The sequence below is a fragment of the Nelumbo lutea genome, chromosome 1, assembly GCF_056320005.1.
Source record: "Nelumbo lutea isolate HS-2025 chromosome 1, American lotus-T2T, whole genome shotgun sequence".
Lineage (NCBI taxonomy): Eukaryota > Viridiplantae > Streptophyta > Magnoliopsida > Proteales > Nelumbonaceae > Nelumbo > Nelumbo lutea.
In genome coordinates, this window is record NC_142684.1 from 173,347,228 (window position 1) to 173,397,799 (window position 50,572).

Below are 50,572 nucleotides of genomic sequence, written 5' to 3' on the forward strand. Positions count from 1 at the left end.
TTTTTTTCTCCCTGTTGAGGCTCCTTTTTAAGCTCTAGGGTTTCCTCTGACTACATGTACTTCTCGGCATCGGCGAGAAACCTCTCCATAATTCAGAGGGATTTCACTCCAAGGTGCCAAGAAAACTTCTCGTGTCGAACTCCCTTTATCGCCGCAATGAGTCATATGGCTGGGTCGAGGTCAGAAATCTGCAAGCACTCTTCGTTGAATCTGCTGATGTAACTTCTGATAGTCTCATTATCCCTCTACACCACATCTAGAAAGCCTGCTGCCGACTTCGAGAACTTCTTACATGTGACGAAATGGGTAGTGAATTTATCGGCGAATTGCGCCCAACTCTTAATCCAGTGGGACTGATAAATGGTCTAAAATATTCATCAGATTGAAATCCATTGATAATGAATTCATACTGAACCAGATCAGATTGCAGACAGCAGACCCATGCGCTATAAAATGCGAGCCGACCTGCATATATGAGTTGGCCAAATCGGATCTGGTATACATGATTGCTGTAACAACTGATGTACGTACATGCAAAGAAAAAAAAAAAATTGATGTACAAATAATTTATGTGTTTAATAGGTGTTCAAATAAATTTCATTACCTATCAATTAATTTTTTTTCCAAAACTAAGGCCGTGTTTATTTGCAGTGTGAATATGGATGGGTGTAATTAAACACTGATCCAATTTTGTCAGAGTTTGGATGAAGTATAATTAAACATAAAAATCAATACAAAACTCCACTTACATCGTGTCTCACATTGATAATTGATGTAAATACAACTTTGATAAAAACATAATATAAATATTTATATTAAAAATCAAATTTTCCAATTTACAACGGTTTATCACTTTAAACCAATCCATGTGCAATTCTATTGGTTTACATGATCAATAGCATGTGTTTTGGGGAATTATATGCTTAATGACTTTGTAAGATGGGTTTATTCTTATACATTTAAAATTTGTATTTCTTTTATTTGTTTGTTATATATATATCTTTCATATATTAGTTGGTTCATTCAGCAAAGACCAGGATTTGAATCCCACTGTCACAACCTTTATTATTCTTCCTTATACTTAACTGTCCCATTTATTCGGTGTTACCCCTCGCTAGTTATAATATATTATGAATTGTAATAGATCTTATATTGAAAATAAAAAATATGAAATTAGTAATAATAAAACAGATTTATGGATAGGGCTGAGTATTGGGCCAAGCCCGACCTTATATTTTCTGGGCTTGATGCAGGCCTGGGCTGAGCTGTACACAAAAATCTGGGCCTAAGACCAGAAATTTGCGGGCTAGGCCGGGCCAAGAATGGTCAGCCTTACTTATGGAACGAAAATCACTAACGACAATTTGCCATTAGGGTTAGATCTTAAAAATTAAGACAAACTGGTAATTAGAACTATATGCATAATAGCAATAGTTAGGTCAGGTTCAAGTTGGGTCAGATCGGCAAAATTCAACCCTAGCCCTAATCCAACATCAACCTAATTCAACCTAACCCAGCTTTTATTTGGGTTGGGTTCAGGCTAGCCCGGCCCAAATTGCAGCTGACCCAAAGTAGAAATCAATGTATTAAACTTATATTTGTATCTTGTATGTTCTGGTATATAAGCATGCTAGCGTGAGTTGGGGACGAGGGAAGATCATGATGAACAACACTTTTGAAGTCTATGCATCATTTAAATTTACAATATGTTTACCTCTGTATTAGCACTGTAACTGATTTGCCATTCTAGTGAATTGTGGACGGCATGATGTGAGTCCGGATGTGCTGCCCACAAGAATTCTACCCACGTTTACCCATATAACATTGTAATTATACATGGGGAACATCTTATCCTTCTCCTACATAGCATTATGCATCGGGAGATGTTCCCAATGCACAGTAGTGTGTTGTGGGTAAACATGGGTAAGAGATCCAGAGTCGCCTGAAATAGGGACAGTTTGGTGATAGTTGAAACCCATTTGGGAGGTTTCAACGGGCTCAAGTGGAGATCACATTGGTGCCCTACAAGTGCCCCACCCCACATGCACATCTCAGCACGCATTGGGAACATCTTCCAAATTTATCATGGGAGATGTTCCCAATACATGGGTGGGAGGTACTGTAGGGTGTCAATGCCAATCTGATCTTCCTCCAGTGTTGATTAAGCTGCATTGACTGAACCACTTCAGAGAAATTATCAAAAATAGCTTCACTTTTTTTTTTCGAAATGCAAGAAAAAAAAAATCTTCATTGCTTGATGTAGGCTGATTCGGCCTGGCCTATTGAACAAGGGACACGTGGACGCAATCCGACAGCAAGATGATGACTCAGCACTCCCCGCCACCTCGGGTACCTCGGCCATGACCAAGGTAGGAGCAGCTCGGGAAAGCATCATACAGAGGTGACATGTAGTAGACTTCTAGAAGCCCGTCAGCTATCTCCGACACCTATGGGATCATGCCTTGCTACCGCTGGCTTTAACCTCAGCCCGCCTGATTCGGGCAGGCACAATGAGCATTGTCTGAAGACATGATAACTACTATCTAGGGCGGAACGGATTCCTGATAACACGGGAGTGGATCCCAAAAATGTTTTATGAGACCCACAACACTCTACTATATAAGGGCACAGATCCCCAAGACCTAGGTACGTGAGATTAAGTGTACTCTAGCTCTCTTACTTTCAAGATTTTAGCTCACAACCACAATAAGAATACTAACTTAAGCATCGAAGTGACCTCATCGGGTTAGCCACCCCGGGTTCCTCTAATCTGTTTTCTTGTAGTCTGCCCATCTCATTCAACAATCGACGTCCGAGCTGCCATCCAGCTAGGTTCATCTAGATCGCGCACAATCAATTGGCGTCGTTTGTGGGAAAGATACACAAAAGCTAAGTCGCTACACATCTCTTGTTTTCTACTTTGTTTCAATGTAATTTTCAAGCAACATCAGTAAGGCCATCGACGTAAGTGTTATCGGGGGCCAGGACAGCATTCCAACGTATCCCGAAGGCTCCTCCATGACCATCGGCCAAATAACATCCCCTTGACCATCTCAAGGGCCATGTCAACCTAGACCTTTGCAACCCAGCCGTTACACGCCCCGTTGCCTCGAGTAAGCACCACTTTCTCCATGTCGAAGTCTTCTGTGGTTCCCCCTAGAGTCGGGAACCAACATTTTGATGAGTTGTTTAGTAGCATCCGAGCTATGTAGTTGTAGGTGCAACAGATACAACAGCTTCAACAGTTTCAACAGTACTATTTCTACCAATAGTACTAGTAGCAGTTCCCACCACTACAGCCTCAGAACCAACACCACAGTCAAAATGTGCACCAATCTCCCCACCAGGGTGTAGAGAACCCTCGGGTCCCAACTTCTCCCCAAGGTAGGAATCCACCACAGGATAGGGTTGACGGTCAGCGCACGTCGCCGCCTTCTCCCGGGGGAAACCAGAAAGACCGGCTCGAGGAAATTCGGCGTACGAGGACCAATCAGCAACAACCTTCGCGGCTTGAGAACCGCAATCAGCAGGACAACAACCTTCGCGGCTTGAGAACCGCAATCAGCAGGACAACAACCATCAGATTGGGGACAGAGGAGCAGGCTTAGGAGAGACCCCTCAGCCCCCCATAACAGCCACCATCTTGCTCGAGACCGCAAAGACGTAGGAGACTGAAGTCAGCTCCCACCTCACGACAGTGTCCGAGAGCACAAGCAGACAAGGATCGAAGTACCAGATAATACTGAGGTAAACAATACCCACATTGAGGAAGCAAGGAAGCGATGACGTCATACATCCCGCCGGGTATCAGCTAAGAGCAGCCCGCCAAGAAGCAACCCTCTGCCGCTCGTACCGAGCAGGGTGCAGGAGGAAGTGAGCTCTGTTGTTGCACAACTGGCTCCAGTACTATTGAGTCGGCCCTCCCCCTATCCTAAGACATCCTCATAGCCCCAAGGCCGTAGGGGTTCGAGACACCAATGTTGGAGACCTATAGTAGGAAGGGAGATCAGAATGACCACATTGACGCCTTCCAGTTCATAATGCTACTCACCGGAACGGATGAAGCTTGCATTTGCATAGCCTTTTTTATGATGCTTAGGGGTATAGCCAGGATGTGGTATAGGAATCTAGCACCGAACTCGATTTAGAGTTGGGTTTAGTTCGCCAATAAATTCACTGCCCACTTTGTCACTTGTAAGAAGTTCCCAAATTTGGCAGCAGGCCTTCTAGATGTGGTATAGAGGGATAATGAGACCATTAGAAGTTACATCAACATATTCAACGAAGAGTACTTGCAGATCCCTGACCTCGACCCGACCGTATGACTCACCGCGGTGATAAGGGGAGTTTGACACTATAAGTTTTCTTGGCGCCTTGGAGTGAAACACCCCTAAACTATGGAGAGGTTTCTCGTCGATGCCAAGAAGTACATGCAGATAGAGGAAACCCTAGAGCTTAAAAAGGAGCCTCAGTAGGGAGAAAAAAAGAAAAAGAGAAAACGAGCAGACCAGCAGTAGCAAGCATCAATGGCGGAAAAGCAAGTCATCAAGGAGGAGCAAGTCCCCACACAAGAGGAGTAAGTCTCCACCTCGGGGTGCTGGGTCAAGTAAGCTATTTGGAACCCCATTGGTTGAAAGGACCACTTACACCCCCTCAATGCGAAGCAAGGTGAAATATTGATGGCAATCAAGGATTCCAACCTTAATGTCAGGTGGCCACCAAGGATGCGAGGAGATTCGACGACAAGGAATTTGAATGTCTACTTCCACTTCCACCGGGACATCGGGCATAGTACAGAAAATTACAGAAACCTTAAGGAGGAAATCAAAGACTTGATCCATCGTGAATATATGAAGAAATATATTCAACACAATAATAGAGAGACGATAGACCGACAGACCGATCAAAGAAGAAAAGCCCCAAAACCGAGCAAGAGGAATGGCCCGTCACCTTGACAACCACAACCACCTAGAGACAGGCCGATCCACGGGGTGATTAACATGATCACCGGTGGATCCATTGTTGTGGGGTGTACCACGGCAGTAGGGAAGACCTCGGCCTGAGAGTTGAAGCAAGAAACCAAGAACCCAACAAAGTGACCTCGGCTTGAAGAGCCCATTTATTTCACCAAGGACGACGCATGTGGGATTCAATATTCGCACAATGATGCCTTGGTTGTCAAGCTTGTGATTAACGACTTCGAGATGAAGCGAATACTGTTGGACTCAGGAAGTCCAGCCGACGTCTTGTTTTTGGAAGCCTTCAACAAGTTGTAGTTGCAACAAAGTGACATGGAGACGGGAGATACACCTCTAGTGGGGTTCAGTGGTAAGGTGGTCAGGCCCATCGGCCGAATCACAATGCCAGTTGCAAAAGGAACGTAACCCAATTTAGTGCGCTTCGAACACAGCTTCCTCGTGGTCGCGACTCCATCCTTCTACAACACAATTTTAGCTCGACCCATTTTGCATGCCCTCTGAGCTGTCGTGTCAACCTATTACTTGTCAATGAAGTTTTTGACGAGCTACAGAGTGGGGGTAGTACGAGGTGATCAACTAGAATCACACAAGTGCTATGTAGCAGTGTTAAAGGGTAAGGAAAATTTGGTAGAAGATGTCGAACTAGAGCCCCCACTTGAACATACCGAGGAGCAAGCTGCCCCGATGGAGGAAACAGTCCATGTATTGGTCTTCGAAGCCGAGTCGATGAAGACCCTCCAGATGGGTGCTCTACTAAACGAATCTCTCTAGTTGCAACTACTAAGTTTTTTACACGATAATTTAGATATTTTTGCTTGGTCCATAGCAGAAATGCCCGGTATTGACCTAACTTAATTAATCATAAACTTAATGTGGACCCCTTAGTCAGGCCAGTTAGACAAAGAAAAAGAAACCTCGCCCCAGAGCGGTGGAGGGTAGTAGATGAGGAGGTTGAGAAACTCCTTGTAGCGGACTTTGTTGAAGAGGTCCACTACCTAAGTTGGGTGGAAAATCCCGTGCTTGTGAAGAAAGCCAACGACAAGTGGCACGTGTGCATCAACTACACTGACCTCGACAGAGCCTGCCCGAAAGATTGCTTCCCACTTCCCCCGATAGATCGCTTGGTAGATGTGACCTCGGGGCATGAGCTGTTGAGCTTCATGGACGCTTACTTTGGCTACAACCATATTAGACTGGACGTAGCTAACCAAGACAATACCGCCTTTGTAACTGAGCTAGGGTTGTACTGTTACAAAGTGATGCCCTTCATAATGAAAAATGCTAGAGCAACCTTCCAGCGACTTGTAAACAAAATTTTTGAACCATTAATTGGGAATAAAATTGAATGTTATGTTGATGACATGGTCGTGAAAACTCAATTTTCAAATTCTTTAATTGATGATTTAAATTGTGTTTTTTAAATTTTAAGAAAATACAACATGAAGCTCAACCCGAACAAGTGTGTCTTCGGGGTCACGTCAGTCAAATTCCTTGGCTACATAGCAAACCATTGTGGTATTGAAGCCAACCTGGATAAAATTAAGCCATACTAGATATGCGACCACCTCAGAAAGTTAAGGAAGTACAAAGACTAACTGGTTGGGTAGCTGCCCTCAACCGGTTTATGTCTAAATTGGTGGACCGGTGCCTACCCTTCTTTAAAGCAATAAAGAAAAACAAAGACCTAGTGTGGACCGAAGAGTGTCAGCTCGCATTTGACGGGCTAAAAAAATACCTAAGTACCAACCTAGTTTTTACCCGACCTGAGGAAGATGATGGGCTGAAGTTATACCTCTCCGCGAGTGAAGAGGTAGTCAGCACGGTATTAATCAAAGGAGTTGACTGGGTCCAATGACTCGTCTACTATGTAAGGTTTTCTAGGACGCAGAAACTAGGTACCCCAACATAGAAAAGCTAGCGTACGCACTTGTAATTGCAGCTCGAAAATTGCTACCATACTTCCAAGCCCACACAATCGTCGTCCTCACCAACAAACCCTTGAAGCATGTCCTATTAAAGCCTGAGGTGTCTAGCAGATTGACAAAGTGGGCGATTGAGCTGGGTGAGTACGACATCCGGTTTGAGCCACGCTCAACAATCAAAGGTCAGGTCTTGGCCGATTTCGTGACAGAATGCACGTTCAGCATGCCGGCCCCTAAACTGATTGAGCCTGGTAATGCATCGAATGCATCAACCAATTCAGCATCGATCCCGGTCAGAGTAATGCCGACCTGGGACGAGGAGCCCTGGATCGTCCACATAGATGGCTCATCTCTTTTGCGAGGAAGCGGTGTTGGGTTGATACTATACGGGCTGAGCGAAGTAAAGTTGGAGTACACTCTCCGGTTTGGATTCGAGGCATTGAACAGTGAGGCAAAGTACGAGGCATTGATAGGCAGGCTAAGATTAGTGAAGGAAGTCGAGGAAAAACACCTCGTAATATGCAACGACTCTCAGTTGGTGGTAAACCAGGTCAATGGCGACTACGAGGCTTGAGATCCAACTATGGCCGCCTACTTAGTTAAAGTGATAGAACTCCTACCAGCCTTTTGCGCTTGGTTCGTTTGACAGATACTGAGGTCAAAGAACACTGAGGCCGATGCCCTTTCGTGGTTGGCTAGTACTAGTGACAATACGATAAGAACGATGTACATAGATGACCTGCCTTAGCCCAACATTCTCAGGGGGCAGAATAGGTCGCTCTCGTGTTGCAAGCAGAACTGAGCTAGATCGATCAGCTTGTCGATTATCTGCTCCATGAGACCCAACCAGAAGAATGCAACGCAACTCGGAGTGTAGAGCATCAGTCGGCTTGGTATGTTATTATTGACAGGTGACTATATAGAAGGTCATTCACACTCCCCTACCTACATTGCTTGCAACCTATGGAAGCAAATCATGTATTTCGTGATATCCATGAAGGACTTTGTAGAGAACATTTGGGGGACAGAGCCCTTGCGTATAAGGCATTAAGACAAGGGTACTTCTGGCCCACCATAAAGGTAAACGCACTCGAGCTTGTCAAGAAATGTGACAACAACAAGAGGCATGCTAATATCCTCCACCAACCTGTCGTTGATCTGAAGTAACCAGCCCGTGGCCTTTTGCACAGTGGGGGATAGGCATCCTCGAACCATTTTTTCCAAAAACTGGGCTAAGAAAATTCCTGGTCATAGCAGTGGATTACTTTACGAAGTGGGTGGAGGCTGAGCCACTAGTGATGATTACAACCCAAAACGTGTAGAACTTCTTTTGAAAGAACACAGTGTGTCGTTTCAGACTACCCAAGGTACTGATTTTAGACAATGGGTATCAGTTTGAAGACATTAAGTTTCTGAATTGGTGCGCCGAGATGGGTAGGCCAAAGTGACGAACAGGGCCATCCTCCGTGGACTGAAAGCTCACTTGGCGTGGCTAAGGGGTTATGGGTGGACGAGTTACGCAAAGTCCTTTGGGTATACTGAACCACTACTAAGGCTGCAACCAGGGAAACACCATTTAACTTGATGTACGGAATAGAGGCTGTGATCCTAGCCGAGATCAAAGTATCGACCTTGCGTCTCAATGCATATGACGATAAGGCAAATGACAACGAGCTCCAAACTAACCTAGATTTGATTGAAGAAGTGCGTGACTTAGCTTATATTCAGACTATGACCTATCAACAATGGGTAGCTCGGTATTACATTGCTAGGGTCAAAAGACGCCAGTTTCGAGTTGGCGATTTGGTGCTCTGAAAGGTAATGGTATCGAAGCCCGATGTAGGCAAGCTTGGACCGAACTGGGAAAGACCATACAAGGTAAGACGGGTGTTCGGAGAAGGAACATACGGGCTTGAAACGATGGAAGGAAAGCAAGTACCTCGAGCCTAGAACGTCGATAGCCTCAAGAGATTCTACCTATGAGCTCGCAGATTGGAAATTCACAAAACTTATCAAGTACCCGGAGCCACCGACTGGCTAAGGATATTGATGATGCACGATCTGGCCGATCTTAGCTGTCAACGACCTTGCTTCTGAACTGAATAGCAGGGAACCTAAAACGGAGGAGATGAGGAAGCTCCGGGGGGAACCCGGTGTAAAGGCTCTGAAGCTTAAGTTAGAATCCTTCAAAGGCAAGATAAAACCAGATAGCGCAAAGTTTGCATACCTCCTCTTTGGGGGAGTGGAAAGCCTTTTATAACCACCTCGCGCACTCACTCCTAGACTCCTGTCAAGTCGGGAATGAGTATTTTCGTGCTTCTGCCAGTTCAGGCGTCCTCGCCTCTGCTGGGGCAGAACCGTCACTGCTCTTTTTGTCGGAGCCGTCTCTATAACTGGAAGTGACGGTGGCAGGTGGCCGTTTGTAGTGCGGCCGTCAAGCGTCAGATCCCAAGTCAGTCGGGTGCGCCGCCCCTGGATACGGACTCCTTCGGTGTCAAGTACGGTGTGGTTCATCCAGTTCAACGCTCTAGAAGCAAAGTGCCTGGAGCGGTGCGTGAGGCGGTCTTGAGTTCGGATAAGGGGGGAGGTTCCGAACTGTCATAAGATGGGCCAGTTCGGGTCTCTGCTTTGTGTGACGGGGCCAAAGGGAGAGTTCGGGCTCCTCGTAGGGAGTTTGAACTCTAAGTACGGAGTTTGGGCACCTTGCAGGGAGTTCGGGCTCCTCGTAGGGAGTTCGAGCTCTAAGTAGGGAGTTCGGGCACCTTGTAGGGAGTTCAAACTCTAAGTAGGGAGTTCGGGCACCTTGTAGGGAGTTTGAACTCTAAGTAGGGAGTTCGGGCACCTTGTAGGGAGTTCGGACCGCTGGTCTCTTCCCTTTGGTGTTTGTACCCTCGGTACATTGTTTTAAGTGTCGAGCTACTTGTTTTTTGCCACGTGGCATGATTTGCGAGGTCGGGCCAAATCTTCCTTCATCAATTGCCCCCCACTCCTCGTACTAAGGGTCTTGACCTGGCGCGGGGAGTTCGCAAGGGGTCAGGTAGATTTGTACTGCACTTTGAATCTTGGTTCTGCTGGCGCGAGGTGCGTTGTCAGGGTTTCTTGAGCTTCTTCGAGCGTCCGTTTAGGCGGGAAGCGCGCCGACCTGTCTAAACGCTGATAGATGTGGCGGCGAGCACGTTATTTCAAAATTTCAAAAAAGTGCAACACTGGGGGGGCGCGATAGCGGGCGTCTTTTCAAATTTGAAAAAGATGTGCCGCTGCCGTTTTTCTTGAGGAGACGTGCGCTGGCGTTCCGTCAGTTTCGAAAAGATGTGCGTCGGTGCTGTCAGTTTCAGAAAGACGTGCGCCAATCACGTCTCGGTCTCGGTAGACGTGCGGTCAGTGCGACTGTAGGCCGTCGGACCAGTTGTTGTCACTTCTCTCGAGCTCGTGTCTGAGTTTCAGCTCGCATTCAGTTCGCGTCCAGGTTTTTTCAGTTCGCGTTCAAGGTCTTCCGCTCGTCCGAGCTCCTGTGGTCTACAGTTTCTGTCCGGGTGAGTACTTTCCTGGATCTCATCACTCCCAATGTCTAGCTCGGATGGCTCAGATAGTCCTTTCAGCGGGTTTGATGCAGGTTCTACGAACCAAGTTGCATCCCCCGATAGCCCTAGCGAGCCGGAGGTAGAGCTCGGGGAAGAGTTTGAGCTCGTAGGCCGTGGAGCTTCGGGTAGTTTGGCGTCCACCTCTCGTCGGGGTCGGATGTTAGACAAGTTCGGCCCTTCGACCATGACGCCCGAGGGGCTCCAATCCCTCATTACTTACTATAACTTGCCCGGGGAGTATGCTTATTTCATACCTTCGGGTAGCTTTCCTTGGGAAAATGGTCCTGATGAGATCATGATATTCCGGGAGCAGCTCGCCGCGGGGCTGCGATTGCCTTTCCATCACCTCTTTGTCGAAGTCTTGAACCACTTCGGCGTGACGGTCGGCCAGCTTCACCCGAATTCCATTCGAAACTTGGTGGGGACAATCTCCTTATTCTGCGATGAGAGCTTTCCGTTGGACTTGGAGATTTTTTCTTCAATCTTGATGCTTAAGAAGCAAGCGGGTCCTCTCCCCGGGCGCAGACGGGCTTACTACTTGTCTCCTCGCCCGGGCTTTAAGCTTTTACACGAGCTCCCCAACAAGGTCCCAACATGGAAGCGGGACTATTTCGGGGTGCGAAGTGTGCTGGGGTGGCCTTTTCAGACCGAGTGGGGGATGGCCGCTCTTGACTCCGGGGTCACACTTGACAAGGAGACAGCGAAGGGCCTCCGGCAATGGGCGCGGCTTGGGCTGAAGTGTCAACAGTATCTGATGGAGGCCAAGCTCATTGCGGCCGGCCTGAGCTCGGGTAGGCTCTTCACTTAGAGACTCTTATCTTGCTGTCTTTCTTGCTTTTTACTGATGGCGAACTTCTTTTCGTAGGTGTGATGGATTCACGAGGGACCCGGGGTGGGCACTTGTTTCAAGGTATGAAGAGGAGAAAGCGGGTTGCCAAGCGAACTCGCGTCGAGATGCCTCAGGATGCGGAGCCCGAGGTGGTCCCTCCGATGCGAGAGCTGACAGGGGGCCCTTATGCTGAGACTACATACACAGGGGCTCCTACATACTCCGGGGCTCCTGCTTACTCCGGGTCTGCTCCTACGCGAGTTGGGCCCTCAGGCTCGGGGGCCCTGAGGGATTTCAGGAGTGTACTGACGCCGCCCCATGCTCTTCAAAAGAGTAAAGAGGCTATCTTCTCCGAGGAGGTCGCGGCGTGGACTGATCTCCCTTTGCATCAAGTGGCCTGCCGTGCCGTTACCCATGCCATGGTGGTAAGTGTTTTCCTTTTTTTTTTTTAGAGCTCTTTGGCTTTTGTTTTGTTGGTTCTTTTGATCATTCGGTCTCTTTTGATAGGTGAATTCTTCTATTCACGCCTTGTCGGCTCAGGTGGAGAGGAGCTCGAGGCAGGCGCGAGCTGCCGAAGAGGCTCGTTGCACTGCCGAGGAGGCTGCTCGTGCTGCCGAAGAGAGTGCTCGTTTTTCATGGATCAGGTAGGCGAGGTCTCAGAGAGATGCCGAGGCCATGGGAGTGGTGGTGAAGCACATGGCAGACTTGAGGCTGGATCTGCAGCATCAGGTCGAGTATCTTCAGGAGGACATCAGGGAGAGGACGCAGATCTTTTCCCAAGGTATCGAAGATGCCAAGAAGAAGGCCGTCGATGAGTACATTGCTTCTCCGGGCTTTGATGATCTGATGGTGGATTCATATAGGAGGGGTTTTAAACTAAGCCGGTGGATGATCTGGAATACGTACCCCGAGCTCGATGTTAGCGCCATATCCACTTCGCGCATAACTCAGGAGATGGCTAATGCTGCTGATGCCGAGCCAAACTCCGAGGGCGAGGCGGGGCCTTCGGGTTTTGTTGAAGTGCCTTCTGATGATGAAGAAATAGCTCCGGGCTTGTAATTTTTTTTTTATGTACTACCTTACTTTTGAAATGGAATGACTTTTGTTTAAGTGCTGGTTATTCTTTCTCCCGAACTGAGCATATTTGCCGAACTGAACGTATTTGCCGAACTGACTATACGTCCGGTATGTTTTCTACCTGGGTTACTGCACTTGCGCGACCAGTTTTGGTGCTCTGAGATGCCGGTCCCTATTAGTTCGTTGTCTCCATTTCGCCTTTGGCTCTCTTCTTTGCTTGCTCGTGCCGAGGTTTCTTCGTTAGTTCGGTGTCCTAGCCCGTAGGCTTTGGTGGTGATTTTATCCACTTTGCTTGGCGGTCTATAGGTAGTATCGCCTTTGGTTGACAATGTTCCATGCTCGGGGTACTTGTTTTCCCTCTAGGGTTTCGAGCTCGTATGCCCCCCCCCCCCCGAGTGCTTTCTTTACTCTGTAGGGTCCTTCCCAATTTGGTCTGAGTTTTCCTACGCCGGGTTCGGGTACCATGACCTTACGGAGAACCAGGTCGCCGACGCGGAAGTTCCTCTTCTTTACTCTGGCGTTGTAGTACCGAGCTACCTTTTGCTGGTAGGCCGTAGTTCAGATGCGTGCGAGGTCTCTCACCTCGTCCAGTAGGTCGAGGTTGGTGCGTAACTCGTCTTCGTTTGTCTGCTCGTCGTATGCTTCTAGTCGCAGCGTAGGTACTTCGATTTCCGCTGGGATTACCGCTTCGGTGTCGTAGGTGAGGTCAAAGGGGGTCCATCCGGATTTGGTTGTAGCCCGAGTAGGCATCCAGGAAGCTTAGCAACTCATGTCCCGAGGTCGCGTCCACTAGGCGGTCAATTCTGGGGAGGGGGAAGCAATCTTTCGGGCAAGCTCGGTTCAGGTCGGTGTAGTCGACGCACATGCGTCACTTGCCGTTCGCCTTTTTTACCAGCACCGGGTTAGCCACCCAGCTCGGGTAATGGACTTCCCTTATGAAGTCTGCTGCGAGGAGCTTCTCGACCTCCTCGTCGATCGCCCTCCAGCGTTCTGGGGCTAAGTTGTGTTTCTTCTGTCTAACGGGTCTGACTACAGGGTCAGTATTAAGTTTGTGAGTTATCAGGCTGGGGCTAATGCCAGGCATGTCAGCCGCGGACCAGGCAAAAATATCTAAATTTTGAAGTAAAAAACTCACCAGTTCGGTTCGTAGGGGTTCCTCGACGGAAGCACCGATCTGAAGTGTGCGAGCTGGGTCCGTAGCCGAAGTCGGGATTGCGACCGTTTCCTCTGTGGGCGAAGCTCATTCCTTACCTTGTTCCGCAGGCCGCTCTAGTTCGAGGTCGTCGGTCGCCTTGGTTTTTCCCTTCAGGGCGGCAACATAACACTTGCGGGACTCGAGCTGGTCGCCCCACGCTACCCCCACACCGAAGTCCGTAGGGAACTTCATGGCCAAATAGTAGGTGGAGACCACCGCCCGTAGGATATGCGTGATCTGCCGCCCTATTATGGCATTGTATGGGGAGGGGGTCGCGACCACCAGGAAATCATGGTTGAGTTTGACCGCACAAGGCCATGTGCCGACTTCCACAGGTACTGTTATTTTTCCGAGGGGCCTGACTTCCTCTCCGCTGAAACACACCGGGGGAGTGTTTGCGGGCTTCAGCTCGCTCCTCTGTAACTGTAGCTGGTCAAATGCTGATTTAAAGAGGATGTCCGCTGAGCTGCCCAAATCTACGAGTACGCGTTTGACCTCGAAGTCGCTGATCCTTAGTTTAATGACAAGCGCGTCATCATGGGGGTAGCGGACCCCTCGCACGTCGTCCTTCGTGAAGAAGATTGGTTCTTCAGTTTTTGGTCTCTTTGGGGGGTTCCGTTCCTCGAGGGCCACTTTGCGAACTGAAGTCCGGGCCGCTGCCGAGGTACACCCTGCTACCACCGAACCTCCCACAATTACATGGATGGTTCCCCGAACTGGCCTCTCTTCCGGTGGCTGTCGCTGCAACGGTCGGCAGGTCTGCTGCTAGACTCGGGGGCATTCTTTTCGTGCTCCCCTTGCCGACCTGCCTTATTGTTATTATTGTTGTGCTGTACAAAGTTTCTCAAGTATCCTCGACGGATGAGCCTCTCTATCTCGTCTCGGAGATTATTACACTGCTCGGTAATATGACCATGGTCTCTATGGAAACTACAATACAAATTCTTATTTCTCTCGTTCGGATTTCTCTTTAGGCGAGGTGGCCACTTCACGTATGGGGCGTCCTGGATCGTCATTAAGATCTTGGTCCGCCTTGTGTTTAACGGCATGTAATCCGTCCGAACTGCTAGGGGAGCTCGGAACGACTGGTTCGGCTTCGGCTCCTGGGCTGGGTTTTTCCTGTCGACTGGGTTGGAGGGCTCACCTTCCCTCTTTCTTTTCTCGTTCCCGCCTTCGGTTCGTTGGTTGATTTCTTCCTCTGTCCACATGAACTTGTCCGCGAGCTTGAGGAATTCGGCCACGGTTGCGGGCTGGTTAGCTACCATGTGCCATTTGAACTCTTTGTGCGTTACCCCTCTTTTGGCCGCCGCGAGCTGCACCGCGGGGTCCAACCGCGATATCTGCAAGCATGCTTCATTGAATCGCTTGATGTAGCCCCGGATGGATTCTCCTTCCCTTTGGACTACTCCGGAGATGCTTTCCTTTGTTCTGGGGCACCGTTTGCTGGTGACAAAGTGTGCGGTGAAGACCTGCACGAACTGGGCCCAACACTTTATCGACCCGGGGGCCAGGTTCCTGTACCAAGTGCGGGCTACCCCCCTGAAGGTGGTGGTGAAGGCCACGCACATGCACGATTCGCTGGCCCTGGCGAGGTGCATTTGGGACTGGAAAGCGTCAACGTGGTCGTTGGGGTCGAAGGACCCGTCGTACTTGTCCAGAGGTGGGAGCTTGAAATTTCTAGGTAAGGGGACCGCTAGGAGTTCCGATGCGAGGGGGGAAGGAACCGAGGGAATCGGGGTAGCTCCTACCTCGTCTGAGCTCGTCTCTTCTTTGCCTCTGAGCTCTGACAAGACACGGGTGGCAGTTCGGCAACTTCGTCGGCGCCTTCGTTGTTGAGTGGGCCTTGTACTGGCGCTGCTGGCCTCCATGTTGCCGAGCTCGATGGGCCCGGAATGCTGGTAGTCTGCCGCCAGGGCGCCGAATCGGTTTTCCGTGAGCGGGAACTCGGGCTTGGAGCGCCGAGGTGCCGATCTCGCGGGCGAGGTTCCCGACCCGCCTGCGAGCTGCGAGGCGGGGATGATCTTTTTCTCTTCGGCCTGGGGACGAGGCCTGGTTGTTAGGGGGGTTCTGGGGCCAGGAGGCCTTTCCTTGGTGGGTGCGTCCATCCTGCGGGGAGGCCTTGACCGGCCTCGGAGCGGGGTGGCGAGGTGGAAGTAGTGGTTGGTTCAGTGCCAGTTGGGGGAACTACTGTTGATAGTGATACTGGGAGATGTTGTGCAGCACTTGGTGCTGGTGAAGCTGATGTTGCTGGAACTGTTGCATTTGGGCTTGCTTTGCCCGCATGCACTGCATCAGGTCATCCAACCGGTTTTGGCTGGCTGCCAGGGGGACGACAGTCGGTTTAGTAAATGTTGTCTCAATAGGGGGAGGAAAGGGGATGCTTGTGGCAGGAAGGTTTACGGGCGCCACTGCTTGTGGTGCATTCAAGCTGGGGATCCCATCCACCGAAAGGCGGATGGTGAAGTGTCCAACGCACACCACGGGGACTTGAAGTTGTTCCCCGGTGGTGTTTGTCTCCGTGCCACGTCCGGCGTTGCTGGAGGAGGCCATGAGTGTTGGGTTTTTTGAAGAAAAGGGGTTATGGAAGTTTGGAGGGAGGCTTTTTGAAGTGTTCCCACAGACGACACCAATTGATGATGCGCGATCCGGCCGATCTTAGCTGTCAATGACCTTGCTTCTGAACTGAATAGCAGGGAACCTGAAACAGAGGAGATGAGGAAGCTCCGGGGGGAACCCGGTGTATAGGCTTCGAAGCTTAAGTTAGAATCCTTCAAAGGCAAGATAAAACCAGATAACGCAAAGTTTGCATACCTCCTCTTTGGGGGAGTGGAAAGCCTTTTATAACCACCTCGCGCACTCACTCCTAGACTCCTGTCAGGTCGGGAATGAGTATTTCCAGGCTTCTGCCAGTTCGGGCGTCCTCGCATCTGCTGGGGAAGAACCGTCACTGCTCTTTTTGTTGGAGCCGTCTCTGTAACTGGAAGTGACGGTGGCAGGTGGCCGTTTGTAGTGAGGCCGTCAAGCGTCAGATCCCAAGTCAGTCGGGTGCGCTGCCCTTGGATACGGACTCCTTCGGTGTCAGGTACGGTGTGGTTCGTCCAGTTCAACGCTTTGGAAGCAAAGTGCCTGGAGCAGTGCGTGAGGCGGTCTTGAGTTCGGATAAGGGGGGACGTTCCGAACTGTCATAAGACGGGCCAGTTCGAGTCTCTGCTTTGTGTGACGGGGCCAAAGGGAGAGTTCGGGCTCCTCGTAGGGAGTTCGAACTCTAAGTATGGAGTTCGGGCACCTTGCAGGGAGTTCGGGCTCCTCGTAGGGAGTTCGAGCTCTAAGTAGGGAGTTCGGGCACCTTGTAGGGAGTTCGAACTCTAAGTAGGGAGTTCGGGCACCTTGTAGGGTGTTCGAACTCTAAGTAGGGAGTTTGGGCACCTTGTAGGGAGTTCGGACCGCTGGTCTCTTCCCTTTGGTGTTTGTACCCTCGGTACGCTCTTTTAAGTGCCGAGCTACTTGTTTTTTGCCACGTGGCATGATTTGCAAGGTCGGGCCAAATCTTCCTTCATCAGATATGAAGAGTGGACTATGAGTGCTCCCAAGGCCTAAGGGCCAAGGTGTTGAGTTGACAAAGACCTAGGCACCAAACGAATACCTAGTCGCCTCTTCGGCATGGGCCAAAAAAAATGCCCAATCGCTTCTTTTCCATGGGCAAGACAAGACCTAATCGCCTCTCTGGCATGGGCAAACCAAGAGTCAGTTTGTGTGTAGCCTCATCGGTGTTGAGAATAGGTCGGGAATATACCCTAAATTGTCCGCACCTTGGCTTACATTAATATTGGGTTATTCCTACTCACACCTAACTTTTCAGTTCGGCACTTCAAAGAACCCAAACTTGAAATTTTTTTGTCAAACATCTAGATTTCTACACATAAAAAGAGAGAGATTTCATTGAAGATAAGTTTGGTTACATCCCATTGCAAAAAAAAAAAAAGAGTTCAGATACTTAAACCAAGCTCGAAGGATTGGGAAATCGTATATGTACAAAAGGTCCAAGAAAAGAGGCAAGATGAATCAGTCATTTGGGACTCCTCGCCCCCACCAACAACATCCTCAGGCTGGTCGGTCTCCATGGCGTCCTCGACAACAGCGTCTTCGGCATCTTCAACATCCCCTTCAGTGGTCTCCTCGTTGTCACTTCCCTCCTCTGAGTTTGGGTCCTTCACCGCCTCTTCGGCCATCTCACGAGTGTCCCAGAGTGTGCTGGCAACACTAAGATCAATGTCAAGGTACTCATGCCGAGTCAGCCACCTGCTCAGTTTGAAGCCCTTTCGGTAGGAAGACGAGCCAATCTTAGTTCTCATCTCCCGAAGCTCCTTCGAATTCTTGTAAGCCTCGAAGGCTTTGGACCCGACCTCCTTGATTGCCTTGTCATGGATCGCCTCGCACTCTTGCAGAATAGCTATCAAATTCTCCTTCTCCTTCTCGAGGTCCGCTTTCTTGTTCTTCAAATCCTCCTTCTCCCACATCAGGTGCTCGATTAGGCCTTTTTTAGCTCGAGCATCCTTTTCCAACTTATGGATTTGACCCAAGGCCTTGTTGAGCTCAAGTTGAGAGTGCACAGAGGAACTCTCGGCTTCCAAGGCCCTTGAAAAATGCCGATCGGACTGTTGAACCAGAGCACGGATCATAGAGTTTACCTATCAAAAGAAAGATGACGAAGTCTCAGTACTGAAAGAGAATATAGAGAATGATGACCAAAGTGTAGGAATGTACCACCATGCAGTGACTAGTTGCCCTCTGCCTGAGCTTACCGATCAACAGTTCGGAGAAGTGAACGATCTCCTTGGGTTAAACTGCTTCTTTGCTCTTGTGGAAACTGCATTTCGGGTTCATGATGCTTGGCTGGTCCTCGGGGCCCTTTATAGAAGAGATGACCTGTGGGTAGCCTGGAGCTCGGGCTCTGGAATCTCCTGGGAAAGTAGAATGGGGAACCGCATCATGGTCCTCCTCAACTAGGTTGAACACTAGAGGGTCCTCGGTAGTAGGAGAATCAATGATAGGAGGGGTAGTGGTATGCACGGTGGTGGAGTCTCGGGGATGGGCCTTCTTGGACCCTCCTCATGTTCTTGGACAGGTCACATGTGGGAATATCGTCCATGGTTACTTTAGAAGGCAACACAGAACAGTTAGGCAAATTAAAGTCGAACCAAAAGAAGACCGGGCATATACACCCAGGTGACAACCTACCGGGAGGGCTCAGCCCAGCTCCTATGAGCTTCTCTTCAGCCAAGAAGTCTGCCATCTATAGGTCGAGCTGCTTCCAAGAGTAGATTACTGTCATTATCTCCTGGTCCAACCTAATGTCGGGGTCTTGTATGGCTGACCACCAGAGTGTTGGGAAAGGCCACCCCGTGGTATTACTAACCACGAACTAACATCTCTTCTAGGCCGAAACCTTATTAGGAGCCCCGTGTAGAATCTTGTACCCAAACCAAGGATACATAGTAACTACGCCTGTTCTTGGCCAGAACATAGGCGGAGTTCTTTTTAATGGAGTAGGTCGAACTAAAGATGTCAAGGCTCAGAGGTCAGTTATAGACGTGGAAGAGGGCGAGTTTGGGTGGAGCTGGTCTATAGTAATATCAAAGAAATCGACTACCTCAATGATGAAAGGATGAAGGGGGAAACATAGCCTGGCAACAACCCGATCCCCAAACACCACAATCTCGTCGTGACCGTGATCCCAAGGATGTTGACCTAAAGGAATGCTAAGTACAAGATCGTTTGGGAACCTATAGCGAGCTGCCAACATGACAAGTCTGTTAGTTGTTATAACTGAAGGACCAAAGCTATCTAACCCCCGACCTCGATGAGAGGTGGAAGTTTCTTCCCCAAAAGCTTGGCGCTCCTACCAAGTTGCATCTCCCCGAACGCACCGTAGTTGGGGTCACGCGACATAGTGCTCACTTTGCCTAGATTTGGTTCTTCGACGGGTGCCGAGGTCCCCACCTCGGCGCCCTCTAACTCACTAGTTTGATCAAACAAGTTGCTCGTACTAATGCTAGACATGACTGAAACTAAGAACAAGCGAGCAAAAAGGGGAAAAGCAAGGACAAGGCAAACTCATTGAAGACTGGAGAGGAAATTGGGTGACCTCGGATACATGGGCACGTAACAACGACCTGGAGATGGATGCGCGACCTCGAGCACTCTAATGCACGAAATATGGGAAGAAAAGAGGACCCCTTGGCACGGGGAGTGGGGGGCAATTAACGCGGTCTGATTCAGCCCAACCTATTGAACAAGGGACACGTGGACACGATCCGACAGCAAGATGATGACTCAACGCTCCCCACCACCTCGGCTATGACCGAGGTAGGAGCAGCTTGGGACAGCCCAACCTACCGAGGTGATGCGTAGCAAACTTCTAGAAGCCCACCAGCTATCTTCGACACCTATGGGATCATGCCTCACAACCGTCGACTTTACCCTCAACCTGCTCGATTCGGGCGAGCACGATGAGCATTATCTGAAGACATGATAACTACTATTTGATGCGGAACAAACTCCTGATAACACGGGAGTGGATCCTAGAAACATTTCATGAAACCCATGACACTCTACTATATAAGGGCACAGACTCCCAAGACCTAGGTGCACGCGGTTAAGTGTACTCTAGCTCTCTTACTTCCAAGCTTTTATCTTGCAACCACAACAAGAATACTAATTTAAGCATTAGAACGACCCCATCGGGTTTGCCACCACGGATTCTTTGATCTATTTTCTTGCAGTCTGCCCGTCTCGTTCAGTAATCGACGTCCGAGCTGTCGTCCAACTAGGTGCATCCAAATCGCGCACAATCACTTTTGAAATGCCAAAATAGCTTTACTGGACGAGATCACATCTGTGCCCCACATGCACATCTTAGCGTGCATTGGAAACATCTCCCAAAGTTGTCAGTGGGAGATGTTCCCAAGACACAGTTGGGATATGTTGTGGGACGTTTGTGGGGCGTAGATGTGAATTCTCTCTGGATAGTCGATTTCTCCAGAGGTGTAAATTGGGTTGTGTTGGGCCGGCATGGCTTGGCCCGCATGTGGCCCGTGCTATGTCGATCCGCAGGCCAAGTTGGGCAGTACTTCCCTCCCCTAGGATACTTTGGGGGTCAGCCCAGCACGGCTCACAGACCGACAAATCAAGCCAAACCATTTTCTTTTTAATTTTGAAAAATAACGAAAATTTTAACATAAATTAAAAAAATAGACAAAAAGTAAAAAAGATCTTAAAATTTTACAGTTCATTTCAAATTTTTGTGGGGACTCTTTTGTCTTTCGCCCACTTCTGAATTGCCTCTTAGCACGTTAAGCACTTAGATCTGAAATTGGGTTTCAGATCTGAAAATCAGACTCAACCCAAATGTAGGTGGCATAATATTTTCAGATTTAAGAGGTCTGAAAAGTGCCATCAACCGCCAACTTAGAACCCAAGTCGATGTTTAGAAATGAGCTTTGGTTGGTGCAAGCACTGAGGTGGTATATAATATAATATAGATATAGATTACATAAGCAAAAGGATTACTTCCTTCTAAAACAAGGCTAGTTCCTTCTAAAACTAGGTTTGGGAAGTTAATGGACTATAATTGATGCAACATTTAAGTGATTATCCTTTAACAAATGCAATAAACAAACCCATTTGAATGGCGTTCCACCAAGCTTCCTTGGTGTTTTCATTACCAGAAACTTGTGGCGTGTATAGAAATAGAATTGGAAATACTCATTCCCAACCTCCTCGAGGACAAGAAACAAATTTGACTTTTTCTTTTTTGATATTACTGGGTGCATCTGGGGTTCATTTACCATTCCACATGGAGAACCTTCAATTATGTAGGTGTGACCCTGCACATCTAAATTTGGGGGACACCGAGTGACCATCTCAGCTAGTGAGTCATAGGCAGGCGGGAATAAATTTCACTAAGAAAAAAGAAGCAATGACAATGGAAAAGAAATGATTTCATTAATTGTAAAAGGGGTTCTTATAATGGTAGAAAATCTGGTAGACCTCCCCCAAATTTAGAGGTGGTTCCTTCATAATATATTGCCACAATATATATTAGGCAACGTACGTACCCTTGGAAAGTTATAGTTGTGTGTTGATGAATTATATTAGCCCTTCAGCGTCTCTAGCTCCATTGTCTTTGTCATTAGATTACTAAACGTACATGTAGATGAGGGAGGACTACTGGGCCAGTACTCCAGTCCAGTCTCCACTTTCCTCTGTCGTTGATGGTAATATTGGAAAGAAGGGCCGTATTTCTCTTGTGGGGGTTGTCTGCCATTTCCACATATACCACGACACGACAAACAGCCTCCAGTATCTTATTTCTTCTTCTACTATTTCAATTCTCTCAAGAGCTGTAACATGCACCTCACTTCACCCCTCCAAGACCCCCGCTTATATTCTCTTTTCTGTTTGCTTTATTGTTAAAATAAATCTTTGGAAACCCACTACATCATGCATGCCCATAAATGGTTATTCTTCAATTTATTTATTTTTTATTTGTAGAAAAAGAAGCAAATATATATAAAATAGATCATCAATTTATTCTCTCAAAGAGTACCTTGGCTATGTGGCGGTTGATCATGTCCTGTGGACAGTAGGCAGTGTAGTAGTAGCCCTTGGCAACAGTGAGGAATGTTTGCTTGATCGCAGGATCAATGCCATCAGAGGGCCTGAGTACACATTGGACTAGTTCTTGCATGTCTGATTCTATCTCGAGGGGGGTGGTGGTGCTTCTCATATTTGGAATATTATTGCTCTCCTTTTCCTTCACCTGATTACCAAAGGAAGTTGGGAAAAAAATTAACAAATTAGTAACATAATATAAGATATATTGAGCATCGATTGGTCACTGCAATATTCCATATATTATTGCTATCCTTTTTTTTTTTTTCTTTTCTCATTTCAAGCATAGCTCCATCAGCTACCCAAATTCAGAAGAGAGAAGACCCATTTTTTTTTAATGAAGTTATGAAATAATAGAATGAAGTCATTCAAAGATGCATGTGTTGAAAATGAACTGATTTACTACTTTCCTGAACAACCTCAAGTGAATCCATCCCACTAGAATGAAGTAAACTTAATTGAGATGAAGGCTGTCAAAACTAAAATTAATGAAATGGTTCTATTTCAGATGGAAAACAAAAAGAGTAGACAAGTAATTCGTGTAATAATGTCCATGGAAAGACGTTTGTAATTATAAAATTACTCTCTCTCTCTCTCTCTCTCTCTCTCTCTCTCTCTCTCTACATGTATTGGGAGGGACCCATAAAGTTCCATTATTAATTCCATCCCTTAAATATTAGTTATGGGCCGGGGTTTGATGAGTTTTCTCTTGCACTTCCGTTGGGTCTGTGAGAGGTGTTCTCTTACATGCACGTTGACTCGGGAGAAAATGTGTAAGAAAAATACAACGGGATCAGACATGTCCAATTGTCTTCCCACTTAATTTTGAGTGGGGATGACCCATATCTATTTCCAGCTGCAATTGTCGTCTGGGAAAGATGTCCCATTTCATGTCATGCATGCATGCATGCATGTGAAATGGGAACCAAATTCAGCCAACAACAGCGAGTGCTTTTTCATTTTGAGAAGAGAATTAATCATCCTGATAGCGCAGAGTGCAAATTAAAGAAAATTTGGATTAGAACAAATAAAGCCACATCCCTACTTGTTTGTGCAGCAATAAGAGAAGATATATAGATAGAGATCTATTTGGAGTGGGTTTTTGTTTGTCATGGATAGCTCCTTTCTGTGCCACACTCTGCTCATTCATAATTCTCACCTTGCATTCCCGGAAACGACTCAAGTGGTGGAACAATCTGTTGGTGAGTTGGAGGACACGAGCATAGTGGGGATGGGACAACAGCTCCTCCGAGATGCAACGGCCGGCACAGAGGTTTATGCTGAGTACCAGTAGCTCTGCCTCTCTTTCATGCTGCCTATCTTCTTCTTGTTGTTTTTCCTCCCACCATGTCAGCAGCCACCTGCCCCACTGTACCCATCAAAACTTTGTTAATAGCAAGGACAGAGGAAAACGGTACGGCAGATCTCTTTCTCACTCTCGCACACGCACACGCACACGCACACGCACACGCCACGCACACGCACTCGCACGCCACGCGTTAACATCAATAATGCAGAGAGAGTATATATAAAAAGCTTCCCTTGTCATTGTTGTTGGTGGTTTGAGATGTAGTTCAAGTATAGAGTACTCACAGCTCGTTGTAAGTAGTGGCAGATGTGTATGCCGTGCGCCATCAGTGAGTCCAATGAAAGCCGATTGAGGGTTTGGAGCAGGGCCCTAATGAGTCCCTCTGCTGTCCTCTTCGAACCCCACCTCCTGCATAAAACCAAACAAATACAACCTTTTTTTTTTCTCCAAAAGCTCCTTTCATTTCTCTCGACAAATGAAACCCACTTTTGAAAAATGAGACCACTAATTCCCATAATAGAGAAGACATATATCTCTGGCCTGTCCTTTCAGTGGGTGGATGATGGATCCTCTATCTCTCTCTCTGGTGGTAGCTAGTATTGGTGGTTTGGTTAGTGAAACTTAATTAGAACAAATGAAGAGTGCTACATATAGATGAACGCTTCAAAATTTTGTGTTGTCATCACAGGATTGGTTCATGTATAAGGTTTGGATATATGATGCTCAGAAGAAGATGATTATGATGAGCTAGCACAAGGAGGCATTAGGGGAAAAGCTTCTGCTCCTTTTGAAGAGGGAGGGGGAAACAGTTTTTCAGGATGCATAACAGGTCCAAAACACCTCACTGTTTTGAAGATACCGGTATGGGGGCTTTGACATCCACAGTGAATAAGGATCAACCCCTCCTGTAAATAAGAATCATGGGATCTAGCGTGCTGTGGTGTGTTGCAAAACACCAAACAATGAGCATGCATGATGCATCTGCTAGACCCTCGGGTCCAGCACTTAATTAGCTGGACCCTCCAATCCTAATCCTTTTTCACCACACTTAACGGAGTAAGAGTTAACGGCTGGATTACACATAACAAGTGTTGATGTTGAAGGCTCCAATATTCTCTACTCTTTTGTAAGACAGAATCCTGACCGGGGAACCACCGATTGTGAGCTTCGGCAACCAGAACCCTCTGCACAAGTCTTTCGAAGCAAAAGACTTGGTGCAGCTTCTGCCGTGTTTCCTATCTCTAAATTCGCAACAACACCACGCTTAATATATAAGCCTTCTTCCTTCTTTGTATCTATTATGTTTGGTCTGAAGAATTAACAAGTTTCTTGCCTTCAATTTCTTTTACCTCTCTCTCTCTCTCTCTCTCTCTCTCTCTCTCTCTCTCCTTCTTTTTCGCATTTGGTTATTCTCGGAAAGCTGCCGAGGCTTGCTTGTTGCAATGCGAAAGAACTACAAAGGTGGCATAAACCGGGACTGAATCGCAGACTCAGTCGCCAGGCAGATAGAATGGGAGATGGAAGTGGCATCTAGAGAACAGCGGCATATATAGACGTTGCCTGAATGCCGGAGCTCACAACTTGTGCGATTCCTGGGTGAGGATTCTCTCTCACATAGTCACATGGAGTAAATAATGAAACCTTCAACCAGTGTCGTGATGAATTTTCAGAGATTTTCTGCTGAGAAACCGTTTTATAAGTTAGAACTAACAACCACCAGAGTCTGAATATAGTTTCTAACCTTGTGTTGCTTTTAGGTGTGTTATCACAATTATTACTACTGCTGTTGAAACCATCAACGAAGTCTCTCCATTCTTGATCAGCTTGCTTCCCTAAGTACAAGCAGACTGCCTTGACTAGGACTCCTGTCCGAGCCCATGCAAGACGCTCAGTCCATCGTTCAGGCTCGAAAATGCTTGCTGCTGCCACAAAATAGGCTTGGACAAGTGTCTCCCTGCTCACCCCGAACTCTCCAAGATTATACTCTGTGTACCACCTGCATGATGGGATACTTTAATAACTAACTATTTCTCATATACGCAATATATATATATATATAATCAAGGAACCACTGTAAGTCTCTTAGCTTACTTCTGAAAACTGATCCATTCCAGCTGATGCAATGCTTGGCAATGATTGTAGTCTATTTTTGCTAGCTCAAGATAGTCATTGTTATTAACTAAAGGCATCCTGAATAAAATTAATCAACCGGGAAAATAATGACGAAGTCGATCAGATCGAATAACCAGGTCAAACGTAGAATCCAGGGGAAAAAATAGAAAATCTATATATGCTGCCGGAAAGAGATCAGAACCTGTACAGTGTTTTCCCGATCCATACATCATCGTCCCCACCATATTGCTCTATATAATACCTAGACTCCAGTCTGGGTAGGCTGGCGTACCATGGTATGTCGACAGCATGGCCCACCTAATAATTTGGACGTGCAACCCATTATTTCTGTTTGACAAAATCCTGAATGAAAGTAGAATTAATTATAGTACAAAGTTGGCTTTATTATTTTAATTTAATTTATATATACCTCACCAGGCAAGTCCTTGGTTATTATCCATTTATCTAGAAGTTGATTGGCAGCCAGCTTTTCTTTTAGAAACCTGAATGAAAACGTCTTGGCATCTTCTAGGATCTTCTCTCCGGGGAACAACACCTGAGACGCCCGGTAGAGGTTAAAAATTCCTGTGACTGCCTGGTTCGATTGTCCTGCAAAGCAGAAGAACTCCCCGCCTTTCTCGAATTGCCGAAATGAATCTGCATGCGGCGATGAATCTTACTTAGTAGTATATTATTATCTATATATAATTTGATATTATTCGAGCATGGTAATTATTAATTACCAGCGGAGACATCATAGCCATGCAACCTTAGGAGCCTGAACCCCATAGCTGTGTCATCAATATCATGTACCCTTGAATTTCGTGCCCAACAAATCCCATCCTCCTTCCAATATCTAATGTTTTCATTGGGATTTGAGCGTTAAAGTGGGAGGAATAATGTTTCAGTCAAATAATATTTTAAGGTAAAAATCTGAACTGAGCATTAAACAACGACACCTGTAGACATAATTGAGGCATTCTTTAATTTCTGATTGGAAATATCTAGAAATGCCGAGGCGGTCCAACCGATCAACAGCCCAAATATGTTCAAACAAGTCGACAGGATAGACATTAGGCACTGAGAAAAAACAAAACCGTATATATCTTGTTAGTAGCTGAGCATATATATATATGAAGCTAAAATAAAAAAGTGAAGATGTAATTAATTAGAACGGAAAGCTTTCTAATTAATCGTGGAGGCAGAAGAGATATTTTACCTCCTCCATTGAATCTCTGGACGACTTTGTTGAGATATTGTAGGCAATTTTCATCTTTAGTCTGCATAAGGGCAAAGGCTGTCGAGGATGGCGAAAAGAGGAATGACCCATCTGAGCACTGAAGCTTGAGAAGCTTCTCCCATTCCATCCCATGCATGCCTTCCAAGCTATGGAGGAGAGTTGTGGGAACTAAGTGCATCATGTCCTTCGGTATCCTATATATATAGATCACACAATTAATTATTATATTAATCTATATATAAAAAAAAAAAAGAAAAAAAAATCTCTTCAGTCTTCTCCCTGCAATAACTCACAAAGTATGTATATATATAACAAAGACAAATAACATACTCCATTAATTTTCACCTTCGATTATACGAATTTTTACAAACCATTACTCGGAGAGTGTCAAGTTAATTACCTAGTGAGCTTTAGATTCCGCTTGGTATATATCTCTTGCATGAAAGCAGAATCATCTGGAATTTGCAAATCCAGATTTTTAGCAATTTCAATAAGAGAAGGGAAAGCAATTTCAAAGCCTATCGGCATGTTCTCTGCATTTTCAGTTTCGAGCATGCACACGTTCTCCCGAATGAATAACATTCCTATTAAGCCAAAGCAAAACCCATCTTAATTAATTCATGATCACTTTCAATTGATAAACTGATAATACGTACAACTGATGATGAACCAGTATTTAGTTAATTTTGTCATACCTTTCTCCCATCTCTCTGGGTATACGTTCCATGATTTCAATGCAACCACACAAGCCAAAGTGTTTAGTATCCGATCGTGAGCAGAGAACATCCCAAGGTCACCCCAAGAACCATCTGGGAGCTGATTTTCGACGATCCACCCAAGGCTAGACGGGAACTGAGGAACACCACTTCCATGAATATCTTCGACTAGAGCCACCCATGCAGTGTCGTAGGCCGAGATACTAATTTCTCCATCCTCCATTGAATTCAACATTGATTTAATGGAATCCACCCTCTCCGCTATCTCTTTCGAAATCAAAACCTTGGTCAGCATAGACGAAACTCCATTAGTTTAGTTGGATAAACCAGTGAAGATAAAAAAGAAAGCAATAATCGACAAGTGAAATTACGTTATGAGCTTCCCCTTCTTCGTCACTGTTGACAGTCTCTGGCCACTCTATCACTGCTGAGCCATGTTTAGAAACCTCCGCGTAAACTGCCCAAACGATCATGGATTATCCAGCTAGCTAGCGTATCATGTGTGTTGTGTATACGTAGGGTTAACTTTGGTCTTTGGCTGTTGGGGCCCAACAGCAACAACTAAAGTTTTTCCGTATACGTATGCATTTGCAGGAAAGGACGTACGCATATATATGTGCATAAGTACGAATCTATCTGGCATCCGGAACTATAATCAAATGTTTGTTACCTTGCGTGGGAGATTTGGATTTGGCGCCAAGTATGGAATGGAAGAGTCCAAGGTTATTCCTTTCATTCGTAGTCCTGATCATAGACCATACACCTTCAAAGAAGAATAATTAACGGACGGACACTCATTGATTTATAGCAGAAACTAGAAAGTAAGTTTGATGTGAAAAATTACAATACGGCCGGCCACTATATCATTTTAGACTCATTCATTCGATCACTCTGTAGCAGTTAGAGCAAAGTTAACCGGAAACTTAGAAGAGGTTATGCAGTGTTCACCATTAATTCCCCGGCTAAAAACATGAATCTCAATAATTCACCAGAAAAATAGCTCGCCTTTTTTTTTTTTTTTTGTCTTAGAAGTTACAACTGTAATCCAGAAGGATATAGATTCTAGAGAAAAACGACCAATCTTGACGTTCGTTTCTTTTTACCTTTACCAACTGGATCAGTAATAAAAAGCATTTAACTGCCGTGGAGATTATCTGATTTTGTCCCCAGAAATCTGAACTTGTACCAGGTGATGGTTCATAAGATATATAGCGTAGAAAGTGGAAACTCACCAGAGGAAACCGCCGGCGTATCTGTTGAAGGAGAAGCTCGTGCGACTGGAAGATGTGGAAACTGGCGGAGGAGAGTTGCCGTAGAAAGCATTTTGTTTTAAAAGTTTAAAAAGTGGCAGAGAGAAGAGAGGGAAGAGGCAGAAGAAAGTAGAAACTGAACTAAAGAGATTAATGGAGAGAGAGAGAGAGAGAGAAAACAGATCCTCCCCTGACGCAGAGGTAAATGAGAGTATGGTGTGATTTGCTCTGTAGTCCACTTTTAACAACTTCACAATTTCTCATCCCATCCCATCCCACAAATCAAACAGAGGCTAAGAAATTCACATCTGCACCCACAAACGCCCCCACATGCACATTTTCGCACGGATTGGGAACATCCCCCAAAACTGTCAGTGGTAGATGTTTCCGATGCACGCTGAAATATGCATGTGGGGCGTCTGTGTGGCACCCTCTGTCAGGCGCAAATGTGATTTCGTTTAGTTGATAAGGCCTCCTGTAACCTCCTCCCTCGACTGGGGTTCTCTCATAACAGTTCTGCTACTGTTTGAGTTTTTGTTTTCATGTTTTGTCTTTAGTCTTTAGCGGGGTATTTGGTTCACTGCATATAAAGCAACATTTTTTTCAAAACAAAGAAAGTAAAATAAAATAAGTAACTTTTTCACTTGTCTCAACTGATGACTGTAATTCAAAAAGTACAAAATTAAGGATATAGATAATTAAATTTTATTTTATTACAAGATCACTTAATTAACCGAAACAAAGGAAACTTAGTCTAAAAAGGCTAATTTTGACAGTGTTTAAAAATAAACGATTATTCTAAGTACTTATTTTGGACCAGAAAGCAATTATTTGCATTTGGGGAATAAAACTGAATAAGTGTTTATTCCTGAGAGTAAGCACTTACAAACCCAAATTTAGACTTATTTTTAAGTGTTTATTTCTTTTGATTTATCTTGGCCTGTCATGTCATTTTAAAAATACCTATATTACCTTTATTTGAAATAAGCGCTTTTTCACCAAATACTTATAATATAATAACTTATTAAAACAATCACTTATTATTTTTCAAATAACTACATTTGATAATTGGCATTCCTTATTTTAACTTTTCGCTGTTAAAAACTCAATGTATAAAGGCATTTTAATGGAAAAAAAATATAAATCCTTAAAATAAAAAATTCCAAACGCAGCCTACGCACTCCCAAAACTGCCTCTTATTTATACCAGACGAATGTGAAAGGAAGTTACGAAGGAGGGCATGTAGTAACAGCTGAAGCTGAAACTCAAACTCAAACTGAAAAACTGAAGTTTATTCAATTATTATACCCTCATATTATTCAAATGCTTTATTCATGAAAAGACAAAATAAAGTCATTTAGTTCGGTCATTTCAGATGCAAAAGGACCACCACTATCTATTATTCTCCATGTGCGCATGCTGCAAGGAAGACCGAACATCCGACTCCTCTCTACATTTTATTTTTTTTAAAATAAACTTGATGAAGTGTCAGTTTGACTAAGATCAAATATAGATATCTGATCTTATGTCATTAGGTCAAAAATCCTCTTCGGTAAGTCTTTTTTTAGAAGATCTTCTGTACATAATAGATACATTAAGTTTTTGATATAAGAGCTGGGCAGCCTAAATACCATTTGGCAGATGAGTGTCTTTCCGTACATTCTTTCGAGCTTTTTCACGTGAGATTAAACATAAAAGATAGGAAATTTTTATTTGGAATTTCCCAAAATCAGCCTAAAATAAGATTTGCATATCTTTTCAGCACCACATGTTTTGACTAATAGGTCTTCCATGTGTCAAATGGGAATAGACTTGGCTGAGGGGCTCAAGTATTCCATATCAAATAATGACAACTCTCGGACTGAGATTTTTATTTATTTATTGGCATTAGGATTAAGACTTTATTAGTATCATTCAAACTCCAAAAGTTCAGGGTCGAGATCCAATGAGAACTTTTTCGAATTCGAGTGATCCATCCTTATCAATTTAGGGCTGATAATTTTGACCCAGACCCATATGACCTACTCAATCCACCCATTTGGAAATTCATCCATACCCACTTATTCTACTAGTGGATCCATAGACTCCGAATCTCCTATTATAAGAATTTTATCCACATCTCCCCGCAAAATATTATCGCTGTGCAGTGGAAACATCTCCCTCTACATGATAATATGTAAGAGGATGAGATGTTCCTTATATGTGACTGCGATGTTATGTGAATAGGTATAGATAAAGTTATTGGATCAAGTAAGCTATTAAAAGGGTCATGTGAAAGATGATCAAGGATGGGAGAATCTCTGTTGAATATACCATGAATTCCACCATTAAGGATGGGAAAATCTCTGGTGAAAATGGAAGTATAATCTTTTGTTAGGAGCTTTTTGGTTGAATCCTGATTAGGAACTGAGAGGTAATTTACAGATTTGGAAAACGACATTTGTACTTACCAAACCCATATGGAAAATACAAGATTTTAGATTCTCATATGGTTTTATCTAGTGGTTTCGTGTAGCCTTAATTGGACTTCTTTCTCTATCTCAAATTTTTGTTTGTGATATTCGACGTTTCGTATAACGATGGCTGAAGGCAAGGGTGATCTAACAGAGGATCTCCTCTCATTGAAAAGAGAAAACTTCCGATGAGCCGTGGACCTCCAAAGGTACTTAGGGTTCTTAACGCTGATGCTTGACATTCATTGTTATTATTTTTTGGTTACGATAATTCGTCAAATTGATGAATTTAGTTGTTGTGAAGTTACTGTTAAGTAATTGTTGCTTGATCTGATGTTGCAGCTATATTCTGTTTTTCAGCCCCTTCAATTGAGTCTTTAAGCCAGCAAGTGATTTCATCATATGCCCAGTCCGATATTTGTCCGACGGAAAAATACTTCATTTTGAACTTTGCAACAAAGTGATTGGTAAGGCAGAGAGAAAGAAAGAGAGACCGGAGATGGAGAGAGATGCCATCGTTGCCAGTGTTCACCATGCAGTGCAGGTCCGTTAGGTTCGCGGCTGACACGGGGAAGACCACGACCTAGAGCTCATTCCCTATCACCACACCAGGAGGTCATTGAACCGACTTCCGAAGGAGGTGACGAGGTTTCGGTTGAACCGACTTCCGGGAGGTGGTGCAATGAACATGGCAGTGCTTTTTAAATATATTTTATTTTACTCATATTTTACATGTGGAAATCTCTGGATTTCAGGAAGCATGCATGGAAATCGTTTTGGACTCTGAAGTGCTGAACTACCAAACTCATTTGCCTCAAAATGAAAGGTTTGGTCTTCTTTCGAAGAGGATAACAAGATGTTATATTAAGAAATCAAAAGAGAGAAGAAATGCAGTGTTACAAGTAATAAAGCCCATAGAAATCAGGGTCTCGAGAGTTGTACAAGTCAGTTCTAAGTAAGCCCGTTTTTAACTAACAAGTCGGCTTCAGTATTAAATAAAATCCCTAGGAACCAACCCAGTTAACAGAGGGTGTAATGTAGGAGACGATATCTGTTGTTTCATTCAAACACACGACACAGCCACTATGTTTAGGTTTGGTAGGAGACGTTATCTTTAACATAATCTAATCCATCCATAAATGACTATGAGCCTCCCTTCAGAAAAAGAAAATCCCCCCACGCCTTTACCATTAAAATCAGCACGTTGAAACCAAGTGTTAAAATCAAAATACTACTGAACCCCCGTACCCAGCAAACATGACATATGTCATATTCGTTCAACTTTTTTCTTTTTTTTTTTTTACAAAAATACCTATAAAACCCATACTCCACTTTATGCTATGCGTTTAATAAAATCGGTTCCCAGGAATTCAGTAGTTGAGGTTTGTCGTTTATACTATTCAAAAGCGTGATTTTCACTTGAACTAATATAACTGTTGAGATTTTGAACATGCAAAAATTGCTTCTTTTTTCTCGAACAAATCAATTACTAAATGGCATTACCGATCTAAGATGATTACCAGTTTCATACAGTCTTAGATGTTCTCATAATACCAATACCAATTCCATAAGAAAGTATTACGGAGTCTATTAGGAACCAGCTACTATTTGTTACTGGTTTTCATAAGATTTTGAGTTTAATATTTAATATTATCGAATTGAATTCTAATAATTTAAATATCATAATTCAATAAATATTTGAATTCGAATGATTATTTAATTCTTATATACAATATATAAAATATTTAAATATTTTATATCATTTATATATAATACTTAATTTATAGGGGTTTCTTCAGCCAACTCCCCTTAGAAATCGAAATTTCGATTGGGGATGTACAGAAATTGAAACCCATGCGGGCCCCAACCAATAAATTCGAAATTTATTTCAGTTCCTCCCCTCCCCCCACGTCAGTGAAAGTTTAAGTGTTATACACGTTATACCCCTCTATGAAACGTTAATCGCCTTCCCCATTTCAATTTTACAATGTCTTCCTCATTTCGAAAATTTTCAGAGTCGTTTAATCACTAGAGTTATATTAGTTCAAGTGAAAATCACGCTTTTGAATTGAGTACGGTAGAGGAGTATGGGTTTTATGAGTATTTTTGTAAGAAAAAAAAAAAAAAAAAAAGGTTGAACGGTATGACATATGTCATGTTTGACGGGTAGGGGGTTCAATGGTAAAGGCTGGGTTTCACTTTCACAGTGCTGGTTTTAATGGTAAAGGCGTGTGGGGATTTTATTTTTGTTAAGGGGGGATCATAGTCATTTCCCCATTAATATATACCTTTGATTCATCGGGTGAGCATTCCATTTATTTAGTTAAAAACAAATTGAATAAATCGAAATTTTAAAAACCAAAATTAAAAAATGAAAACCAAAAGGAAACCGAATTATAGGAAAAACAAAATAATTACAGCCAAAATTTTCAATTCATTTTTTGTTATTTAGATAAAAATCAGGTTTTATTAATGTATATAATATTATATATATATATATATATATATATATATATATATATATATATATATATATATTTATATAAAGTGAGTTTCATTATAAACATTATATAATGAAATTCGATTTTTTTTCAGCCAACCAAATTTCTAATTCTGAAAATTGAAACCCAAACTGAATATTTAAAAAAAAAAAAACTTATTTAATCAAATTAAATAAACCAAAACCAGAAAAACCAAACTGAAAAAACCAAAATCAAAATTTTCAATTCAATTTTTCTATTTTAACCAAATAATACTCACCCCTAATTAAAGATACTCAAAAGGGTTTAAAGTAAGGGTGCTCAAGTTCCAACAATCAAACCTTGAGCATATTTTTGAAAGCGAATTGGTATCACTGGTTTTTGCAATTTTCCAAACCAATACCACCAGTTGACTGGTTCAGTTGTTTGGTTTTCAGATATTTATAGTATATTTTAAATAAATATATAAATATATTTAATATATTATATTATAAAAATTAAATAATACATATATATATATATATAATACACAAGTAAGTTTTTATGTTAATCAAAACTGAACTGTTTGGTTCAGTCAACCGCATATTTCTGTTTTTCAGTTTTTTTTAGCACCCCTAATTTAAAAATATTTAAGAGGGAAGAAATTTAAGTGGGAGGAAAGATGTTACAAACCTTTAGTGTTGAGATTTATGAGAGAAAAAATAAGTTATTTTAAAAAATAATATTATTAGAGAGTAAGTATGAATTTTATTTTACATTGTACATATTTTGTCGTCTTCCCAAACTGAGCTTTGCTACGAAGCTTCTTCTAGTAGCTTATCCAAAGCTTCAGTCCCATGTTTGCTTTCGAAGAGGACCCAAAACCTATCAAACTTGATTAATTTCTTGACCATATATATCGGGTAAAAGGTCGACCGATCAACCTGAGCTAACCCGGTCTGGTTGCATCGTTATTTGTAGTTCTATCTTCTGAGAGAAATATATCGTACATTATTCTTGTATGTCTATCAAATTAAGTTTCATGCTATTGAAGGAATTAAATTAGAAGCAGCTAGCAACTTTATAGATAAATCATAAAAGGTGTTTTTATATAGAAGCCAATAGGAACAGAATTCTCTTAATGGACTGTTGAAGATGTGATATCACCTCCATTTCTTCAACCTTGAACAGGAGAAGAGCAAAAAAGTTACATCCGGTCAAAATTGGAGGATATATTTCTTAAACCTACCACCTTACTACTTGTTTGTTTAAGTAGTTATTGTCATCCACTCAAACAATCTCGATCTCGTCAATCTTGGGAATTGACAAGGGCATACTTGCATTTAACAAGTAAACAACATTACAACCATTGATTCTTTTGTTTTATTATTAATTCAAAGATGCTTTCTTTCTCTCATTATTTTATTTTGTAGATGAGATTTATGACAATTAAAGGTGTTAATAAGTACCGAATTCCCAATCCAAATGCAAAAGAGCCCACCTACCCCCTTTCAAGTTTCCAATGAGAAAAGATAAATAGAAAACCATAATAATAGAAACCCTTGTAGGGCCTTTGCAAACTTTAATTGAATTCAGTTTTATAATTAAGGGATAATCCACACTTAGCATCCAATGTTTTTATAGTTCGAATGTATCTTTGACCGATCCAATATTGTAGGGCCCTTTGGCTTTGGGATTTGGGAGGGCTAAACTGAATATTCATTTCAGCTGGTTCAGCTTCTTTGAAGTAGGGGCCATTTGATCATTGATGAGAGATGAAGCGGTTGAGCTGAATGATTTCGAGGATATACATATATAGTAATCAATCCAACTTCAGCTTCAGCCATTAGGGAAAAATAAGTCATTCAGTTTGGCCATTCCAGCAGTTATAAAATTAGGTCTGTCAACGGTCCGGGTTTGGTTTGGGATAGGGTAAAACCGTTCCGAATTAATTGCTAAAACCACAGTACTGGAACCAAATCAGATCGGTTTTATTATTTCACAATCAGTACCAAATTCATGGGCCAACCAGAACAATCGGGTTTGGATCTGATTAAATAAAAACCCATACTTAAGATGGTAAGACCTGTAGTTTTTGATAAAATATTCTATATTAATTAATTAATATTACTAATGAATACAGCAATAAAAAAGCACTTTCTTGATACTAGTTTGATAAGAAAAGAACATTTTGTTCAATAACTTGTTATCAGAATATCAGTAGGATATTTATAAAAAAAAAAACCCTATTATACTTATATAATCTTGCTAAAAATCAATCTGTAAACAGCCTATAATCCTATATAATTTCATTTTGACCTTACTAAAAACAAAATAATAGCAATTAAATTGAAGCTAATGGAAAAAAAATTAAGCAAACCTACATATATCCAGTGATCTTGAAATAACTGCCTCCTTATTTAAAATTTGAAATATCCAGCAATTAAGCTAGAGCCCACTTACTAGCCGTCCATTTATCTGGTACTCCGAGTCCCAAGTTCACATGGGCGGCATTTAAACTGTGATAAGCTTTTTTTTCTTCTACCCCATCTTCTCTTTTTCTTTGTCCATGATAGAGCTTGGTGTGTAGGAGACGGTGATGACTGAGAATCGGTGAGATATAGAGACGGTGATGAAAAACTTTCTCAGAGAAAGAGAAAGTGACAAATAGAACTTTAGAAGCTAAAGCCTCAAGCTGACAAAAGCAAAACAAAAGGGTAAAGGCCAAGAGATTTTGAGCTCAAGGGTTTTAACTGTTAAAAGTAAAACTACAATTTTAGGCATACATATAACTCTAAAACATGTATATATAATCGGTTCAGGTCTAGTCGGTTTGGGACAGTCAAAACTGATCCCAAACTGATATTAATCGGGACACAAAATAAAACTAAAACTGATCCATCGGAATGAATCATAGAACCAGAACTGATAAATATGATTCGGACGATCCAGATCTATCGGATAGACCCAACCCATTGACAGCCCTATATAAAACGGCTCCTAATGCGGAAGGATTGACAAAAACGATGGAACCTAAACGGATTGGTTATTTTGAAAAGTTACAGGGTGGTTCTCCATCATCCACTACTAATACGAGTTCAAATCAACCCCCCATAAGATAGTTGCCCACGCCGTCTATGCCAGTTTATTAAGTTATGCTGCCTCACTGTGTGTAGAAATTGAATCGCGGAAATAATGAAAGCTGTACATTGGGCCTCAGTAGCCTCAAGCCTAGATGGCCCAGACCATGTCTCTCTCGGGCTGGGTTACCCAATTTAAACTTTAAAGCTAAGGCTAAGAATGGGTCATACTTTGGGCTATGAGTTTAACTTGGGTTGGGCTTGGGTTAATGTTGGCCCGCCCGAACCATTTGTTATTGTGGCCTTACTTCCTTTTAGACCTAATTTACAACATCTTTTCCTTCCATTTCATCACCAATTCATAGCTATTTAGCTGCCATATCCCTTCTTTATGCTGTGGCAATTTTATTAATACAATTTGTTAACGATTAATAGCTAAAGAAGAAAATGCAAATGATTTTACGACCACGGGACCCAATATAGGAGTTTGCTAAGGGGGCATTCTGCAACATGAAAGTTTTTGTTATCATTTGTTTTTGGAATTGCCACATCAGCAAAAAATAAAATATGTTCTTGAGCTCTGTTTTTGCATTCAAAAGCAAAAACAAGTTGATTTTGTTTTAAAAACAGCAATAAAATATTGGTTTGTAAACCAAAAATGATTTGAGTATAGAAATTATATGATTTATGGAGCATGAAGTTGAATAATCAAATAGAAACATGTTTTTGAAATTAACCAGATTCAAGAACATGTTTTTGGTTTTAGTTTTGAAAACAGAAAATAAACACACAATCAAGAACATGGTTTTGTATTTTTGTTTTGAGAAACAATCTGTTTTCAAACCAGATGGTTTTTATTTTTTATTTTTTTAGAACCGGCACTAAGAAAAACAATCCATGTTGTAGAACACCCCGTAGGTAAAATTGAATTCCAAATTATGTTCATTTTTTTAGGTCACAACATGCATAATCCAAACTTTTATTCCACGCTTGTCCCTGCTGCTGATTGGAAGGAGGTTGCTGGGAGCATAGACCAGTTTAAAACTAGGTTATTTAGACCATGGTTTTAAATTTATCGTTGATCTGAGTGGTTGAACCCTGCGACTCAGTAACCGGTCACCTATCTGGTTCTGTTTTTTACATATCCCCGACTTCTCCAAAAAAACCATTGAATCAGTTAGCGAACTACTGACCCAGATGGTTGAATCGTTAAATCATTGAACCAGATAACAGTTTTTGGGTCTTTTTTTATTTTTAAAAATGTCAAAGGCTGACCATTCGAACCAAATGGTCAAACTGTTCAACCCCAAAACTGGTGGCCACGGTTCCATTTTCGGATTGGTTTTTTAAATTTTGATTTAGATATTGAAATCTTAGGAATGTGAAACCACCACGAAGTCAGCAAATTGCTTAGGCTGCATTTGGAAACAATGCAAATAACTGTGAATAGAAATATGTAGAGTGTAAAACGGTTCATATAAATTGTAAAATTGGGTTAGTTTTGCACTGACAAATTTATTTTCTTACCAAACAGACTTTTTAGCTATAATGGATGTAAACATGAATTCCAATAAAGCATATGTTTTTTTTTTTTATCAAAAGCCCACTTGAATGCAAATTTACTTCTTTTTTATCCATGTACTTTTACATCTTATTATCAATGTAAATATGCATTAGTCTGTCATTTGTCGATGCATAAATGTAATATTACCAAATACAGGCAAAAGTGAACCAGAGTGTAAATTTACACTAAACCAGGATTTAGACTCCATTTGCATCATTTTCAAATGCAGCCTTATGCTCAGTTTGAAAGGAGTACAACAGGTTTTGCATTCTACTTTCCAAACTAGGTATATTATACTGAATGGGCTGAAAGTAAAAGAGCTTCTTAATACTGTATGTTGTACTGTGGATTAGTGAATCCCTTGTAACGAAAGGCTTATACATCCATATATAGTACATTTCATGTACCCACTAAAGCAATCCAAACAAGCACAAGATGGCTCCACCTGTTTGACCAGACGCATGAGAAAGCAACAGAGAGACTGTATGGATGATTGTTATTAAGGGAATTGAGATGGGTTTCCCTTTGATGATGTTAACAGGAACTTGCCTGCAGAAGTCCTGCGGTCTTCTAAGTTACGATTTTCTTTCTCTCCTCTCCTGCATCGCAAACTTACTGCTCGTAACCAGCAAAGCCTTGCAGAAATATATATATATATATATATATATATATATATATATATATATATATATATACCTATTAATTTGTAGGTAGAACAATATAATTTTGGATTATATAGCTGAAAACTTACACTTTGTCCAGAAGTAGGATGGTTTAGATTGAGATGCTGTTGGGGACTCCCCTACCAGTCAGCCCCCCAACACCGGTATAGTTTGAGGTGTCAGGATACAGCAGCATGTATGGCACTTTGACAGGCCCTACTCGGTTTTTCCACCGTTTGTCATTGTTCATCTCTATGATTCTGTTCTCGATCTCCACAAGTTTCTTTCCAAATCTCTCAAATGCTTCCAGTGCTGCTGCATCTGATGTCCACTCAGGACTCTCTCTTTGGCCTAGATAGACCTCATCAGAGGAATGTCTGGATAATATCTCTATGAGGGATACACCAAGGAGGGTTTGGAGCTGGGCTGTAATTGTTTTCAGGTAGACCTTATCAGGGTTTGACTCAAGTTCAGCATAATCAGGAGTCCCTGGCTCAGGCATGAACCGACGACTTATAGTCGGACGGTTGGGGAGGAAGCCTGCATAAGGATACTGTCCGAAATTCACTGCTGCATGGAAGGCTGAGGCTACCCATATGATGATTGTGCATGTTTGGGTCAAGTCCGAAAGCGTTTGCATCTTGGGCCACCATGGCTCGTCCTTCTTGTCGCCATGCCCCACATTGCGGAGCTCAGTCCACCAGGATTGGAGTTCAGAGTCACCCTGGATCAAGTCATCGTTCGGGTAATAGTAAGAACAGTAGTCATGGACCCATCTTTCAATGGCGGACCATATTTCAAGTCCATCAACGGCATAGGGATAATCTTCAATGAGAAGGCGGAGGCCATGGGGCCTGTTGCTGTCTGGAATTGCTATACCCCTGTACAGAGCAAAATGATCTGAGAGAATTGTCATTCAGTGAAGACCCAAAAGTTCAGTACTGTCTAATGTTCTTTCTAGCCTCTGTACTTTTACCTGTTGATGAGATCTACTGGGAGTGCCATATCCGTGAAGACCCAGCTCTTGTAGAGCACGGAAGACATTTCCATGGCAAATTTTGCCGGAAACACAGTCTTTTCAAGCACTCCACCAGCATTGATGAGAATCTGCCGGGCCAAGGCATTTATGCTCAGTGTGTCCCGGAAATGAGGATGCAAGAGCTTATGGATCGGATGTAGCACGCTCAACTGTCTATTTGTTGCAATCACAAATGGCTCAATGGTCGCGTGAGTGTTCAACCTGCAAACAGAAGCATGACAGTTGAAGAAATCCATTCAGACCTCTGACTGGCATTTCCCACCAAATTACAGAATTGTATCACGTACGGGATCATACCAGTGGCTGATGAGCTGATGATAGCCGGAGTCATTAACAGCAACATAAGCTTTAGCCAGCTGCCAAATTGAACCCTCGACGCCATGTTCGGATGGAGTGAAGACCTTACTAACTGAACCATGTTGCACTCCTTGTGGATGTGGTAAGCTCAACTCAATAGCCAACGGCTTCAACGTCCCATCATCTTTCAGGAAGAGGATTGTTCTTGATGCATAGGTTTTTGTGGTAGTCGAATTAATCCTCTCCAGGTAAGGAATCAATGCATCGTGATAATCCAATATGAATAGCTTCTTCTTCCTAATAGCCTACACAAAACAGAGCATTGTTATATCTTCCATCAAGCACCTGCACCTCTAAGCAGAAATTATCACTTTGACTATGAAATATGTTAATATATAAATGTAATGCATACCCCGTCGACTGATAGCAGCCCATTCAGGTTATTCTCTATATGTTCTCTGGTTATCGAACTAGTCTGGTTGCCGTATAATTTAGGATCAAGCTTGCTTGCCGGTGGAAACTCCTGCGCGTAAGTCTCTTGTCAGTTACTGATCGAAGAAATGAAAATTCATGAGCAGATGCCAGGATTAAAGCAGCAAAAGCAATATTAGAATATGTGGTTAAGTTTACTTGAAGACCGCAGATGCAAATTGGGTTCACTCCAGCGAGCATTTCTCTTGCAAATTCTTCGTCTGTCCTCCAAGCAAACTTATCGTCTGCAGTGATGTCATGAAAACAATCTCAAGGACCATATTCTTAATTTTCTCCCTTAGTGTGCTAATTAATTACTCAAATCAGAGAAAAGAAAAAGAAAGTTGGTGGTGAATGTTAACTTAGATGCATACGTTGGATAACTTGAGGCAAAGGGAATTTGAGGAGCTGTTCACCGTCGGTCCGGAAAAGTTCTTTAAGCATCTCGAAGGGGATTGCATCCCTGAGACGATCAAATGCACCACTGGGTAGCTGGGTTCCTCCTTCATAGAGATTAAACACATCTTGAAAAGTGTCGAACTCGTTAGGGGTTTTGTCACATAAAGCTTTCAGCTCCGGGAGCAAGAATTGAACCAGGGATTTCAGCGCATATGCAAGGAAATCCGACATCTTCAGGTGACCAAACCGTTCATCTCTGGGGACGTAAATGTCCAGACTGAGAAGTGGCGGCAATCTGCTTTCTGAGTTAGGATCTACGACCAATATGGGTAGCGTTGAATTAAGATGCTGATTAGGTTTAAGTTTAACAACAAAAACAATGTACCAATGCTGAAGAGTGAAGATGCCATCGAACTGGGATTCCAGAGAAGAAGCAAACCTGTCATGGTGGGTTTCCGGCCAGTTCTTCCCCTACGAGGATATGGGTACTCTGTGGAACCTCCAAGGATGGGACGGGCGTATTCAAGACCCTTGTCAGGATCACCTAAGTCATTGTAGTAAGCATAATCATAGATTCGGTCCCATTCCTGGAGCTCTTCGGTTTCATCTCCTCTAAGATTAACAAGCTCTTCCTCCCTGTACTTGCGCAAGGGTTCTGGCGTTTTAGCTGGTAGGTAGCTCTGTAACAAAACCACGTTACTTAAAATACCTTCAAGAAAAGGTTGAGAAAATTTGAAAGTTGGTGAACTTTTTACTCCCTCTCTCGCTCTCTCTTTCTCTCCCTCACCTGTAATTATATTGCACGTACCTGGTTGGTGAAGAAAACCCGATCATTTTTGTAGCGCTTAGCCGGGTAAATCCAAGAATTACAGAGGAAGTGGAGGCGACCCAATCCTGGAACGTCTTCGAGCGTGACAGTCTTGAGGAAGAACTCACTGTGATGGAAATTCTTAATAATGAAAGCTCCCGGAACTCCGATATCAGCGTCCCAATCAAAAGTGACATTGTATGACGATGCACTGGCCGTCAACGGTGTCACGGTTGTAATCCACTCTTCCAAATAAGCAGCCTTTCCAACCTTGCCTCGCATCCCATTGACTGCACAAATGTCCACAAAACAAAATAAATACGGAATCACCTCAAATTTCAATGTGATTTGTAAATCGTAGTTCGTGAGACACATCACAAAAGTCCAACGTTGACGTTGAATCGTTGATTATGAGTTCGGATCGGATCAGGAAGGCACGACGTATAAGCACGTTCAATCGTCACTTTAAAAGGAAAATTCCTTTCGGGCCTAGTGCCACTTTGGTTCTCCCACTTTAAATGCAATAAATCAATAAATGTCTTTTGAGTGTCATTTAATTTTTTTTATCAACCAAATAAGTATTGACAAAAAATTTACAATCTTAAATCCTTGTATCTTCAAGTTGATGTCACTAGAATGCTCACTCAAACTTGATTCTAACTTTCTTGAATGGAAAAGACAAGGATTTAGATGCTTAATAAGAAAACTAAGCATTTATGTCTTTTTCAAATGCCACTTAACAACTTGTTAACAGCTAGTTATTTTTTTTTAATTAACCAAAAACCGTACTGGTCGTTTATTTTTCAGAAATACCAAATCGGTCGATTTGATTAACCATATATTTTTTGTTCAGTTTGATTGATCACACTTTTTAGATTCCATTTTTTGGTTTTTAAAGAGCACCCCTAACAAATATATAATACTATGTTTGATATATCCCAATATATGATGATTGTAATTATGATTTGCATTAAGTCAACCTTATACGAAATTTTTACCTGTAATCTCAATTGCACAAGTTAACAATGTAAATTTTTCACGTACCACCTTATACTTACACCTATCACAATTCTCTCTTATGTAATGTAGGATTACATTTATGTTGCCTCCTACAGTCCTACTACACTGATAATTGATATACAGATAACCCTCCTTTCCTCTCTTCTACCAAAAAAAGTAATAATAATGGTGGGATGGGGGATGGTGCCATTTTACTTCCTATTTGAGGTAATTAAAAACTCTGAAACAAAAGTAAATCAGAACACACTCGGCCCATTTACACTAACCAAACACAGTCAGAAGAATGAGAAAATTTGGAACCCCATGTACATGTTACATGTTGATGAATGATGATACCCGGGAAAAGCACAGAACAAGAGTAGAAACTTTTATGGGCCAAAACTGAAAGCGTTGTTTTCCATGTAACCTAACAATATTATGGGATTCAGAGAATGGTTGCTAATTTTATTTAAATAGGTTGTCAATAAATGAAAGTTTATTGTGCATCGAAATTTGTTCATCTGTCCATCATCTTTTGCTCTTTTTTTTGGGTAAGGTAAGAAAGAAACTCATCCCCTTAAACCAGACTCAGAAACAGAGTAAAAACGTGATACAGAGAAGGAAGAAAATTCAGGACTAGAAACACCAATAGACCTAACAAAACAGGAACATATCTGACTTAACCAAGCGAGGGCAATGGAAACCCAGCAGCCATTGGGGACAGAGGTTCAAGGCAGTAATGAGCTCAACATCGTCACTATGAAAAAGATATGGAGATCAGGTTCAGACTTTCAAGTTTTAGCTAAGGTTGCTTAAATGGTAGTGGACTGGACCTAACTTTGACTCGTGGGATCCAGGAGGCGACACTTTGCTTCATACGGCATTTGAGTTTTGACAGGTTAAAAACAATAATCTCCCCCGTGAAGTGTACGCCAGATTCCTTAGCGATCTCTCCCAACACCGAGTCACGAACCAAACGAACATATTTTGATAATTTATCTAGTATACACCACCCAATACATCTTTTGGCAATGTTAGAGAGAGAGAGAGAGATGGGGTTGTCGTGGATTGCTTAACTAACAAGGCATGGTTCCTACCGTCCATCCTCTATGAATGGATTTATGCACGTGACATGTTTGTTGCTTGAAATCTATCAAACAATGTTTGTTGCTTGGAGCGTTACAAAGGAGTGTAAATTACTCAACATAGAGTGCTTTAAAATTAAAATGAAGTCAAAATTAGAAGGTCCAATCCAAACTAAGTTTGGTTGTTATTGATTGGTCATTTTGAGTCTCCTTGTCACAGCTCGTTGACTAGTTTTTGCAACGCAAGTTTCATTTTCTCAGGTACCCCCGACTCTACTACTACACCCAAAACTAAAAGGCCAAAACCTTTAAGCAACAAATATTTATATAACACCAGCAGAGTACTGTTTCTACCAAATTCCCAAGCCCATGATGGAAGGTTCTGTTTGTGGGAAATTTAATTGGATTGGCAGCCCATTTCCCATCATCTGTTCTCACTGAGTTCTAAGGTGATCTTATCAGCCCCTGAATCCATTAAAGATTTGCATCATGGATATTACTCTAGCAGGCGACCCACCTGTCCAACTGCTTGCTAAAATCATAATCTTCGACCCATATAAAATGACTTTTCCTTTTTTTTTTCTTCTAGTTACCCTTCTCTTATAATTTCCTTTAGTCTCTCACTAGCTCCTCTGCAGAAAACAGAGAAGGAAGAAAAGGCAAAGAAAATCACAAGAGAATGTCCAATGATGATGCACTAAAACTAAAATAAATAAGAAAAATCAAAAGATAAGTTCTGATAATTATTTTTATGTAAGAAACACACAGAATCAACTAAGCACAAAAACAACAAATTAAAGGTTATATTAATTTAACAGAATGCAGGTTTCAACTCCCAACTCCTCAAGTCAGTATCTCATTTCTTCTCTAGTTATGCAACTCAACAAACTTATCAGGATCCTCTACTAAGCTGATTGGGTTACCCAGAGCAAGTGGAAACAACTCACAAGAGAATATGGAAACCAACCAACTGGGAATCAAGGAAGAAAAAGCAGGGTCAAGCCTCAAAGGCTTACCTGGGTCTGCATTAACAGAACTAATGAGCTGCAATGCAACTCCTTCGCCAAGTAACTCATCAAACCGATCGAGGACCGAAGCGTGGAGGTCATTGAAATCCAGCAAGTTCTTCTTCATCAACACAACCGTTCCTCTGATCTTCGTCTTCCCGCCCATCTCATCGTTCAACTTGGTTTGGGTTTCCTTCCTTGCAATCGTGTCTACAATCTTGTGAAACATCCCTTCAATTTCTATCGAATAAGCAAAGGAAAGTAGAGGAAGCGATTAGGAGATAGTAGAGAACAAGAAATTTAAAAAAGATTGTGGTAAAACAGTATGTCCAGTTTGATGGTCATATTTATAAGCAAAGAAAGACTCATCAGCAGTGAAATTTTATCGATCTCGTCTGTCTTCACTGTCTCATCCTTAATTTTCTACTGCCTCCCTGCCAACAAAAAAATATATGTATCTACTAATCGGAACAGTGGTATATAATGTACGCGTAGTGCAGCTCATCCGCTCTGATTTGATATTTGGAAAGCGATTTATTTTATCTTGGCATGCAGTTGTCCTTCGGTCCTTGTTTCTCAATATTTATTGCTTATATTATACGTTTAAGGAGCTTATTCAATAATCCTACACTTGCCAGATAAGCTAAAAATGGAATCTCCAAGTTCCTCTTCCAACCTGGCCAAAAATTTTTCGACGTGTGCAAAATAGATCCACCTGTGCATATTAAATTAAAACATTGAAGGATGGAATTGAAATCTTCATCAGCCAACAAAACACGTTCCAACTCCTTAAATTGTGTTTCCAGAATTCTCTTGGGCTTATCTATGTTATATCCTCTATAATATCTTACCACTTTTACTATTAGATTTCTACTATGGTATCAGAGCCATCTTAGACTTATGTTAAAAACACCATATCGACTACATCCATTACCCAATCTATGTCATCTGAGAGTCAAACTATTACACAAAGTGGAAAGATACTACATCTTCCAAACACTTTTGTTGTTCCTGTAGATGGAACTAATTACATTTTCAAGAAAATCATCCATTCTTCCAGTTCTGAGAAGAAATCATCTCTTGGGTTTCACCGATGGCACAGAAAAAATGTCCACCCAAGCAAGGCAATCGCATTGATACTGCTGAAAGCATCTACTAAAGTCACCGTAAGCTCGGCCTATCGAGACTAGGTGCAGCAAGACCATGTATTAATGGGTTGGTTGCTTATGACAATTAATTGCACAGGTTATTGGGGTGCACTTCCTCCCAATCTGTGTGGATAACCTTGGAGCAGTTGTATGCCTTCAAATCAAGAGTTTTCATTTTGAATTGCGTAGTTTGAAGAAGGGAGCTCTTTCAATTCCTCAGTATCTTGAAAAAGTAAAGAATCCCACAGATAATTTTGTTGTAATAGGTGAGCCTCTCTCTCTTCAACTATTCTTAGTGGGCTCAATTCAGAATATGAATCATTTACTACTGTTGTCACTATACGGGTTGATGCCTATTTTCCACGCCCATACAAAGCATATAAAAATTGATTATCACTTTGTATAGGATAAGGTAGTATCCAAACAACTTGAAGTTCGCTTTATCTTGTCAAAAGATCAGTTAATTGATATACTTATTAAGCCATTGTCTTCTCAACAGTTTGCTTTTCTAAGATCCAAGTTTCAAGTTGTCAAACCCCTCTTCAGTTTGAGGGGGCTGATAAGGATTATACTCTCAATGAAAGCCCAGAAATGTGTTTCCAGATTTCTCTTGGGCTTATCTATGCTATCATATCTTATCACTTTTACTATTAGACTTCTACTATGACTCACCTACTTGTATATTTCTGCCACTTGTACATGAGATGTATTCAATTAAAATCTATATAAACACACCAACCAAGTGTAAACCTGTGTGTGATTTTTTCCTTCAACCCTCAACCATTTTATATACAATTGATCAACCCAAAATGCAATGGCAACACAATACCACCATACCAAACACCTCCAAAACCTCATTCATCTCATCTAAATGTCTCAAGCCCAATCCCCCCTCAGTTTTTATGGTGTGCATATTTTCCTACAACCTATGGTGCATGCACTCATTTTTAAATTTGCACCCTTTTGCCAAAACATAGTATATAATGTATTCATTGTCATATATATAGCATAAGAGAGCACTGGTTACAACATCCTTCGACCCTTTTTTTTCTTCACTCATATCACACCTTTTTCATCAATATATTGAAGACTATTAGGAGCATTGGGTAAACAGAGGAATTCTCTTTAGAAAGGAAAAGTAGTCCATATGCCACCTTTTCATCAATGCTTTGAAGGCTACCAAATGGAGAGTTGAGTGAAGATGGAAATCAGCTATTAACCTTTGTAATTTTTGTGTTCGTCCTCTCAAAGTTTCAATCTAAAACTTAAGCTATTAGGTGAAGTCCTTGAATAGGCTCTCATTCTCTAACATGCCCCTCATAAAAAGCCTATGAGGTTTGAAGTGTGGACAAGCACAAGTTCACCCATACCTTATGTTAAAATTTAATTTATTATAACGGAGGTAGAAAGTATCGAACACTAAACCACTTGATCAAACAAACTTTAATACTACCTCAAAGAACCATTTAACCTAAAAAATTTAAGATGTTAAGTGCACACCCTGAATAAGTTTTTATTCTCTAAAAGGTTCAATCCAGTTTCTAATTTGATCAATCAGGTCGATGATCTAATTGAACCACTTGTGCTCTTATGTTGGTTCCATTCAGCAATTTTAATTTATTAATCCCAGCAGTTAGGTAAAGATGATATTTGAAAGAAAAAACTTGTTTTCTTGATAAAAAAGCCACATTGCCCGTCTTCAAGAGTATCACAAACTTCAAATGATAACTTTCTTTGTAGATTAAAAAAAGTTGAGTTATCAATCTGAAGAGATAGAACAGGGTAGAACCGGAACTGACCCAACAATAAATATCAAGGTCTAGCCGTCCTAGAATCAACAAAATCGAATATAATTTTAGACCCAGAACTAAACTTACTAGTTCTCGGAATTGATTATAGAACTTACTGAAAATGTTATACATTTAATATGTATATATGTATGTGCATATATTAATTTATTTAATTTATTTAATTTATTTAATACATTATGTATTATTTATATGAGATTAGAATCGATTCAGGACTAGGTAGAATTGATCCCAAACTGATAATAATTGAGACAATAGATTAAGAACCGGAACCTGACACATCAGTACAGATCTTGGAACGAGAACCTGCCCAGACCCGACCCATTGACAATTGGGGAGTATTAATTGTATACCAACTCTCTCATATCTTTTTGTCTTGCTACAACTTAAAATTGTATTAGTCCATTTAGTGGCCAGGGGTTTTTGTAGGTACTAAAGACCCCCTCTTGTTTACCTACTAACTCATTCACCCATTATAAGGTGTTGTTTGCTTTTTGGGAAATCATTTACCCGGGTAAATGCATTTACCTAGGTAAGTGTCTAGCAAAAATCTAGGAAAAGCACTATACATTACATCAGAGAGAATTAAGGCCCCGTTCACTTTTCAAGAAATTACTTACCCAAGTAAGTGTATTTACCTATGTTCTTTTATTTCCCAAGTAAATAAGACAATGATTGTTTTAACCATAAAAAACCATTATTAAAAGGTATTGGTGGATATGTTGTTTCAACTCAAAGGCCTAACTTGGTTAAGACATTGATTCTTTTTTTTCTGTATTTTATCCATTTTTGTCTTTACTAACAATAATTATAATTTTTCAAACATATTTTTGTTTAATATGAAGAATATATAATATTAATGCATGTTCAAATTTTTATATAAAATTTATTAAAAAAATCTTTATTTTTATTTTTATTATTTAATTTATGATATAAATAAAAATTATTTATTTACAAGGTGGAAATTAAATTCTAATATATTGTTTGAATATTGGTTTTTAATATTGTCATCAAATCAATTGATTAGATTGATCAATCCACCACCCAATTCAAGATTGTAGGTCCATTTACCACCAAACCACTTGCCTACGATGACTTAGATAATTAAATCATTGAACTATTTGACATGGTTAGTGGGGTCATGTGTTAGACTTTAATGCTCTTTATTTTTTTTTCTCTTAATTTTTATCCCTTTTCTGTCATTAATGAAAACAATTCTCATTTATCACACTTTTTTATATGATGATATATAATGTGCCCAAATTTATCTACAAATTCCTACATTTTCTAGAATTTTATGCATTTTATTATTTAATTATAACATCATGTGTTGATCCATTTAAAAAATTTATTCTTTTTATTATTTTTAAATGAAATTTTGATTAATTTTCAGTAAATAAAATTAATTATAAAAGCTAACATTTTTATTAATTCCATTAATAATTAATAATTATATAGAAATGACAAAGGGGTGGGTTCAGGGCAGGGCACCCCATCCCTTTTCCTGCCCCATAGTCAAGACACTCTACCCAATTCCTGCCCCATCCCTAGTGACACGTGGGTTCAGGGAAAAGATAACCACTCCTTAATGTCAGGCGAGTTCAGGGATAAGACACCCCACTCCTCATCAAGGATGAAGAGTCCTTGAATTTCCCTACCCCATCCCCAATATTGGGCGAGTTCAAGTAGAGGTGTAAATTGGGCTGTGCTGGGTCGGCACGACATGATCCGCATGTGGCCCGCACAAAGTGTGCATCATGTTGTGCTATCCCACGAGGTGTCCTGGGATGTGCTTCCCTCCTCTAGAAAATTTTGGGAGGTCGGTTCGGCACGGCCCGCACGAGCCCGTACCATGCTGTGAGTCGGGCCTTGGTCCAAGCCATGCCACACACCAAGCCAAGCTTAAGGCAAGGCGCCCACTCCCCGTCTAAGGTTTTTAAAATTGGACCAGATAGGGAACCATTATGGGCTCAAACGGTCTAATTGTTTGGTCTAAATAGATGATCCGCTCTGAGAAAAAATATAAAAAATTAGAAAAACAAAAAAGGCAAAAAATTGTTGTCTGGGTTGACAGTTCAACTGCCCAAGTCAGTGGCTCGCTAACCAAAATAAACGGTTGTTGGACAAAAAACGGTTTTGAGGTGAAACGATGTCTAGTTTCCAATTTTTTCGGTCTAACCATTTGGTTTGATCTAGTTTTGAAAACACTATCCCCGTCAACCCAATATTCAATTTGACGATAAAAATGATCAAAATCATATATTGAGTATCAACCACATGGTAAATTTCTAAAAGTAAAGTAAATTGTCTTTAACATTCAAAAATGTAATTTTATGAAAATTTTAGAATATTTATTATACGTGTGTAATTTTGAAAATTTATTCAAATTTATTTAAAATCTTATTAAATA

The 50,572-nt window shown here is 42.1% G+C and overlaps 2 protein-coding genes across 3 annotated transcripts; both read right to left on the bottom strand.

Annotated features, from left to right (window-relative positions):
* Positions 1-252: 252 nt before the first annotated feature.
* On the bottom strand, positions 253-29,150 carry LOC148879260 (ent-copalyl diphosphate synthase 1-like). Of its 2 annotated transcripts, none has more exons than XM_088960745.1 (16): positions 28,866-29,150; positions 28,304-28,396; positions 28,005-28,090; positions 27,613-27,916; positions 27,318-27,501; positions 26,897-27,111; positions 26,637-26,757; positions 26,421-26,533; positions 26,108-26,334; positions 25,880-25,995; positions 25,657-25,755; positions 25,307-25,561; positions 23,850-23,973; positions 23,416-23,625; positions 22,192-22,404; positions 253-465 (listed from the first exon to the last, which is right to left on the bottom strand). In XM_088960745.1, the coding sequence occupies exons 1-16, from the start codon at positions 28,954-28,956 to the stop codon at positions 340-342; spliced, it is 2,577 nt and encodes an 858-aa protein (XP_088816871.1). In that variant the 5' UTR covers positions 28,957-29,150; the 3' UTR covers positions 253-339. The 2 variants fall into 2 exon arrangements, with proteins under 2 accessions (XP_088816871.1, XP_088816870.1); XM_088960744.1 differs by lacking the exon at positions 253-465 and adding an exon at positions 17,539-18,271.
* A 9,452-nt stretch (positions 29,151-38,602) lies between these two features.
* On the bottom strand, positions 38,603-45,662 carry LOC148879261 (putative linoleate 9S-lipoxygenase 5). The gene is made up of 10 exons (XM_088960747.1): positions 45,216-45,662; positions 42,116-42,405; positions 41,747-41,987; positions 41,283-41,621; positions 41,068-41,153; positions 40,850-40,960; positions 40,438-40,742; positions 40,078-40,341; positions 39,191-39,982; positions 38,603-39,038 (listed from the first exon to the last, which is right to left on the bottom strand). Exons 1-9 carry the CDS (start codon positions 45,433-45,435, stop codon positions 39,214-39,216), a joined length of 2,625 nt encoding a protein of 874 aa, XP_088816873.1. The 5' UTR covers positions 45,436-45,662; the 3' UTR covers positions 38,603-39,038; positions 39,191-39,213.
* Between the last annotated feature and the right edge of the window lie 4,910 nt (positions 45,663-50,572).

What these genes read in the sequence shown, in the direction of transcription:
- LOC148879260 (XM_088960744.1), bottom strand. Translation starts at nt 28,956, where the DNA reads ATGCTTTCTACGGCAACTCTCCTCCGCCAGTTTCCACATCTTCCAGTC. An exon ending in ATCCAAATCTCCCACGCAAG is followed by an intron (nt 28,091 to 28,303) that starts GTAACAAACATT and finishes TCGTTTGGGCAG; the next exon opens with TTTACGCGGAGGTTTCTAAA. An exon ending in TGCCTCAATTATGTCTACAG is followed by an intron (nt 26,534 to 26,636) that starts GTGTCGTTGTTT and finishes TGAAAACATTAG; the next exon opens with ATATTGGAAGGAGGATGGGA.
- LOC148879261 (XM_088960747.1), bottom strand. Translation starts at nt 45,435, where the DNA reads ATGTTTCACAAGATTGTAGACACGATTGCAAGGAAGGAAACCCAAACC. An exon ending in GGGTTTTCTTCACCAACCAG is followed by an intron (nt 41,988 to 42,115) that starts GTACGTGCAATA and finishes GTTTTGTTACAG; the next exon opens with AGCTACCTACCAGCTAAAAC. An exon ending in CCGGAAACCCACCATGACAG is followed by an intron (nt 41,622 to 41,746) that starts GTTTGCTTCTTC and finishes TATTGGTCGTAG; the next exon opens with ATCCTAACTCAGAAAGCAGA.